This window comes from Crinia signifera, chromosome 9, assembly GCF_055691185.1.
Source record: "Crinia signifera chromosome 9, ASM5569118v1, whole genome shotgun sequence".
Lineage (NCBI taxonomy): Eukaryota > Metazoa > Chordata > Amphibia > Anura > Myobatrachidae > Crinia > Crinia signifera.
The window spans coordinates 28,598,867-28,670,955 of NC_139225.1; the positions used below are offsets into that span (position 1 = coordinate 28,598,867).

The 72,089-nt window shown below is 46.7% G+C and overlaps 1 protein-coding gene across 1 annotated transcript; it reads right to left on the bottom strand.

Moving 5' to 3' along the window:
• Positions 1–3,203: 3,203 nt before the first annotated feature.
• Positions 3,204–39,876, bottom strand: LOC146035292 (ectonucleoside triphosphate diphosphohydrolase 2-like). The gene is made up of 4 exons (XM_083158653.1): positions 39,696–39,876; positions 9,516–9,633; positions 6,588–6,738; positions 3,204–3,426 (listed from the first exon to the last, which is right to left on the bottom strand). The coding sequence occupies exons 1-4, from the start codon at positions 39,810–39,812 to the stop codon at positions 3,219–3,221; spliced, it is 594 nt and encodes a 197-aa protein (XP_083014779.1). The 5' UTR covers positions 39,813–39,876; the 3' UTR covers positions 3,204–3,218.
• Between the last annotated feature and the right edge of the window lie 32,213 nt (positions 39,877–72,089).

Sequence of the window (72,089 nt, forward strand, 5' to 3'; positions counted from 1 at the left end):
CCGCTGCCTCTACGGTACACTGATTGTCTAAATGATTGCTGTCCTTATCTCTGCTGTCTTTATCTCTCTCTGCTGTCCTTATCTCTCTCTCTCTCTCTGCTGTCCTTATCTCTCTCTCTCTCTCTCTGCTGTCCTTATCTCTCTCTCTCTCTCTCTCTCTCTCTCTCTCTCTCTCTCTCTCTCTCTCTCTCTCTCTCTCTCTCTCTCTCTCTCTCTCTCTCTCTCTCTCTCTCTCTCTCTCTCTCTCTCTCTCTCTCTCTCTCTCCTCTCTCTCTCCTCTCTCTCTCTCTCTCTCTCTCTCTCTCTCTCTCTCTCTCTCTCTCCGCTGTCCCGCTCTCCCATGTCTTTTCTCTTTCTGTTGTCCTTTTGTCTCTTTCCACTCTTAGTGAGTACATGCATCCTGGCAGCAAAATATATATATATATTTTTTTGTCTGTGGGAGGGGGGAGGGGGGGGGGGGGGGGGGGGGGGGGGGGGGGGGGGGGGGGGGCGCCACAAATTTTTTAGCAGGGGGGAGCAAAATTTATAGTTACGCCACTGCTGCTGTCCAAGTCTGATTACAGCTACTGGTATTCCCAACTGGTCTCCCAAAAAAGTACTAACCAGACCATTCACTGCTTAGCTTCTGAGTGCGGGATGGAATTCAGGCGGACCAGTGATGTATGGCCGTACTGAACCACGGATGAGAGTACCACACAGTCTTTAGTGGGGAGCCAAAAAGTGCTTCTGCTTTTTGTACAGCACAGTCAGAATAACTCTGTTACAGATGTGCATTGCAGGGAAATCGGAAAGCACTTGGACAAATGAGAGAGTCACGGAAAATTAATGATTAGAGATAGATGGGTGGGTATCGCAGACCCTCCTTCTGCTATCTGCCATCAAACCAAGTTGTCAAGGTGAGAGTGATAAGGGTCATGGATAATTCCAGCCAGAAGAAGAAAAGGAAAGTTGGATCCACAACACGTTTGGAATGTACCCTAGTCTCCACTGGGGAGCAGTAAGGTTGGTGTCAGGGCTTGTGTGTCTGAACACCGGTACTTACTGAAGGGATAATTTACTGAGGGAAAATGTTTTGTCCGCATATGGATTGTTATCAGAATGTTACATGAACATCTGCTGGGAGAGATAATTGACGGACGTTTATCTCAACAAAGATAGCAAAAAAAACAGTAAAAACAGCAAGCAGACATATCATTGCAAATAGGGGGGAAGGGTTAGTAATGATAAGGTATACCGGAAGAAATTATTATCACAGCAGTGATCACACAAATTTCTCATTAATTGTACCAGTCAAAATTGTATGGTGTGTAGGTATCCTCGAAATAGGCAAACAATATAGTAAATATCACATGCAGTAGAAATAGTACATATCACATGCAGAGAACCCCTTACAAACAGGGGAAAAAGATTTTGTTATTATGTATGTTAATACAGGGATAATCACACAAATATTTGTACCAATCTAGTTTAACTAGTGTGTGGGAAAGGCCGACCAATGTCTGACCTACAAAAGGTAAGGATGGGGTGTCCTATACACAATCAAGGGATCACCTTGAAAGACTGATCCAACTGACAGGTTTTTACACCCTGCCAAAGCAGTGTTAATGGAACCTAAAATGGGTGTTGGATGGAGCGATGAGGGTGGATTTAAATCAGCCCCCACTTTGTTCACAAACACACAGCAAATGTTAGAAGTTCACTTTAGATACTCAGTGTGTTTACGGAAAAACCTGGTCTGCATAAGGAAGAACTGCTAGGTGCCGTATCTGCAGCAAGGACTGAGACCACGCTGCCTGTGCCTGTATTCGTGTGGTGAATTAAAGGGGCAGTCTGCAGTCTCCAAGTCCTGCTGCCAAACACTGTTACCTGGGGGTGGGCGGTTGGGACGGGGAGTCTGGCGCCGTCAGTTTCTCTATTGCGGCTGAATGCCGCTGAGACGCGGCGGTTGTGCTGTGCTGGTGTGGTTCTCCGATGTGGACAGCCAGGAACAGCAGGGGGAGGCGTGTCAGGGGTGTACACTTAACACGTGTTTCGCCAGAGACTTGCTCACAAGTGACGCGTGAAGTACAAATTTGTTCTCAAAATGGGCAAAACCATGCTGCACTGCAGGTGGGGCAGATGTAACATGTGCAGAGAGAGTTACATTTAAATGGGGGTGAGTAAAAAACTGAAATCTAAATTGCAGTGTAAAAACAATGCCTTATACAGAGATTAATCCCTCCATGAATCCTCTATCCCCACAAAACTCTGATCTACAGAAAGCAAGCGGCCATCCCTTATCCAGAACAAGCTGCCATTAGCGAGGCCAGAGGCTATGGACTCTGGTGCTTCTCCCTTGACACACATAGTGCTTTCTAAATGTGGCCTTGATGTGCTAAAACTATTAAAACTGTTCAAATCCATTACGCACTATGTAAATATAAATATCTTCTATGTTTCTATTACAGTAGAGCAATTTAAACATACTTGGGATAGGCATATTGATATCCTTACAAAGCAATATGGATCAAATATAGTTTGAGGTAACATGTTTAAATAAGGGGCAGACTAGATGGGCCAAGTGGTTCTTATCTGCCGTCAAATTCTATGTTTCTGAATATCTCTCTATGAAAAATGCTCTATGTAAGAGGTAGGCAACTAAAGCACTTCCCGCTGTAGAACTACAAATCCCATAATAACAAGAAGACAGTAGTTTGTATTTAAGTATTATGTAAAGACTTGGAGGTCATACACAATCTATTACAACCACCTCTTGAACCTGTATTTGTTATCAGAAACCACTAAATTTTAATGACATTCCCCTGATGAAACAAATTCATGGTGAAACGCGTTAGTTATAGTTTTTGGCTTGCCGGGTCTCTTATACTTTAGTCAGATTGTTCTGGACGCCGTGGTTTGTAGCATTCCAAAAGTAGCGCCAAAGTACCCACTGAGAGGTCAGAATTATTTGAAGGTCACAACTGGAGTTTGACATCAGTCCCCATTGTACCTCATTCGGCTGGGAGCAAGGAGGACACATTCTCCTAATACATCACAGTCGTGTATGGAACAAACCATGTTGCTATCCTGGGGGGAGCAAACACATTTATATTGTTTCTGTGCAGGGTAAATACTGTCCACTTTTGCATGTAGCCCACAGATATAACAAGTACTAGTGCTATAGTGATTCTGTACACACATTAAGGTTATTAATATGTATATATTTTTTACATGCCCTGTCACAGGTCAATGGGCAACACAGTTTGTTTTCTGGTTGTATTAATTACCTTGACAAACTTTTCCAGGAGGTAGTTGGCAGTGACCCAGCCGAAAAGCCCCTCATCCTGACCAGAAAGGATCTTGGCCCCTCGAAAACTGAAAGGATAGGACTTCAACTTGGAGGCGACGGCTTCCAGAACCTGATCAGATGCACTCTGATTAGTCCAGCTGCAAACAGAAGAGACCACTACATTATCCTCGATTCACATTACCAACGGTATATGCTGGCGCTATAAAAGTAAATGTTAATGAACGTTAGTATATACATGATCTTGCTTCTTATTAAGGTCTCTATATGAAGGAAAATTGATGAAAGTGGAGTGTGCTATTACGCAGACTCCATGTTGCTACACCTCAAAGGAAGCATCATGCCCTGTACCAAGATGGCCGCTGAGGCTTCTACTGAGCATGTGCGGAGCCATCTCTACTGTGAGAGACTCTGAGATTTGCCACAGTGGGTGATATGTGTAGTGTTTCATTATTTTGTTTTGGTTTCTTTTATCTGAGGAAGGAGATAAAAATGCTCCAGTGAAAAACGTAATGTCACCACAGCTTGTATGTTCCACCATTACCACTGCGGACATGAGAGACTGACTAAATTCTTCAGCTACCGTAAGAACCTATACAGGGGCATTTAAGAGAAGGCCTCTGTGCTCTGGCCAGGGTAGCAGTGCCTGAGCATTAGAGTGCTCAGACCCTACTAAGCATGTGCAGATCTCCATAAAAATGGCGTGGCAGCCATTTTTCTGACAGCAGTGTGGAGTCTGAGCACTAGAGCACTCAGACTCCATTGTGCATGAGCAGAGTGCCAGAAAAAAAATGTTACCACTGCCATTTTTCCAGTGATTTAGGCAGCCTGCTGCATCCAATGCTGGACTCCAGAGGAGTAAGTATTTAAAAGATAGGTGCTGTGTGCGCACCTGGGGAATCAGGGGCCTGTGTGCACTGCACACATTGCATCCATTATAGATACCCCATTGAGCCTATATTTTTTCAAATGGACAACAGCGATACCTTGGGATATATATTTGAAGCAGCGCTTGTCCCTGGGCTTGACTAGTGGTGTAAAGAGCCACGTTGGGCCCTTTTAATAAATGGGGGGTGGGGATTGTGGCCTAAAAAGGAGTGAATTGCGGGGTTTAGCGCGCCAAAGCAGAGGGGAGATGCAGGAGAGGGCACCTGCTTCCTACCTATATTGTGGAAAGTGTGTCCCTCCTCCTCGACCAGCGCCTCCTTCCCAGTAATATTTGGGAGGATGAAGCGTGTGCACTAGAGATCGAACACCCTGCCACTGACAGAGCCTTTGTTTTCAATGTACGGGCGCCATCTTCCTGAAGATATCACTGGAAAGATGGCCCTCCTTAGGAGCATATAGATATGCTGGGAAGGAGGGGCAATGGAGCTAGGCCACAACAGGCCCCTCCAGCAGCCCGGTAATTAGTACCAGCTTCTTTGCCCTTAGCGCCACTGGGTTTGACCTCAAAGTGTAGAGTCCCCAATATAAAGTTTAGACGGACTTTCTCTTCTGTTTGGCTGCATGCCAGGGGATGTATTAGGAAACATCCCCTTGCATGCTAGTGATGAGATTCAGGCACCAGGGGAGGGATGCAGGCATTCAGCCGGGCAGCATGCAGTGTTTCATTGTACGTTAGGGTGTAAACATACCAGCCTAGCGAACAGGCATGAATCAGGCCCTTAATTTCAGACTTGAATCCAGCATTCTCCATACTAACTATAACCCTAGAACTCTGCCAGGGTAGCAGCAGCTGGGCCAATGCTGGTCTTAGGCCAGTTTCACACACTCCGGCTCCTGCCGGACGGTGAAATCCCGCACGGCCAGGGAGCCATGCCGCACACAGTACTTTGTCATGGAGGGGATGGCCACAGCCCGGCAGCCGTCCCTTCCAGTGGCGGGATCCGGCTGCAGCCGTGCGGCCAGGCCGTGGCCGTCCCGTGTGAATGGACACAATAGTGTCCATTCACAACTAATGTGTGCGGCACGGCTCCCTGGCCGTGCGGGATTTCGCCGTCCGGCAGGAGCCGGAGTGTGTGAAACCGGCCTCAGACTGGGAGTAGCAACAGGACTCGAACATCACTATAAATTTAAACACACGGCCCCTGAAATAATAATTGTTATGGTCACAGAACGTGTAGAGTTCTCAGCTGCCATTAAAGGAAATCTGTACATGAAACCTTCCTCCGCTAGATCATCTCGTGCTATAAATAACACGTCGCACATTACGGGGATGTCAGGTTCTGCAGGCGGGGAGGGATCGAGGGAGAAAAAACTGGGATGAACTTTTAAACCCGGCCTGACTGTAAATCAGAATGTTATACGAGGGAGTCGCGCAAAACCAAACACATGTCCCCGTTCTGGAGAGAGCCGGCTAGTACCCCCATAGGTGGTCTCCAGAGCAGATGTTCTCCAGTAGTAAACATAAAAGCGCACTAAATAGCCCCCCCCCCCCAAGCCACCTTTTAACTGCGTCAGTGTCCTGTCCCCTGACGGAAGGGTCTTTATTTACCATGTACTTGTCCTAAATTGCCTTGCACTGTAATTCGTTATTTTCTTGTTTTTGGCTCATCTATCCACACTTCCAGTGGATAAGTGGAATAGCCTCCCATCAGAGGTGGTAGAGGCTAAGACAGTAGAACAATTTAAACATGCTTGGGATAGGCATATGAATATCCTTACAAAGAAATAAGGATTAAAAAGGGTTGAGTTTACCTGAAGGGTAAAAAAGGGGCAGACTAGATGGGCCAAATGGTTCTTATCTGCCGTCAAATTCTATGTTTCTATGTATTGCCAGGCGCTGCGGAACCCTTGATGCCCCATATACATAAATGATATTATTAATAATAATAATAATAATAATAATAATGCTCCATAAGCCATACCTCCCAACTTTGACGGACCCCCATGTTGACGCTATGGGGGCATGACCCAGAGGCTCTGTGAGCCTCTAGCCATGCCCCCAGCCCCCTGGCTGCGGGGATAGACGCGCACAGCGATTATTCCCCGCTGCTTAGCAGCCGACAGGGGGGGGGGGGGGGGACGACTCCCAACAGCCCCCCCCCCTCACCGCGGGACACTGCCGGCCGCGGGTGGGACAGCAGGACAGGCCCTGATAATCGGGACTGTCCCGCTAAAATCAGGACTGTTGGGAGGTATGCATAAGCTTTAGTGCGCTACACATTTCGGCTTGCCACTAACTTGTAAGCATTGTGGGAAATGATCTCAGGGTTTTATTAGGTCTATGTATTGTCAGAAATATGATGTTAAAGACTAGCGAAAGACCTCTTAATGCCTGGACCTGGCCCACACTTACTTAAGAAGCCTCATGCCAGCAGTGGCCCCCAGGTACAGGGGGGTGATGGAATGTCGGCTGGGGGGCACATCCTCCACAGCTTGGTTCAGGCACTTTTCCAGGCTCTTCCCGGCATCTGGGGGGCTCTGCCAATAGCTGGATATCCCGGGGCCTGCAGAAGAAGACACACACCAGATGCATGAAGACAAGGTCATCGCACACTTAATGGGGGGAACATTCTTATGGACTGGAAGCTCTGAAAACCATCAGGAGGGAGCGGTTAATGGAGAAACAAGAAGGTGGCCGTTAAAAAGGTAAAAGAAACCTTATATCCAGGGTTATAGGGGCTAATTGAAAGGCGACTGCTATAGAACATCTGTTACACGTCCGGTGCCGGCTCCTGTCACCAGCTGCTGTGTCCAGGGACGCAGCATCGGATGTACTGCATGAAAATCAGACATCGGAGTTTACTCGGATGTCCGGCCAAGTCACACTACCGGGGCCGGCTGCATCCAAGACTGTTCTTTTGGGTGTAGAAAAAGAATCACTGTTGAGCTGTAAGGGGTTTAGTTACTAAGATGGGATGTTGCTATGGGCAACCAATCTACTGTATGATCATCTAGAAGGTGCAAAATAAATAATAAGTAGATACTGATTGGTTGATATAAGCAACATCCCATCTTCAATATTCTCCCATCGTAGTAAATAAACCCCTAAAGGTGCGTACACACGTACAGATTTTCTATCTGGTGGGAACAGAAACCTGGAAATGTATGGGAGCAACTGACTATCAAAAAATTGTCAGTTGCACCTCAACCCTAACCTTCCCCCCACAGCCGAACCCTACCTAACAAGCTAAACCACCCCCCACAACCTAACCCTAACTCACTCTGTTCGTGCCTAACCCTAACCTTCCTACCCTGCACGCTAATCCTCCCCCAGCACCGAACCCTAACCATCCATTCTGAGTGTCTAACCACCCTCCCCACTAGTCCTCCCCCAGTACCCAAATCCTTACCACCCTAACCCTAAGTCTCCCGCTGGTGTCGAAACCTAACTCTCATCGCCCCAAACCACCACAACCTCCTACACCCCACAGACTAACCCTAACCTTCCTACCCTGCACGCTAATCTTTCCCCAGCACCGAACCCTAACCATCCGTTCTGAGTGTCTAACCACCCTCCCCTGAGCCTAACCACCCTCCCTGCAGCCTAACCCGAACCACCCTCCTCTGAGCCTAATGGGCCCCATACATCAGCAATCACAATTTATAGATTTCAGATAAAGGGATATTTTGGCCAGATAAATGGATTTTACAATCTATCTGACTTTGCCCACACATTACAGATTTAGTTCAGTGATCGGCAGATTTTTACATCTAAAGATTGCATCTTCATATCTGGAAATTGCCCCAATCGATTGTCATTTCAGCTGTTCATAATGTAAATAGATGAAGAAGACGAATTGGGAATGCCCACACATAAAAAATAATCCGCAGATAATACCAGATTATTAAGCATGTTTAAAAACCTGATTAAGCAATCGATTGGCGATTTTGATTGGGATTGCCAAAAGGGGGAGCCCACACATCTAAAATTAATTGTGGCAATCATCTCCATATCTGAAAATTGTCACAATTAATTGCTGATGTATGGGGCCCTTAACCCTAACCACCCTCCCCGCAGCCTAACCCCAACCACCTTTCCCGCAGCAGAACGCTAACCACCCTCCCCGCTAGTCCTCCCCCAGTACCCAAATCCTAACCATCCATTCTGAGTGCCTAACCACCCTTCCCACAGCCTAACCCTAGCCACCCTCCCCGCAGCCTAGCCCTAAGTCTCCCGCTAGTGCCGAAACCTAACCATAGTTGCCCCAAACCACCACCTACACCCCGCAGACTAGCCTGCCCCCACATACTTACAATTGGGATTCTGGCAGTTAGGATTCCAGTGTCGGTATTCTGCCTGCATCCTGATGGCCAGGATGTTACCTTATTCCACTATTACAGACCCGTCACTAGGTCTTGTGTCCACCCCTACCACCTCTATTTCCCCATCTCTTTTTCTCCCCCTCTTCCCATTATCTATCTCTAAAATTCCTGCCCCCATCTTGGAAACTTATATAACCAAGGGGGTTATTCAGACCTGACGCGCTGTGCTACTAATTTGCAGAACCCTGCGATCAGGTAATCGCCGCCCAGCCAGAGTGAAATCCGGCCCTGTGCAAGCCTGCAAATCGATGTGCACGGCTTGCCAAAATTACACCGATCAGCATCAAATCCATACACAAGCTGCTCACCATGGAATGATTTCCCTGTGTGTGCAATCTGTGCATAGCCCAGGACTTAATCAGCGGCTGCGATAGAAACAGGCGGATCGGGTCCGGAGCTGATGTCACATGACTCACCCTAAATCACCTGGGCACGCCGGCGTTTTCCCTGACACTCCCACAAAACATCCAGTTACCTCCCACAAATGCCGGCTACCTGTCAATCACCTTGCAAGCTGCTTGTGATAAAAAAAAAAAAAAAAAAAAAAAAAGAGCAGGATTTTAATTGCAGGGCGTCCTCACGCATACATGCTACTATTCGTATGCTTGCGCAGTTTATCGATAATCGTCCAGCCTGTGAATTTGCAGCCCTGTGATCAGGTCTGAATAACCTCACAAATATTTAAATAGGAGCCCTATCCTGTAAATTATACAATTATAGGAGCAGAACGCTGGCAGCAAACACTTAGGTCGGCGCACCCAGAAAAACCCTGGGTGTCCTCATGCTAACGCGGGCGTTGTCGAAGACTTCATGGGGCGGATGGCGAGGGAGGTGGGCGTTAGCTGCTATCCACGCCAACCTGAATCAACCAATTTGAGCTAAACATTTAAAATGTGATCATTTGATCCAAAAAAAGGGCGAGGCATTCTCATTAGCCAATAGCGGAGCTTCCACTTACCGGTCACATCGCACATACTGTGCTGGCTGACAATGCCGGTGTCATTCTCCTTATCCGCCGGCCACTTGTAGATGAAGAGAGCCGTGTGGGAGGAGCCTGCATCCAATACGATACCATACTGCGCAAAAGAGAAACATCAGACATCACAAACATTTAGAAGAAAAATAAGGAGAAAAAGTCTAAAAGAGGTCTGATCAATTTTATCATGCTCAGGTGTTGACATTGACCCCAAAATAATGTGAAAAACCCACGTCGCACCCTTTTTGTGTGCAGACCTTTTCCAGGTTTACCGTTTGCTTGTGTCGACCATCTGCTGTCGACTTAATTACTGCCGACAGTTTCTCAGCTATATCTTATTTAAGGCAATCTGTGCTGCCGCCGTACAGCTAGGGTACCCCACTTAAGTGCACCAGCGCTCCTATATGAGACAATGGTGTATACCGCCCGCACGGATACAGCTGGCATGAAGGCTACCAAGTCATGAGTTTTCTAATCGCACAACATTCATCTACCATACTCTATTTCCCTTGGGGGGGGATTTCTTGAACTGCAAAAAGTCCTTGCTACATTCTACTGTAGAGAAGGGGGTAGGTAGGAGATTAATAATTAACAATCATATATTATTCACCAAGTCCAAAAATGGCACATACAAATGCCCCCAAGCAGCAGTGAGCTGAAGCAGCGTTGGAAGGGGGGGGAAGCAGGACATAATTCTTATTATACAATGTAAGATTGACACAGAAAACATGTGAGGACATATAGCCTGGAGATTCCTGCTGTCCTACAGACTACTGGATCATGGGCTCTGCCTGCGGAGAGGGTGAAGGCCCGTTAGCAGCAGGATAGGTTTACTAGGTCGACATGACTAAAGGTTGACATGCAAGAAGGTCGACCAGTCAGGTCGACATGTGGTTTTTCACCTTTTGATTTTCAGCCGACAGGCGGTATTTCATGCCGTACCATCTACTAGGGCGTGGTGGGAGAATAAAATAATGTACCGAGCGCAGCGAGACACCGTGCGCAAAGCATGGTGAGCGCAACGAGCGAGCGCACTTTTTTATTGTCCAGGTCGACATCCGGGTAAAAAAAAAAATAAAGTGAAAAACCGCATGTGGACCTTCTCAATGTCGACCCAATGCTTGTGTCGATCTAATGACCCTGTCGACCTAACCCATATCGACCTAATGCCTGTTTATCCTATGATCCATACACGTCTGCGTGCCTGACAGCCAATGACACAGTTCCCATCGACATAATGGCCAACACCCATTTCACAATACTGGTAATCCTTCCCACATTGTATAGGGGAGACCAGGCTCATAAGGCAATCAGGCTGGCCATATATATTTTAAATACTGTATATTTATGTAGCGGATTAGTGAAGTGCGGCCTGTGACTCAGCCAGTCACTTTGGGCCAAGGTAACACCCCAAACCTCCTCCCTCTCTATAGTTGATTAGTGTAGGAGTAAACAGGTCACAATTTACAACCTCCATTTACTATGCAAATTTTCATAAAATAAATGACTGTTCTTCATTTATATATGCAAATTTTAATTAGTATTAATTAATATTCATAAGATACCACTGCACATTTGCTGTGCTACTGACAGACCAATCTGATGAAAAAAAGGCCAAATTTGAGCGCCCTCAAATCAGATGTGCGGCTGAGTCTCAAGCCCTGTACACCTGCATCGATTTTTCCCGATTTTCGATTCGATTTTGCTTATAGAAGCAAAATCAAATCCTAAACGAAATCGAATGGTTTTTGTGTCACTTCCGATCTGCATTCGATTCGATGCGCGCTCCCGTTTTCACAAAATCGAACAGAAAAATCTTCTGTGCAGCCAAAGAAATATCGAATTCGATCTAGTAAATCGAATGAGTACAATGTACCATGAATGAATATCGAATTCGATATCCAATGCAAAAGTACAGATCTAATGCCAAATCGAATGGAAAGATCTAACACCAGATCTAATAGAAAATCGAATCTAACATTGAATCAAAAGCAAATCGATGTGTGTGTACAGGGCTTCAGATACATCTGATGAAAAAATCCTCGGGCTTCTCCCAGAGAGGAGACTTTAAAAGTAGGCAAATCTGGGTTTAACATAGAATTGATCAGATGTATTGGAAGTGAATAGAGTGAAAAATTACCCCAGGGTCAGATCAGATTCCAGAGTTTAGGAAGTCTGAAGAGATTTGTAGTTTCAGATACGTCTGCGTAGTGGATGGGGGGGCTTAATAATTGATCTTTTTGTCACAGAAAAGCAGGAAAAGATCCAGTCCAATCACTGATGTAGCCAAGGTTTGGCTGATTAGCAACACCTGTGGCTTCCTGTTAGGTGTGTGCCCAGGGTAGGAGGTCATTGCTCCCAATACTGAAAAGCAGCTGGGCGATAGGCCAGTAATAGTACGTTGGGTGCTGTGGAGTGTACCCTGTCAGTAAATCCTGTGGAAAAGCCTGCAATGCCAAGATTTTAGTGAGAATATATATATATATATATATATATATATATATATATTTTTTTTTTTAAATAAAAGCTGACCTCTTACCCCGCCTATATTTATGAATAAGAAATGAGACTAGTAATGTTACTACATATGTTAAGTGATTATAGCTGTGGGGGTAGATAACAGCTGTTACAAGGACCGCAACGCAGGCATAGTAATAATGTATAACCAGTAATGAACACAAGAGAAAAGGCAACTAAAAATCAGAAAAAAATAATAACTCATTCTTGAAAGAACTTTACGTTTGGTTCCTGCCCCCATATAAACCCGTCCTCGCTGCACACTCAATGGATAAGTCACCTTTTGGCATATCGGCTAAATATGGAATGTGCGTCCTGTATATACAATGGAACAAAACACCGTACTCCAAGAAATTCCCTCACGGTTAATAATCTGAAAACAGCAGAAACATAAATGAGAAACATCTGGCCCTTAATGCATTCTACGTCCTGGGCCTTCCACCATAAATATCTGTTTCCCGCCTCAACTCAGGGACAAGGCGCTGTTCATGCAAACAGCTGCCGGGTCATCATATTTCCAGCGAAGATTGATGGTGTCCCGACCCCTGACTTGTGGAGATTCCCATGGTGACAGGACAGAGTCACAGACATCTAGCAGATAGTGACGTAGGCCAACAACTGGAATGCAGATATTCCGACTTCGCCAAAAGGATCATTTGTTTGGAATGTGGTGATAACATACGAAAGAATGAAAACATGGCAAGAATACACCATTGTGAGCGGGCATCAAACACGCAATGCTGCTTATTGCACACCAAAAATAGACTGGACACAAAGAGCTAATCTGATCCCATCTGAGAGAAAATTGGGAGGCCATGGCAATTGGCACAGTATTAATGGTGTCGCACACATCATGTACATGGATTTATAATCCCAATCAGTACACCCTTTCTGCCCAATCGTAGGGCAGAGGTCACAACAATCCCCGTTCGGGACTGTGCGATATGTTGTGAAGAATCAACACCAAGTTTTTTCGGGATCCCTGCAAAATCTAAGCCTCCCTAGTACATAACAAGCAGATAATCTCCATTTCCGACCAAAAAAGCAGCTGCGAAAGTGTCAGATACGTTCCAAGCAGAGCAATCAAACCCATCTTCCTTTGGGCCTTATTCTGATTCACCCTCAGAGGCAAATTCCTTCTCAAATGGGCAAAACCATGTGCACTGCAGGTGGAGCAGATGTAACGTGTGCAGATAGTTAGATTTGGGTGACTTATTTTGTTTCTGTGCAGGGAAAATACTGACTGCTTTATTTTTGCACTGCGATATAGATCTCACTTTGAAGTAAAACCCCACCCAAATCTAATTCTCTCTGCACATGTTACATCTGCCCCACCTGCAGTGCACATAGTTTTGTCCATTTGAGAAGAAATTGGCCTCTGCCGAGAGCTCAGACCTTCATCGCAAGTGCGCTACTGCTCATGCGCAAGATCTCAGGTGTGTGTTACTCCATGTACCAGCCTGAATAATGAGACTCCTGGCTTAATTGATCTCTTATTACTGTGTTAAGGCGAGATGTATCAAATGGAAAATGCGGTAAAACCCCGGTTTTACTGCATTTTCCAATGTATCAAAAATGATACCGCACTGAAGGGTATCGCCACCTTTGGGTGGCGATACCCTATAGAAGCCTATGGGCTTCTTTTCGCCGCCAGCCGACGCAAACCCACCGCCTCGTCGACACCCCCTCTGGCTTACCTTCCTGAAGGGTCCTCCTGGACCCCGGAAGGTAAGCCCTGCCTCCCCCTAGTGAAGCAACCGGACATCCTTCCGGCTGCAGGGGGGAGGAGGAAGCGCCGGGGACAGCATGTATAGCTGTCCCCAGCGTGAGAGGAGAGCGTGGCGGCAGGGAGGTGACGGAGACCCCCCGCACACCGGTGTACAGGTATTGCGGGGGGCCTCCATATGTGGCAGCATCGCGGCGGGGGGGGGGGGGGGGCGGCGATGTATTGTAATACATCCCGCCCTTACTCTGCAACACAGGTTCTGCCATGTCCCGAGAAGTGCATATTTTACTGGAGAGGGATCTTTCAGATACTTTCCTGTCCCAATGCTTTTTGTTTCAAGCGATTCCATGTATAGAGCGTTTTCAGAGGCGCCATCCCAGCAGAATGTTTATGAAAATACTTCGATTTGAGGGTGAATTTTCATGTCTCAACCACATTTTATACACGGTTAGTGATAAGTAGGCCCCTTAGTTCCGGTATTCCGAGGAATTTCTCAGTTACTCCCTAACCAATCCCAGAATGCAGGTACAAACTTTATTAACCAGACACCGCTGGGCCAGGATCTGGCCCAGCGGTTCTCCAGCAGTTGTAAAACTACACATCCCAGCATGCTCCAGTGTTAGCATTCCCACCTATGGAACCCAAACTATGGAAGGGCCTTGTGGTTTCACAACAGCTGGAGAGCCACAGGCCTGCCTGGCTACCTTCACGTGGTAGCAATGATAAAACTAAGCCTGTCATGTGCAATGTTTAAGAACATAAAGACAGAACATTATTAGGCAGAATTCAATATGACAAATAAAGTTACAATGCTTAGGGGTAGATTACTAGGATAGGAGCTCTAATGAATCATAGTTTTCTTCTTTTTCTTATTTAGCACCTTTTAGAAGATAATAGATAGAATATTATTGGTTGCTATGGGCAACATCCCATCTTCAATACAAATCCCATCTTTGTAAATTTACCCCTTAGTGTATAAAAAAGGATTATAAAATAACACCTGGCTACAAACAATATGTATATAATGATTTCATTAACAAATTATTGGGCATATAGTTTAGTATGTACCCACTATATGGCTAACAACGCGCGCTCCTGCGGGGGTGTTAAAGACCTCACTATCGTTTGAAAATATTTATTTATTCACAGTTTCATATATAGCGCACACATATTCCGCAGCGCTTTACACAGAATATTTCAACATTCACATCAGTCCCTGCCCCAGTGGAGCTTACAATCTATGTTCCCTACCACATGTACATGCACACACAGACATTCTAGGGTTAATTTTGTTTGGAGGCAATTAGCCTACCAGTATATTTTTGGATTGTGGGAGGAAACCGGAGCACCCGGAGGAAACCCACGCAGCACGGGGAGAATATACAAACTCCGCACAGTTATGGCCATGGTGGGAATCGATCCCGTGACCTCAGTGCTGTGAGGCAGTAATGCTAACCATTACACCATCCGTACTGCCCCCAGTCAAATTTAGCCTATGTTGTTGACTATTATCGCTCAGTGTGTAAACAGTGTGAACGCTAGTGATGAACAAGAATGGTATTTTCATAAAACAAGATGGTCCCTGGTAAATCAAACAGTATATCGTTATCTTTATGGTTCGTTAAATCGGTCAGTGTGTATGCACTAGATCAGGCATGTCCAACGTTGGCCCTCCAGATGTTGTGAAACTACACATCCCAGCATGCTTTGCAATAGTTTTGGTATTCTCTAATAGCAAAACTGTGGCAAAGCATGCTGGGATGTGTAGTTTCACAACATCTGGAGGGCCAACTTTGGACAAGCCTGCACTAGATTGTTGTTTCCGGAGCTCCAGAGAGTTCACATGAAATCGTTAACGTGGACTGGAGCATATCACATTAGTGTGTACTCAGCTTTACACTCAGGGACAAGCGAGTATTATTCGTTGGTAGATTTTTTTGTGAATTGTCAATTATGTTGTAATAAAAACAGCCACAAAACCTATTAAAGCAGAGGTCATCCGTTCTCTTCATGTAGATTGCAAAACTTTAAGGCCAGCGTCCTCTCTACCCCAAGCACATGCCTTTATGCCGATCGTCAGCTCACACAAATGGAATTTGGAGCGCATGATCGCCAAGTGTAATTGCTAGCTCAGGGCTATTTATGTGTTATTATGCTTAATTGCATTTATACATCCATTATTATGTTTATTAAATTTCCGTGTGTCATACCTGCAATCTGCAGCAACCCACAAAGAACAATGATCAGGCTTTATTTGACCACTCTGCCTCATTTGGAAGGGAATAGGTGGACGGACAGTTGCAGCTGACTCTTGTTCAGCAACACTTTCACAACTTTGGCCTTTATTCAGATCTGATCGCAGTACAAATTTGTTCTCAAAATGGGCAAAACCATGTGCACTGCAGGTGGGGCAGATGTAACATGTGCAGAGAGAGTTAAATTTGGGTGGGGTGTGCTGAAACTGAAATCTAAATTGCAGTGGAAAAATAATGCAGCCAGTATTTACCCTGCACAGAAACAAAATAACTCACCCAAATCTAACTCTCTATACATGTCACATCTGCCCCACCTGCAGTGTACATGGTTTTGCCCATTTTGAGAACAAATTTGACTAGATCACAAGGCACCAGTATGGATATTAGCAACAAGTCGGATGTCACAGTCCACAACTAGTTTCACGCGGTGGTCAAAGTACACTCAAGCCCCTAAATCATGGGTCCTCAAACTGTGGCCCTCCAGATGTTGTGAAACTACAAATCCCAGCATGCCTTGCCACAGTTTAACACTCCCTTACAGCAAAACTGTGGCAAGGCATGCTGGGATTTGTAGTTTCACAACATCTGGAGGGCCACAGTTTGAGGACCCATGCCCTAAATGAATTTAAAAAATGATCTAAGGGTCTAATTTGGCATGGATCACTAATCAGAGAAAATCACAATGGACTGCGCGGAGAAAGCCACCAAGACAGAAAAAAAAACCGCCACGTGCAAAATTGCGAATGGATCATTAACCGTGATCCACTCGCAGATCCACACGCAAAACCCGAAACATCAAAGAGACAGTAGGTCTGGGGCTGCCACTAATCAATGACTAAGGCAGGGTGGAAGTGGTCATTGCTGATGTCACAGACGCTCCGCATAAATGCCTGGGCGCACCTATGTTTATTCAGCCACATACAGAAAAAAAATCAGGTTTCTACCCCCCAAATGACAACTTCCTGTCAGTCAACCTCAGGCCACATTGCGTTTATGACCCATACGCCAATTCCTCAGTGCGCATGCTTAGTTGTTAGATTAGCGCGGTGCACTTAAACATGTGTCCATGTCGACTGTCGACATTCGACCCCATGTCGACCTTTTGACTGTCGCCCTAACCCATGTCAACCTAATAACCCTGTCGACCTAATCACTGTCTAACAACTTGCTGGTGACCAACTGATCCACACCCGTATATATCCAATATGCACCCTGTGCTAGAGGGCACCTAGGAATTCCGGGCATGGGTCATTGGGTAGACCAGTGGTAGCCAACTCTGGTCCTCGAGAGTTCACATTTCACCGACAACCTACATTTTAAAGGATCCACAGTTGGAGCTAATTACTTCACTTGTGATTCCGTGAGGAGATCTGGAAACGGTGCCTCGTTGCACTGGGCACACTATTTTATTCTCCCACCACGCCGTAGTGTATGGTAGGGCATGAAATACCGCGTGTCAGCACATGTCGGCAAAAGAAAAAGTTAAAAGCACATGTCGACCGAATGCTTGTGTCAACAACAAGCTTAGGATCACCCAGTGGCCGTATCCTGGAATTTTATTAATACGCTTGTTTTCACTGTGGATATGAGAACCCACTATCACTAGCAACAGACGTGTTTTTGTCAACCAAAAATATTCGCTAGCAACAAAAACAAAAAAAACTAAACAAAAACTTAATGTTCTTTGTATTCTAGACCCAGCGCAGCGGATCAGCCGCATAAAGGGAGTTTGGAAAGGAACCGGGGCTTTGGCCAATCTTCTGAATACACAACCTCCTGTTTCATGGATGTCTTGGAATGGACCCAGACACTATTAAAACAGCTTAAAAGTACATAATTGTATCATCGCCCTCCCCAAGAGGTACATAAAGCACTTAAGGGGGAGGATTGATCTGCAAAATGGAAAGAGATCCGTTTAGCGAGAACCTCTCCACCTTCACAGACACAAATCAATCCTCCTGCGTAGCGGTTCAGAGATTCCAGGGCACCGATCATCGTTTTTTTATCCAGACTATTCAGTGATGGTATTAAAAGAATTAAAAATTTGCAGAAATAGGTTTTATAGGGTGTTCCGTCCTCATGTGACTTACTTCCCGACTTGAAAAGTTGACGCAAGTTTTTTTTTTTTTTTTTAAACAAACTTGTTCTTACTTGACCATCCAAGTGGGCATTGAGGGGGGATATATATGGTAATAGCGTGCTTGGCACCGTGCCCAAAGCACGAGGGGACGCGGCATGCTTATACGGTGGCTATGTCGACAGATCCAAAACGTGAATACCGCGAGTTGACCTTTTCACGTGTCATCCATTTCCACGTCGACCTTTTGACAATATCGACCTAGGCACGTCAACCTTTTAAATGTGTCGACCTACTATCAGATGACATATAGTGGCCGATAGATGCTTTCAACCTAATAATCCATACAATCCAATAATCCGCCGTGAAACTACCGTACTGTTGCCGGGAACGGCATCTCTGTGTCCTCCCAACCTTTTCATACCCCCACTATCCACGTCGGCATGGAGTTGATTTTATATAGTGTGGCGAGCGCAGCGAGACCCGCAAGGGGACACGGATTACATGTAAGGTAGTATGCGGCCGCTCGCCACACTATATATAAATCAACTCCACACTGACGTGGATAGTGGGGGTATGAAAAGGTCGGGAGGACGCATATCGCTTCCCCTCACCGGGCTTGATGCGTTATCCACGCTTTGGGCTGCTATGGATAGTGGGGGTTTGAAAAGGCGCTACAGAACCCCTAACCCTGTAGACAGGGGTGCTGTACCTTGCTGTAATAGCTACTCAGACGCAGGAGCGGGTCATTGCTGGAGCGTCTGAGATGCTCCTGTGTGTCAAACAGATGGAGCGCCTCTGCGCTGGCGCCAGCATGATCTCCTCTCTGCCAAAGAGAGGGGATCATGCTGGTGCCGGCGGTGTGAGAGGCGCTGAGTAGGCTTGTCAGGGATGCCGGGGACAGAGATGCAGTTCCCGGCAACAGTACGGTAGTTACACAGAGCCAGCCTACGCTGATAACATAGCCAGGGACGCTTAAGCGGCCGCGGGAACACTACGCTGATTCTGACAGGAATTCTGACAGGAATCCTACGCTGACGGCGTAAAGCTGCCGCCGTGACACTACACAAGTACCACAAAAACTGAATCCACCTGTGGGATGTCTCGGAAGAACCAAACCGAGCTCATGCGAATAGCACACAGGTGTGCTCAGGATTTGTAGGGACACCTGAGTTGCCATCATCAGGTGACAGTGTCACTGGACAACAGTGGAATCTGCACTCCGTCCACATACTTGAATGAAATAAAAGTTCAGGGTGAATTCTAAGGTCAAAAGCTCTGTCTGCGGAATGCAGGGTATACCCTTAGCGCTCATTATGGGATACTGATGGTTCTTACATACTCACTTCAAAGATCAGCGTATAGACGTTACTGAACTCTGCCACTATTGTGTATCTTGATGGAGTGAATGTTGGGGGCGGGGAGAGGGGGGGGGTGTTTGGGGCCTGGTGGGCAGGGATCCAGGTAATGTGGAACATATTTTCCAAGCCAGGAAAATCCCTCCAGGGCCCACATAACAAGATTCTGACAAGCTAACGACATGCGGTCAAAGGTTTTACTGCTGGAAGCCAACCTCAGGATACACATTGTCAGCTGCAAGATTAATAAAGCCAAGATCAACGGCTGTCACCATGAGCAACATAAGGAACAGTCAGTGCCGGGGTAACAAACACTGTGCCAGTAGCAAGTTACTAAACTAGGTCCTGTGTGTATACAATACTAGGGGGTATATTTATTAAAGTACAGGTGGCGATGTTGCCCATAGAAAAGCGATTAATCTTCGATGAACCTGCACTTTACTAAACATATTCCCTAGCATCCAGGCATTGTGCAATGCATAAGGGTCAGTGGGGGAAACAGATATATATATTAAAAAAAAAAAAAAAAAAAAAAAAAACACCTGTTGCTCATAGCAACCAGATTCTTCCATTATAAAAAAAAATGGTTGCTATTGGCAACAATATCCTGTTTCCTGTGAGCTACACTGGATTTTATCACTCCAAAAGTTGATATGCATTTTTTTGCCGGTCTAATATCAGAGGGGTCCCTGTGGACACTGTATATGCGCACAGTGTCCCCTTGCTACCCTATTATAATCTATTTCTATGTCCACAAAACAAGTGGACCGGCACAAAAAAAACAACTTGTGTCAACCTTGCTACGGTCAACCACATTTCCATCACTCTTTCACTTGCGCCAATCTGACTTAACTATCTATCTAGGGTCGACAGTGACAAATAGTCGACACAAGCCAAAGCTTAACATGGAAAAGGTCAACATGAGTGTTTTTTTTGGTAGCTTTTATCATGTGGACTAAATTACAGTAGCAAGCGAGCATCCGTACCCTCTGATGGCTCACTTGCTTGCCATGCTTTGTTGCCGCTGCACTCGTCACACTGTACAGTTCCCAATCAGAGTCCATGGGGGGGCTGGATGAAAGCCCCAAAATCGGGATCCCGATGGTCAGTATACAAACATCAAAATCCCAACTGTTCAACTGCCTGCCAGTTGGGATCCAGAATGACGGGGGCTATTCTTCATCGTGGGGGGTCCCCCATAAAGGCAGAATAAAAGCTGTGGCTAGTGTAGCGGGCCTGCAGAGTGGCGAGCGCAGGGAGCCCGCAAAATACTTCTTTGTGACAGCCCGCCCCCTTGTCAGAGTCCGGCGGTCGGGTATGCAGTATACTGACCGACAGAATCCAGGACTGGCTGGCCGTCATACCACACCCGTAAATGGATGCTAAAGTATGAACGTTGAAAAAAGAAAAAACACATTTTCATGTCAATAGTTGCCATTGTCGACCGTTTGCTTGTCTTTGCTGACCCAATGACTGCCGACCTAGATACTCCTGACGTATCGACCCAATACCATGTTGCATAGGTGTACATAGCATTGTTGCAGCTGCTGCGGGGCACAAATCACCTCTATAGGGCCTGACCGTCCCAAAATGGGATTTATTGGTTCATGTAGGCATTTGTTCAGCCAGACAGCCACTCCCTAATAACCAAAGACTAGCACAGTGGTTAGAAAGGAGAAAGGGGGGGGGTCTTTAGAACTTTGGGGACTCCATGGCAAATTTTTTAAAGACCTCATTGGAATGCAGAACACAGTGCTGGTCCCTTTATAGAGTGTGTGCACCAACATCAACGGTTTCAGTTTCCTACACACATCTGCCCATGGGATCCCTGGGAGAGAACAGGTGTTGGTAATCACCGGAAAGCAGTTTAATGATGCAGCTGTCACAGGAGGAGTGAAATCCTTATCACCACGAGTAATGGCTATCAGGGATGTTGGAAATTGGGCTAAATTTGAGCAAATCAGTAAAACTGAATGGAAGTATTTGTGTCATCACAAGTTAGCCTTTACACAGAAATACTCGGTGAACTTATTTACCAGGGGTTAGAAGGTCCCGAAATCAACTCTGCAGTGCAGGTGGGGCAGATGGAACATGTGCAGAGAGCGTTAGATTTGGGGGGATTTTGTTTCTGTGCAAAGAAAATACTGGCTGCTTTATTCTTACACTGCAATTTAGATTTCAGTATGAACACACCTCACCCAAATCTAACTCTTTCTGCACATGTTACATCAGCCCCACCTACAGCACAGCATGGTTTTATCCATTTACTAAAAGAGCAGCTTTGCAATCAGGTTTGAATAACCCTCTGTGTACCAAGCTCTGCAGAGAGCTATACTAAGCCTTAGAGAGTGATAAAGTCAAGAGAGCGCTGGATGGTACTTTGTTGCTCCCAAAGGCTTAGTGGTATCCTTGAGTTTCCATGTTTCCTGGAATCCCCAGACCCCAAACACAGAGAACAAGTTGGTGCTTCCTCCTAAGGCTAATGATGAACTGGGATGGTGGCACCTCTAGGGGAGCAGAGGCCACCAAAACTATTCCGAGCCGCAAATCTTCAGCTAGTCATCTCTGTGCTAAACGGACCATGACCCAAACAATCCCCGCTAATTCCATCATCACCTTTCACCTACGCATGGCCGCCTTAGCTCAACAAACTGAAAGACGTTTCAGAAGCCTCTGTAAATCTGATAACAGTGTGATAACAGAGAGCAATAGCATGCAGCCAGGAGACTGATAAGGCTACATGCTCTAAAATTCTATACAATCTGTCGCACACTTATTTCAGGTTTATTAGATATTTGTTTTTAGGGTTTGTTGCATACATGCTGACTTTTTACCAAGGCCGTCCAAGAGATGCCGGATGATGAAACGCAAGAGACCCTTTATCAAGCCAGAGACCCTTTATCAAGCCCCGGGTCCGCCTACTTCTCTGGACAACCCCCGAGACAGTGGCGTAACTATGTTTTGGGCGCCCCCCCCCCCGCACCCCCAATCCCTTGCCCCCCCTGCAGCCTTACCTATCGCGCTGGTCCCGGCGGCTTCGTTCTTCTTCTGCTGAGGACCACCACAAAATGGCCGCCCCCATACAGCAGACAGTTTCAGAGAACTGTGTGCTATATGGGGGCAGCCATTTTGTGGTGGTCCTCAGCAGAAGAACAGAGCCGCCGGGACCAGCGAGATAGGTAAGTCTGTGGGGGATTGGGGGGGTGTAACTATAGCACCGCAGTCCCCGGCGCCCCCACATGCACAGCGGGGGCGGGGGCTGCGGTGCTATAGTTACGCAGCTGCCCCGAGAGTATCCATGTATGATGTGCTGTGATGTACACTACATAAGACCACAGCTTACCAACCGCTGTATACAGGTTAACATGAAGCGATAATGGGCCTGATTCAGTACAGTTCGCTGCTTAGCGAGCGGCTTAATGCCATTCGCAAAGTGCAATCCTGAATCGACCCCAATGGTTTTACAGATATTTAGGGGACATGGAGTTGCCCGTGGCAACCAGTCACATCATAGCCGCCATTTCTTCTACCACAATTTTTTATAAGAAATTCTTAGGGGTAAATTTAAAAATAATATTTAATAAATGATTGCTGCTTTAAAAAGAATAAGAAAAAAACCTGGATATTTCTTACCAAATTTCTCACTTTCTGAATCTCTCATCCTATTAAATTTCACCCAGAATCTGATTGGTTGCTATAGGCAGAATCATTTATTTTTATTTTTAGACGCACTCACCAATTTACCCCTTATTGGTTTCAGGTGTCATAACTGCCCTCAATATGCTTTTTCCTTATGTGTGCAGCATGTGCACAAATCAATGGCAGAATATCCCCCAGTAATAGCATTTCCCCATTGATCTGGTCTGAATGTGTGAGCAGATTTCTCAATGACCGAGGGACACACCAGCTCTCACTAAACTCATTTTACTATTGATTTCCTCTAAACTTAATCTAATCCTAGGCTGAGAAGCTGCTATTTCTAGCATCCATCCTGGACATTCCCGAAACACTCTGCAGGTTCAAATATCAGATCCGTTTCCTATATGTTCTGCTGCGGCGCTGTATGATGATAGGTTATTGGGACCATGAGCATGATTCAGATGCCCCACCCCCGCAGCCCATGCTCCCTTGCTAGCGTGCAGATGAAGGGGAGAGAAATTCTTCACCGGTCTTTTATTAAGCGTTAAGGTGGCCATACACACGCAGATTTATCTTCAGATCTGTCTGGTTGGAACAAAAACCTGTTATGGATGAGAGTAAATGACAGTTGACCATTTGCTTGGAAATGCTGTAAAACTGACAAACTGTCACTCATCCCTAACCATGTTTTTGTTCCAACCAGCCAGATCTGAAGATAAATCTTACTAGTGTATGGACACCTTTACACGGTCAGATGCATGCACGCGTCATTCATACCCACTTATCTAAAAATAAAGACTCGGACAACTGCATTTGGCATGAAAGGGGTCGGCTTTTTATTTATTTGAAGAGGATGGCCTATTTATAACTAACTCTTAATAAAAGGTCCCTTCCTCTAAACTAAGGTGGCGGCAGGAAGAATGGTTAAATAATGGACAAAAATGTATGCAAAAAAATTATAGAATTCAAATAAGAAAAAGGGGGGCCAACTGCCATGATGGCCAAGGATTGACCATCTGCCACTATCCTTGGCCACCTTAAAATTAATGATCTGCCTTCTGCCCCTATCCTTTTCAAATAACACCAACATTAAATTCAAATCTACTAATGGGCCAACTGCCCCACAATGGTCAGGGATCGACCATCTGCCACTATCCCTGACCCAATCGGTAATGGCAGAGCTGATTACTCCACCCCAATAATTGGGCCAACTACCCGTCAATGGTCAGGGATCGACCATTTGCCACTATTCCTGACCACAGCACAAAAGGCAAAGCCGATTACTCTGCCGCCTACGGGAATAATAATTGGGCCAACTGCCCCATTCATATAATTACGACAGTCAATCATAAAGTGGTGCGTGGACCCACCTGGACCGGTGATGCCCACCTTCGTGAGCTGATATACATGCCTAGCCACTTATATGATTAAACTGTCCTATGCTCCGTGTCTCGGCACTTTGAAGAAGAAGAAAAAAAAAGCAAAACATTGTTTCGCTGTTCCATCGATGGAGGGAAACCATCTGGTTCTCCCCCATCGATGGCAAAAGTATTCGACATCGGCCATGAACCATCGATGATTTGGAATCATCGATGGTCAATGGCCATCCCTACTGTCACTGCTTGTAGGCTGTACTTCACACTGTTCACATAGAGTTTTGCCCTGTACAAAATCAAACTTGTTGTCACAATCCATGCAGCATGTCTGTTTATGCTTCTTTTCAACGGACTTCTTTCTAGCTCCAGTTTGTACATCACCCTCCGGCACACTATGGAATAAAGAAAGCCTGTCACTATACTTAATAAATAATAATCCTATCCTTCCTATCAAACAAATAAACAAACAGGGCTCACCTCACAGGGGCACTCTCCTCTCTAGTGGGGGAAGGCAGATCCATTTTGCAAAAGAACCTGCATGAACATAAAACCTCATAAAAGGTATGTTCATACAAGAACAGCTTATGTGTAAAGGTGCCCATACACGTTACAATTATTGTATACAATATTGTATACAATATCGCATCTCATCGCATCTCGGTTTTGCGATGACATCAGATTAGATGAGATCTAGTACAAAAAGTATGTGCTGCACATACTTTTTGTACTAGATCTCATCTCATCTAATCTTATCGCAAAACCGAGATCGGATGAGATGCGATATTGTATACAATATTGTATACAATAATTGTAACGTGTATGGGCACCTTAAGGAATCAAGTCCTACCTTTACCAAATCGCGAGAGACCACCTGCCACAGACTGTAATGGAAACTGCACCTTCTCCGATTTGCCCATAATCTCATGTGGCTCAGATAACCAGCGCGCTGGACGGAAGTAGCCTCTGGCGCGATGTATCCTGGTCAGTGTAGTCCATACACACGCTACAGCTAACAGAATGCCGCGCCCTGCAGCCACCAGCCCAGACACGGTACATTTTAATTTATGGAGGCTTACAGATACCATGCTCCTGTACAGCGGCGTAGCTATGTTTTGGGCGCCCCCCCGCCGCCCATTCAAACCCCCCCAATCCCCCGCAGCCTTACCTTTCGCGCTGGTCCCGGCGGCTCCGTTCCTCTGCTGAGGACCACCACAAAATGGCCGCCCCCATACAGCAGACAGTTGTTAAGCACAATTCTTGCCTCTCTAACCACTTTCACTGATATATAAGAAGAAGGTATTGCATTCTTAACTGAAACTAATAAAAGATAAGTGTACAAAGGGCCTAATTCAGCAAGCATTATAGTTCGCTGTACAGCGAAGAGCACAAGTCTTTAGTGTAGCCGTGCAGGCAGGCAACAGGACGCCATATTTTGGGGTCTGTACGACCCACAAGTATAACGGTCCAGTTACTACTCAGTTGACCGGGTCAACTGCACCCTTCTAACACTGTCGCCACCCTCTCAATGCCACGTAGTCGCTCCCGCTGCCACTAATATTGTGGCGGCACATGCCAAACGTGCACGGTGATACTTGAAATCTGGCCCAATTTAAAGCAGGCGTCAGCTTAGATCTTGTGACACATTCTCAGCAAATTCGGGACTGTTGCCAACTAGGTTCTGATTTCTCAAGTGTAACGATGCCTTAAATAAAAAGGACTCATTGTCTTATTGTGCAGCAGAGTCCGGGAATGCAATATAAGAGCGTTGCTTCATATTATTTTGCCCCTGATGGTGACATTACTGGTCCTGTCTGTCACGACCCTAGTCGGCGATTCCCCAGATACGACAATCTGAGTATCCCGGCCACGTGACACTTTCACTGAGTACCCCAAGCGTGTGCGTATTTCACCACGATTCCGCTTGCCACCAATCAAAGTAAGCTTTTTGGACTTAGTCCGCGACAGCTTTGATTCTGCCGACACACCAAATTATGAGTTACAGGGTAGCGCCCTGGCAAATTCGTCAGAGGCTTGGGCTGGAAAACAGCAGATACCAGAACTAATTATGACTTTTTAATTAAGTGAAAACACTACAAGGCTTACAGTATATTACAGAAAACATAAGTTACAAGATATATGATTAATAGGTAAGTCAAACGTAAAAACAGTTTCAAAATAAAACAAAATGGGAATAAAGAAACAAACCACTTCAAGGACACACAGCATGAAGCGGGATTTGGAGTGGAAACCTCTCCGGATACTGGATCATTTCAGAGACAGGTATCGAACCCGTATCATTCCAAGGAAAATGAACATCATGTCTTGTGAGACACACACTTTTAAGATTGGCAAAAACACACACAATCACAGCCCCCACCTCAGGAATCTTCCTTGTCCAGGGGTTTCCTGAGGATATCCCCAGGGGCTGGCTAATTGACTTCTCTTTTGAGGCTTAGCAATTTAGCCATTCAATCACCCCCTGCTAATTCTTATCTCAAATAAGGTGTCATTCTAGAGGTCTAAGGGAATTGCTTTCCTGACATCTCTCTGGTCTGGGAAGACATTTGCCAGAGATCCTGGACTTCAGTACAAGATTTATAGATGCAGGGGGGAAGGAGATAACCTCTGAGGTTTCCAACAGATGAGCAAGGGTTGTTGCAATAACCTTTTTACCCACATAAAAATACAGGATGAGTAGATTGCACACCATATCAGAAACAGTATTGTAAACCGAGCATGGACTTCAAAGGAAGGAGATCCCATCTGCCTTCCTGCTTCACCCCCCAGTCCTCCCAACAATCCAGGGCAAAGGAAGGTCACTTTCTCCATTACATTTACAATTAGGGCAGAATGGCGTTGTACAATTACGCTCCTTCTGGCGTAAAAATGGCGATCGCTCATGACAAGATGGCATCCAATCATGACACCTCCCCCTTTAAAGATCAGCATGGGAGCAGTGGCCAAACCAGCCACAGTATCCCATGCTGAGCCCTGACACTTGTCAGCGCCCTGCCCGACAGACTGCTGCAGTTTCCAGGTTAGGACCAGCGCTATGGGCGGGGTCTCCGAACTACCGGATTCTTGCTCCTCTTCCAGGAGACAGCAAGCTGCGGGCAAACAGGTGTCCCTGCCCAAGCCATCTGTGGGCACACTGATACAGTGGAAGCTGTGTCCCCTTGTGCCATCCTTGCTGGCAAGGACACAGCCCACCCCAGCTGTGCGTTGGACTCCTGGGCATAGATTCTCACCTGCAGCCGGCAGTTCCGTTTGCCATCCTGGGGTCAGAACCAACCTCTTCTGCCACACCCCACACGGGCATTCCCCTGAGGTATAGGCATTCCAGAGCCTCTGCTTGGCTGGGGCAGCCTTAAGAGGACTGTGGGACAATGCTATCAGGTGTTGTAAAGTACCTTTACACGACATGAGGTTAACAACAATAAATATGATACAAATCATATGGGCTAGGGCCTTTCCTGTGTTTACCTCAGCACTACATACAGTGGGACAGGTCATCCTGTCACCTTCCAAGAATCTCTTGTCCTGCTCTCTTGCCTGAGCTGATTGACCCCCCCTCGCTTTCACTGGGGGGAAGGTACACTTCCTCAAAGCCTTTGTGTGTGTGAAATGTGAAGGGGGGCAGGTTTCTGCAGGGGGGAAAACCAACAGGTCATTGTCCCCGGTGTTGGAAACATCCAATTCCAGCCTTTCAGAGGTTAATGGAGCTGAGTTTATCTGTGCTCCGTGGGCCCTCAGACCCTTCTGGTTACACACAGCACTTGCCACTGGCTCTATTACTGAAGCAACCCTCTCACTATACCCATGTGTATCTTTCACACTTCCCAGGTACGGGGCAGCCGCAGTGGGAGGCGGCTCACCTGGCATTTGCAGGCTTGCAGCCTCCATGGCTGTGGTTTGGTCACAGAATCTCTCCGTGATTGGAGGGGACCCCTTCTGGGTTCCTGTGTTCGTCAATATCTCCCTGGGGAACCATACCCGGGAGAATATGGGGACAAGGACATCGACCACTTTGTCGGCCCTAATGGATAAAAGGGCTACAGCTTCTGGGTAATGGGTGGCGTAATCTACCCCTATTGAAATGTACTCTGTTCTGGAGCTACTGGGCACTGCAAGGGGCCCTACCATATCTACAGCCACCCGCTCAAAGTGTTCTGATACCACGGGGAAAGAAATGAGGGGGGCCTTGCCCACATCCCCAGGCTTCCCCACTATCTGACAGGTATGGCAGGTCCGACAGTACCAGTCCACCTCTTTCATCATACCTGGCCAGTGGAACTTAGGCAGGCGAGCCCCAGTCTTTTTAACCGTAAGGTGTCCAGAGAGGGGAATTTCATGAGCTACCTTAAGCAGACCCTCCCTATACCTTTGGGGTATGACCAGGTGACGTTCCGTAACTTGCCCTGGTGGAGTGTTGTGGACTCCATACTCTCTATGCAAACAACCATTCTCCCAGTACAGCCTGGGAGTACCCTGGGAGCCATCTGACTCCTCAGCTGCTGCTGCAGCCCTGAGACTCGTTATCAATTCAGTTTTGAAGGATCCACTTTCTATTGAGCCCTCAGGGTGTGCAGGGACCTCCTGCTGTGTGACTGTGTCCTGACAAGAAGAAGGGGGGTCTATGGGGGAAGCTGCAGTAAGGGACACTCTCTCCCTATCTGACAGTTCTGCAGTGCACCCAGGACCCACCAGGTCACTGATTATACCTGGTACCACATTTCCCACAGTAGCACAAGACATCACATTATCAACAGTAACATCAATCTCATAACCTGAGGAGACATCCTGCAATACCTGCAAATTATCCTGTGCATCTTCCACAACACATGGGGCCCATCCTGCTGGCTTACAATTGCACCATGGCAAAACCACTATATCTGGATCCCATTGTCTCGGAGCAGGAATGGGGTTATCTGAGCATGTTGTCACCATTAACTGATTGGCAGGTACATGCGCTGCCTGCAACCAACTCAGATCGGTCCCATTTGTGCAGTTAGCGTCCCCTGGCCCCATATCACAACCAGACATCACTGGAAGAACAGGGTTAACTTCTAGCACAGCAATCTGAATGACATCACCAGCAGCACTCCTACCATTGGTGAGTGAGGGTGTCTCATGCCCAACTAGATTAGGGCATTCGTTTAACCCCACAAACTGGCAAGGATTACCCACTATACCTGTCTCTAACTCGCCCTCCCCTACCTCTACAGAAGGTACGGCACTATCACAGATCATCCCAGGAGTTTCACAAGAAATCACAACATTGCAATGTTCAGCATGGTTACATACTACCTGAGCTGCATCATATGGTTCAGAAGGGTCAGCGACAGTGGGTAAAACATTGACACATATGTGTGGAGTGAATAAAAGTCCCACATCAGTAGTCCCACACACATTTGTGTGCATGCAGTCAGAAAGTCCCATTCCTCTTTCCGACATTGTCCCTTCCCTGCATACTTTCACTATGCAGGCAGCCTCTTTTTCCGGCAACAAATCTGGAGCAACGGGTGGGAACATGCTGCTCACATCTTCCAGCAGTTTAAACTGGGCCTTGTGATGTGAGGTCTCCGGAGCAGGTTCCATGACGACTGTAGTAGGCAGAGTTACCTTGTCCTGGTAGGGCATTCCTGGTGAGAGCAAGCTGCTGACATCCTCAGCTTCTGCTTCTCCCAGCAGTTTAAACTGGGACTTTGCTTCCAGAGCTGGTAACAGCAGCTGTTCTAGGCGATGCCACTCCGCATCTACCCGGCGGCACTGATCTCTCCAAAATGGGGTATCCAACTTTCTCCAAGCAGCGACCTCCTGCTGCGCGAATTGGTAACATTCTCCCAGCTCTCTCAGCAGCACCTCAGGAGACGCAGATGGACCCCAGACACGAAATGCTGCACGATACTGGCTAAAGGCATTGCACTCATCGTCCCTTGCCTGGGTGAGCTGCGTGATCATCTCCCCACGAGTATGGTGGTGGCAGGAGATACCTTGCAGCTGGCATTCTTCCATTAGTTCCTCTGTGCTCATTAGGGTAAACACATCATCATCCTCCTCTGGGTCAATATACCCACTGGACTCCTCCGGTACCATAGGGGATTGGTACTCCGCAGCCTCTGTGACTGCCATGCACCCTCCAGTCTCCCTGGTACTAGCAGAAATGCCAGACCCCTGAGTAAAGTCCAGGTCCAGCTGGTTATCCACAACCAAGCCGGCATTTACTTTGCTCTCCCTGTGTGTTTCAAAGACAGGGAAATCCTTGTAACGCAGTCCATTGAAATTTGCATCCACTGTCACAGGCTGCCAGCTGAGCTTAGCTAGTTCCAGCTGAAGCTTGCGATCTGCTGCTTCCTTTGCAGCAGTGGACTCCCTTTTATTAAACTGCATTATCAGTTTCAGCACCACGGCATTATCTGGCTCTTTCACATACTTCAGAGCCTCTTGCATATACAGATCCAAGGCAGAGCAGTAATTGGAGGCATCCAATCCACGGTCTGTGGGGCCTGCAATCTTCATTGTCCGCTTCTCCTCTTCCTCTGTTCTGGAACCAGAATGATTCCCAACCTCAGACCTGGAATCCGCTTGATTCCCCCCAGCTACCTGCTGGTCCGCATCTCTGAGGACTTGGATCATCTGTTCCCTGGTCTGCCCCTTGGCAGGCTCCACTCGGTTGATACCAGAGACCACATCACGATCCAACTTCACACTATTAATTTCCGCAGAAAGTAAAAGTTCAGTACGAAGTCCACCTCCTGCTACCTCAGTAGCCCTGGCTGGTGAACTCTCACGCACAAGTCCGCCATCGTGATGCTCTGTATCTTCCTCCATAGAGTCACAGGTCAATCTCCACTTAATCTGTGCCTCCTTATAAGTAGCTGCCATTCTGCTGCAGTTACTTCTCCAAAATAATAAAACAGGGATGGGGAACAGAAAATGCTTTTACAGTGACTTACACTACTACATAAGCCTTGAGTTTTGGTATCTGGTGAAATGTATTCACTTAAGTTATCCAAATAAAAAACAAAAATTGCTTTTTGAAATATCCCACCGCTGGCCACCAGTTTGTCACGACCCTAGTCGGCGATTCCCCAGATACGACAATCTGAGTATCCCGGCCACGTGACACTTTCACTGAGTACCCCAAGCGTGTGCGTATTTCACCACGATTCCGCTTGCCACCAATCAAAGTAAGCTTTTTGGACTTAGTCCGCGACAGCTTTGATTCTGCCGACACACCAAATTATGAGTTACAGGGTAGCGCCCTGGCAAATTCGTCAGAGGCTTGGGCTGGAAAACAGCAGATACCAGAACTAATTATGACTTTTTAATTAAGTGAAAACACTACAAGGCTTACAGTATATTACAGAAAACATAAGTTACAAGATATATGATTAATAGGTAAGTCAAACGTAAAAACAGTTTCAAAATAAAACAAAATGGGAATAAAGAAACAAACCACTTCAAGGACACACAGCATGAAGCGGGATTTGGAGTGGAAACCTCTCCGGATACTGGATCATTTCAGAGACAGGTATCGAACCCGTATCATTCCAAGGAAAATGAACATCATGTCTTGTGAGACACACACTTTTAAGATTGGCAAAAACACACACAATCACAGCCCCCACCTCAGGAATCTTCCTTGTCCAGGGGTTTCCTGAGGATATCCCCAGGGGCTGGCTAATTGACTTCTCTTTTGAGGCTTAGCAATTTAGCCATTCAATCACCCCCTGCTAATTCTTATCTCAAATAAGGTGTCATTCTAGAGGTCTAAGGGAATTGCTTTCCTGACATCTCTCTGGTCTGGGAAGACATTTGCCAGAGATCCTGGACTTCAGTACAAGATTTATAGATGCAGGGGGGAAGGAGATAACCTCTGAGGTTTCCAACAGATGAGCAAGGGTTGTTGCAATAACCTTTTTACCCACATAAAAATACAGGATGAGTAGATTGCACACCATATCAGAAACAGTATTGTAAACCGAGCATGGACTTCAAAGGAAGGAGATCCCATCTGCCTTCCTGCTTCACCCCCCAGTCCTCCCAACAATCCAGGGCAAAGGAAGGTCACTTTCTCCATTACATTTACAATTAGGGCAGAATGGCGTTGTACAATTACGCTCCTTCTGGCGTAAAAATGGCGATCGCTCATGACAAGATGGCATCCAATCATGACACTGTCCTTGTCACGAAACATGTCACCATGCCCTACCAATGTGTCACTTGTCTCTTCTAGAGGGTGTGGGTCAACCATTGAAGGGTGACATTGCTAAGGTCGACAGGATTGGGACGTTGACACAAAAAGGTCCAAATTAGTTTTTCACGTTTTCTTTGTCCCGAAAATGATAAACGCTTACCTGATCATAGGAGAGGCACTACCATCTTACCTCTCCTATGATCAGATAAGCTTTTATATTGTACAAGTCCACGTTTACCATTATTATTCTCATGTATTTTATGTTATACCTATGGGCCAGATGTATCAAGCTTCAAAGTGATAAAATGGAGAGTGATAAACAGCCAACCAATCAGCTCCTACCTGTCATTTTTCAAACTCCTCCTGTAGCATGACAGGTAGGAGCGGATTGGCTGGCTGTTTATCACTCTCCATTTTATAACTTTGTGAAGCTTGATACATCTGGCCCTAATTATATCACACTATTAGCAGTCTTCTCCCCACTGGGCGTGGGGTACCGGCAGCGGGGGAGGCGGCGGACATTGGCGGGGAGCTCCATTGCCACGGGGCAATGGAGCTCCCCCGACACCATCTGTAGATCTATCATCTATATACTGTATATGTCTAGTGTCTATTGTGTCTCTGAAACATTGCCAGCTGTTGGAAGCGAGTGAAACTTCATCTTTTTTTCTCTCACACATACACAAGCACAGAGGCAATCATAAGGTAGAAGACTAGCTTTCGAAGCGTTTGCTTTGGAGCGGTCTTACTAGTATATATATTATATACATAAATACACACACAAACACACACATGCACACTAGAAGGGAACCTGAATCATTTCTCTATAAGGGCCCCAAACCCACTCTCAGGAATCTAAACAATCTCGCCCTGTTTATTTCACCTCCGTCCCAGCAAGAATGTGCCACACTGTTTATGTAGTACATACGTTATAATGCAGACCTCACCGCATGTGCTGGTGCCGTGCCACCAGGAATAAAGCACATTCATGTCCCCAGCACAGCACTGGCCATGTGTTTGGACTATTTATGAGTGGCTGGCTCATTATTTGGACTCCTGAAGAGGAACGCTGTATGGCTTACAGGAGTAATAATGACTAAACAAAGCCTCTTTCTTCCCCGCCAGCGCACATAATCTACGGGGCCAGCACGGAAACAATATATTGCTCTTAAATGAAGTTTCCATTATGGTGCTCTCTTAAAGGGGAACAGCCACCACTAATACTATATTGTTTGTACCACAACATGGTAGATAGGATCTGATTAGCTGCTACTTTATCACTCTCCACGTTATCACTTAATCCTTCTCCCATGGTGAGAGTAGCTTTGTAAGCATTAATATACGTAAAGGCCCCCATTAGGGTTACCACCTAGTCCCTTTAATTCCGGACACATGTTAATTACACAGGTTCTGTGGCAGTTTAAAATCAGGTGAAGTGGAGTCTTGAAGTCAGCCAGCCACAGAACCTGTGTAATTAATATGTGTCCGGAATTAAAGGGACTAGGTGGTAACCCTAGCCCCCATACCAAACACTATGCGATTTGGGCACAATTTTACCAGATTCGGATAAATCGAGCCAAAATGCACATGTAGACATTCGGACACGATGCGCCGTCCCGTGCACATCGGATCGGAGCCAGGAGGTCACGTGGGCTGCACATAAGATCTGCTAAATCTTATGTGCAGCCCGGAGCTGGGCCGGCAAGGGAAGCAGGGAGCCGGGCAGTAGGCGCACACACAAAGAGAGGTTTCAGCCAATCAGTGGCTGCCCATTCATTTGTATGGTGGTTCCATCTGCCCACCCCCCCCCCCTCCCTCCCTCCTCCCGGATTTCTGCTCACCGGCATCCCCTGCCTGCTGCTCCCCGGGAGTTGCATAATGGGGTTTTTACTGCATTTCTGGTTTAGAGCATCCGCTATATGACATATAGTGTCTCCAGTTCATATTATGCCATTACAGGGCCCCCTTACAATTACAACATCCACTATACACTCCTGCCACTGAAACGGTAAGGTCACACAATTCAGGTTGGGCAATGGATTACACCTAGCTAGCTGCTCAGCAGGCAAATCTGGGAAATTGCAATGCAACTTTATAACCTGGATCCAGACTCCCTAAGTCCTTGGGCCCCGTAGCAGTTGCACCCCTTCCACCCACTATAGTTACGTCCACATTAGATCTGTACAACCGCGCCCCTTCCATAGTATTAATAAATACTAACAGTGCATGTATGGGATATTTGTGCAGCGTTGTATGGTTTAATTGGAAGTCAAGATGTAACGGGACAGATTTGAGGGCAAAGCGGGCACAATTAAACACCAATATCTGCCAGTGTACATAGTCAGCCGCACCTATGTGACCATGAAGCCTCCATCCACACTTACCTATGCACCCATCTCAATGGCCCCCAGTTACGTCTACACCCCCCACCCCCCCCCCCCCACCCCCAGACCACTTATCCTACGAGCAGACTTACGTGATACTGGATCAGGCCCGATGACTGTAGGTAGGTCAGCATTAGCCGACACAGGGCACTACTCTTGGTGGCCCGACCCTGGAATCTCAAACCCTCCCTACAACAGAATGATTGATTGACCTTAAAATGTCAGACGATGGATATCAACATCTTTCCGGGCTGATAAGACTGCGGTAGGTGATGTTAATTCCATATTCCACCCTAGATTAGCTTGATCCCCTGGCACAACCCAACACGTCAAGGGATTTACTGAATATTTTATACATGGAGATAGAACATTCCCTGGAACGAGGTTACAGATTTCTCACACCTGTTCTTTTGTCCTCGGTGCTATAGAACAGATGATATTATTGTAGCACAATACCTTATATTCTGGGACACATATTAGTCCCATTACCTGCCTAGACCATAACCCTGTGTGGATTGCCAACACAATGTAGAAAGCCACTTAGGTCGACTATGAACGGTCAACAGTGAAAAAGGTCAACGTGTAAATAAGGTCGACAATCACTAGGTCAACATTGGCCAAGAAGTTGGGAAAAGGTTGACATGCATATTTCACAGTTTTTGTATCTATGTCGACATCTGTCAAAATGGACCCCCCCAATTAGTGTAACGTGTACCTAGATATTGTTAACCTAAGCAGGGGTGCCGACAGGTCATCTGGGCCCTGGTAAAATGGAAGGGGCATGGTCACCAGCTGGGGGCAGGGTCTCCCGAGGGTGTGTGGCCACATCCCCCGTGAAAAAAATAAACGAGAGGGAGAGAGAGAGGGCAGGCTGCCGCTGCAACTGTCTCTCTCCCCAACTCAGCACTGAGTAGTACCCGCTCCTCCCGACGCCACTGTACCAAACAACTGAAACCAACCATGAACACAGAATCTATACTATGCTTGAAAGTAATGGGTTCCTATGTGGCTTGTCTTGCTAAACAAATTATAGAGAATCTATATAAACACCCAGTTTGTTGTATTACTGTCTCCTATTGTAAAGTGCAACGGAATATGCTGCGCTATATAAGAAACTGTTAATAAATATAGATCTACATCTCTCTCTCGCTCTCATTTATATATGCACCTTGCATCTCTGAGACGAAGTACCGCCAGTGACCACTAGAGGCCACTCAATGGAAAGTGGCCCGGGACCGCCCAAAACAGTAAAGTTGGCGGGCCCGGTCCGACCCCCTTACGCTGCCCCCGAGCAGCAGCGCCCTGCCCGTCCTAGAAGGAACACCATAGATAGATATTACACATGTATGTTATACAATATATGTATGTGGAGGAGCCTGGAGGCTTTTCTAGACACCCGAATTCCGAGACACTGGAAAAGCCAATGGGAGGGTTGCCACCCAAAACGGGAGAATCCCGGAAATCCGGGAGAGGTGGCAACCCTAGTTATCAGTTTTAAACTTTCTGGTTATGGAGAGAGGGAGCTGTGAAGTCAGACAATGGAGACTTAGTTATAAATATTAGTTCTGTATCTATTATTAGATATTAGCTCTATTATTAGATTACAATATTTCTATTACGACATTACATTTGCCAACATGGGGTTCTCCTAGATCTCCTAAGAAAGGGAAAGAATCCGGCAGACTGGAAGTACACTGGCATAGGGATGTTAACATTACTGCCTTACAGTGCTGAGATTGTGAGTTCAATTCCTGACTGAGGCATTATCTGTGTGGAGTTTGTATGCTATCCTGGGGCGGGTGTGGTCTTCCAACTGTCCCAAAAGCATGCTGAGATGTTAATTGACTCATGACACATAGGGGGAAATATACAGGGGAAATAATCAGCATTCATCAGCCACACCCACTACTTCATATCAACACAAATCATATCATCTCCCAGCAGGGGTGGAGCCTACTTATGCAAATCACAGAACTATGAGCCAGGAACAGTTTAAAGGAAAGCAGATGGATCCAGGTGACTGGGTTACTGTCCAGGGTGTACTTGTTGGATTTTTGGGTTGAAACGATCGATGGGTTTTTAGATAATGACAGCGATCTTCATTAAGACGGCGGCTATAATTACGGTGATAGACAGATATGCGGAGAGGCCACTGTGCTAGTTTAGCCTACAGGGCCATGTTAACAGTACAGATAGCAATGATTGGTAATAATAATACTAATCACTGGATTAAGCAGATTCCTATCTCAATGCATTCAATTCCATTAGGTTGGTTGTGTGATGCACAGGCAGGTGGAAATGAGCAGATCTTATGGGGAAATTCAATTTAGAATGCAGAGCTGGGGGAGGGTGGTAACCTCTGGCTTTAATGACTGGGGCTATTCAATTAATTCTTAAGGGAGCTGGCAGCGATGCGAGCGAGAACATTATTCAGAACAAAGAATTAAAGTAAGAAGTAGTGAAAAGAGTGTGGAAGTGGGGAAGTTGCCAGTAGTAAACAAGTCAACCTGTGCGCTCATCTTGTCCTCCAACAAGCCAAGGCTAGTAAGAAATAGCACCCCCCCCCCCCCCCCCCTCTTCATTTTAACCGCATCCCTCCAGCACATATATTACAACGGTCAGGTTATCCTGCTACTGACGTTATTTGTATTGTTGGTGTAGGCGTATACTACTGCAAACGTTGCTCCATATGTAAACATATGGCAAACGGGGCCAACAGTGTCTCAGTTGACAGTCAATACCATATGGTCTACATCAGGCATGTCCAAACTGTGGCCCTCCAGCTGTTGTGTAACTACACATGCAATAGGATTAGCATACCCTAATAGCAAAACTGCGGCAAGGCATGATGGGACCTGTAGTTTCACAACAGCTGGAGGGCCATACATTGGACATGCCCGGTCTACATGGACAAGGTTGACATGTGGTAAACTGTTGACAGGGCAAATGTTGACATGGCAATGGTCGACACAAGAAATAGTCGACATTGCTTTTTTTGTTTCGATTTTTTTGAACTTTATATCATCGACATGGACTATGGCTTGGAACAGTAAAACACCTTGCAGGAATCATGGCAAGCGAAGGGATCCATACGGGGTTACACGGGACACTAATTGGGGTTCCATGTTATCAAATCTACAAATTGACCAGAAAAAAAAAAACCACACGATCACACACACACACACACACACACACACACACACACACACACACACACTGAAAAACCCATGTCAACTTTTTAACAATGTTGACCATTTCCATAATAACCTTCGTTCCCGTTGCCCTTTTTGGGGTTCTCCTAGACACGGTTGGCAATTTTGTTGTTGACCTGCTATACCAGACCCATGGCAAACATGAAGCTTTAACTGGGTACACACCCGTACAATCGCTTTTCGGATTACACGATAATGTCAGCATTTGGAACATGTCGGGAAATCATGCTGAACCCCTACATACTGTGTACTAGGCTTCCTGATTATAGCGGTACTCCGCACATTGGGAGTAACCATGCTACACCAAGCAGGATCTCTAACATATGTTCCATAAGTATTACCGAGACAGCAGTACCGTAACATTACACAGCAGACAGTACCGTTACACTGCTTGCTCTGTATATTAGAGAGAAGAAGGTTATTTATCACCACACTCCCTCTGTACAGCTGTCCCAGCAGGAGGGGACAGCTCAGCCAAACTGCAAGGAACTACACCTCTCCATCTATAACCAGCTGCACCCAGCCCTGCACTACACAGCGGGTAGTCAGTAAGTAACTCACGTGGAACTACAAGACCCAGCAGGTCCAGAAGACTCTGTAAGTGACTCCCTGGAAAGCATCCAGTGCAACTATGCAGGTATTGCTGGGACCTACTGTTCCCTAGCAGCTGGAACAGTGCACACACACGCAGATGTGACCCCATGCATTCAGTCTGGGGTGCAGCAATGTGCTGTCTGTACGTACACGGAGTATATGTGGGGGCCAGGATACAGACTCCTGCATATAGCACATATACTGTAGTAATAGTGCATTCTTCAAGGCTGGCTGTAGTACTAACACATGTAATGCTGCTGTCTCATCCCCTCCCTTGCAATAGCCCAGGACAGCTGTTCAGTGTGCACTGGGCTGCTCAGTGTACCCTTATCTTCTGCAGCTCAGTGCACACTCATTTTGGGTCTGCTCGGTGCACACTCACCTTGACCAGCTCAGTGCACGCTCACCTTGACCAGCTCAGTGCACACTCACCTTGACCAGCTCAGTGCACACTCACCTTGACCAGCTCAGTGCACACTCACCTTGACCAGCTCAGTGCACACTCACCTTGGGAAACCTAGTGCACACTCACCCTGGGCTGCTCAGTTCACATCTTGGGAAGCCTAGTGCACACTTATATTAGGTAGCTTGGTGCACACTCACTCTGGGCTGCTCAGTGCACACTCATCTTGGGCTGCTCAGTGCACACTCACCCTGGGCTGCTCAGTTCGCATCTTGGGAAGCCTACTGCACACTCATATTAGGTAGCTTAGTGCACACTCACCCGGGGCTGCTCAGTGCACACTCATCTTGGGCTGCTCAGTGGACACTCATCTTAGGCTGCTCAGTGGACACTCATCTTGGGTAGCTTAGTGCACACTCACCTTAAACCTCGGGGGCTCCTGCACCTCCTTGGCGGACAGGGACAGCAGCAAGATCCCGATCACCCCGATCAGGCACAGGAGGATGGGCAACACCACTGCCAGCAGCTTCTTGGCCATGTCTGATACCAGCTGTGCGAGTGCCGGTCCCAGCAGCAGCTCTTACCCGGGGACGGGAGGGGGGAGGAGGCGGCCAGGCCGGGCCTCTGCTGCCATTGGCCGGGAAACCAATTAGCATGCATTATTAGCTGGTGGGGCTGGAAAGAGGTGGAGTGTCAGCTGCATGCAGGCAGGGGGTCAGTATAGCCCTGCTGTAGCCACAGGGGGCATAGGATGCTCTGACACAGAGGACCTGCAGCACTAACATGCTACTAACATACTAACACAGCATGCTTGTCACATAACTGATCCGTGGCTGCAACACACATGTAGTGTGTGTGTGTGTGTGTGTGTGTGTGTGTGTGTGTGTGTGTGTGTGTGTGTGTGTGTGACATACTAGGGGTAAATTTACTAATTGAAGAAGGGATGTTGCCCATAGCAACCAATCAGATTCTACATATTTATCTAGCACCTTTTGGAATGTAATAGAATCTGATTGGTTGCTATGGGCAACATCCCATCTTTAATAGAACTCCCAACTTAGCAGTTAGGGGCGCCATCGGAGAGAGGGGAGAGGGAAAATGAGTGCAGGAACTCCAATCCACCGAGTCTTATCGTAAGCGGTACATCTGTCAGAATGAACTTAGGTCTACAGTCATTAGGTCGACCCCACTAGGTCGACTGGCAGGAAGGTCGACCTGACTTAAGGTCGACATGGGCCAAGGTCGACATGACTTAAGGTCGAATTTGCATAAAGGTCGACATGAGGAAGGTCGACTGGTCATAAGGTCGACATGGGTTTTTCACTGTTTTTTTATCCGAATGTCGACACAGTCGACATGGACACAGTTGTGCAATGAGGATCGGACCATCGCATCGCTCGCTTCGCTCGCAATGCTTCGGGCACGGTGCCTTGCTGCGTTTGGCACACTATTTTATTCTCCCACCACGCCCTAGTGGATGGTAGGGCATGAAATACCGCCTGTCGGCACATGTCGGCCTAAGTTCATTCTAATAGATGACCGCTTCCCGTCTTATCATCTATATGTATGTCTAGTCCCTGTGAGTCTCCAAAACACTGCCATCTGCTAGAAGAGAGTGAAACTACATCTCTTTCTCACACATGCACAAACACAGAAGGTAGCAGACTTTGGGGGAGATTCTCTAAGGTAAAAATGTGGTAAAAACTCCGTTATCGGGGTTTTTACCACATTTCGGGATGCTATAAGCATCCCCCGCCGGGTTACCGCGGCGGGGGGCATCGCCAGAAAAATCTGGCGATGTCCCATAGAAGCCAATGGGCTTCTTACGCGAACCCACCACCGCCCCGCACGGACCACCGCCGCCCCGCATCGCCCCCTCTCCTGTGTCTGGGCAGCACAGAGCTGTGCTGCCCGGACCTGTGACCTCCTCCCTGCACTGATCCTCTTCCGGGTGCAGGGAGGAGGAGAGCCCGGCGCAGCAGCAGCGCCGGGTGTGGGAGGGAGGGGGGAGCCGCCGGGACCTGCTGGGACCCGGCGACTCTCACCGCAAAGGACAGCTCTTAACTCAAGAGCTGTCCTTTGCTATAATTATAGCATATTTATTTATTTATTTACAGTTTCTTATATAGCGCAGCAGATTCCGTTGTTTGGGGAGCACTGGGCACACCCCCAAAGTGACGGAAACAGGGGTTGTGGCACTAGGCCACACCCCATCTGTCTGGAACCACGCCCACCTAGCGTGTAGCTTCTCACCCTTCTCGGACCGGCTGCATTGTGTAACAGCGTCTTAAGTACCACGCAAGATTTTTATACTCCGCCAACTGTTAGGAGAATGTTTTGGGACCTGGGGGCCGAGTTTGAGAACCTGTGCGCTACAAGGACTGTTCACATTAATTAACATTACACGCCCAAAGGATTGTAACCAAATGCTTACTACCCCGATATCGATGGGATTGTCCCTCATTATGGAGGCTGGGCTTATTTAAAACTGGGCGGAGTTTCATGACAGAGTAGGCGTATCGATGTGGATCAGGGGCGGGGTTTATTTTGCATGTTTTGTGAAGGTGAGCAAACATGATTCAGATGTACAAAGGTGACATTGGGGAAAAAAAAACTATGTTGCCGTGACTCATGGTAAATACGTATGTATGTGCCAGGTGATATAATATGTTCCAACATAGAACCTGAGTTTCAGTTATAGAGAATATAATTCATAGTGTTTCATAGTATTTAGTAAAACTAATAATGGTGGTGTTACCTGTAGCGGGGGAGATGTGAATGCACATCTCCCCCGCTACAGAATGCAGAATGTACGTACGTTCTGCAATGTACTTTCAGAATGCAATGTACGTTCTGCAATGTACTTTCACTTTGAGCTGTGACATTTTTTACTTTCACTTTGAGCTGTGACAGTTTTTAGCCTCTCTTATACTCTCCACCCCACCCCCAGTCCCTATCTGCTCCTACCTCCAATCCATGGGTCCTCAAACTGCGGCCCTCCAGATGTGGTGAAACTACAAATCCCAGCATGCCTTGCCACAGTTTTGCTATAAGGGAGTGTTAAAACTGTGGCAAGGCATGCTGGGATTTGTAGTTTCACAACATCTGGAGGGCCGCAGTTTGAGGACCCATGCTCCAATCTCTGACTTCACAGCTCCCTCTCTCCATATCCATAAAGTATGAAACAGAACAGTGTCTCTGCAAAAATTGCTTTCACTTTCTGTCATCTTTTAGCACACAAAGGAGTAAGTTGCCAGTGGTGGTACCTCATCTCATAGAGAGGCGGCGTGGTCTATGCTCACGACCCTCCCGTGAGGCCACGCACCTGTTTTCAGCGCTGCCGGGGAAGGGCTAGTGGCTCTGTGAGCTGCTGACTATGCCCCCAGCCCCTCAGGCTGCAGGAATAGTTACTGTGCGGGACACTGGGGCATGCAATATCTTAGAATGTCTTGCGGATGGCAAAACATATCTGCCTTAAGATAAGGGAGATGGCAGCACATCATATCTAGCTGGATTCCACAAGACGTTTCTTCCATTATTGCCAAGCATTTATCATTTCAGCACATTTACAGCACCATTATCACATTCTGCTGAGACTGGTAATCTGTCCGGAAGAGAATACAAAGACGTCAGTAGATAACATGGACTCTCTCTCTGCACTAAATTTAATGCACAGATCATCACCCAGCAATGGTTTGGGGTCAGTGACAAAAGGGGTAAGAGAGCACATTATATAAATCGGCAATAAGATTACTTTTTTTTTAGATAATTGGTCTCTACCATGGCACGATGACATGTAGGCTCCTTACAAGTGCCTTACTAGCGCCTTTCCTGTCCCATCTACTCATGGGTAATATTCAGTATCCAGTGATGCGAAACGCGTGTAGACACACTGTATAAGTAGACCCTGCAGGGTGGTGTTGTGAATATTACCCCCTGTGACATTTCCCATAGAAGCAGATGTACCAGTATGTACCAGGCATAAGAGCCACTGCAACATCGAGGTCAATTTACTAAGATGGGAGTTCTATTGAAGATGGCATTACATTCAACTTATTTATTTAGCACCTTCTAGAACAGTGGTTCCCAACCCTGGTCCTCAAGTACCCCCAACAGTGCATGTTTTCCAGGTCACCCGACAGGTGCACTCATTATTCAGGCACATTTGAAAAGATCCACAGGTGGAGCTAATTATAGCACTTGTGATTCTGTGTGGAGACCTGCAAAACATGCACTGTTGGGGGTACTTGAGGACCAGGGTTGGGAACCACTGTTCTAGAAGATAATAGATAGAATCCGATGCGATCCGATGCAATTTTTTACCTGTTCATAACCCCACAATCCACTACGCATGGAGTTGATCTTATATAGTGTGGTGAGCGCAGTAATCCACGTCCCCTCATGGGGCTCGCTGCGCTCGCCACGTTTCGGGCTCGGTGGCTCGCTGCGCTCGCCACACTATGTAAAATCAACTCCATGCGTAGTGGATAGTAGGGTTATGAACAGGTAAAATATCGCATTGGATCTGCCGATATATCGGTGACTATTGCATCCGATATATCGGCCGCCATGAAACTAAACAAGTACTGGCTAAGGTAATTTATGCGCACATCTTAAGTTCGCAGATCTTTCTAGTGTGTGGGCACCTTACGAGTATTTCATGGGCTCAGACTCTCAGAAGTGCCACATACCAGACAGAACTACAGCTGTGACATAAGAACCCTGCAGCTGGGGCGTAAGGTACCGGGAGGCGCTAAGTCTGCACTTTCAGCTTTTGAACTAAACAGAGGATAAAGATAAACCACAAAAGCTAAAGTGTGATCTGTTTCCTATGTGGCGTCTACTTTGTAAAATGCCCTCATCACACTCCCAGGTACCCCTTCTTCTCTGATCATTCTTTATCTAATTGTGGGGCTGATTCAGTCCTGGTCGTACGGCTACGAATTTGCATGGTGGCTGATTAACGTCGGTACGCTGTGCATACCGTATGCCCCTAGTACACAATGCGCATTAGGGCGGAGTGAAAAAACTGAAATTGAGAAATTCAAAATCGGCTAGTGTGGGAAAGTTGTGACTTGACCTGAATAAGAAACTTGCAAAAGCATTTTGATCTGAGTCAACATCTTCTGTTCTGGCAAGAGGCCTAAAGTTTCACTTTTTAGGTGAAAATAACGAAAACTATGAAGATGCTCCGATCTAGTTAAAATTATGTCATGATGTCTTAGAGTGGTTCATTAATATGCTTTAGCATAGTAAAAGAGAGTACGAGATTTTCCTAGTGCAAAGTGAATGACTTTGGTGGGAGAAAAAATCCCTAATAATTGACCCATTTTCAGGGTCACAATTGTGAATATTGTGTGTTTTCTCCTGAACGTGTTTATAATAGAAGAAGCACGAATACTCTAAATGGAATTTCAGTGACACTGTGTGAAATATAACACTGCATAATAGCCCTTAATCAGACCTGATCGCAGTAAAAATTTGTTCTCAAAATGGGCAAAACAAATGCTTCACTGCAGGTGGGGCAGATGTAACGTGCTGAGAGAGTTAAATTTGGGTGGGGTGTGTTGAAACTGAAATCTAAATTACAGTGTAAAAATAATGCAGCCGGTATTTACCTTGCACAGAAACAAAATAACTCACACAAATCTAAAGGTGGCCATACATCTACAGATCGATTGTGAGATTGGGCCGGTTGGAACAAACAGCTGGTAATATCTGAATGACAGTTTTTCAGCATTTCAAAGCAAATGGTCAACTGTCATTTGCTCTCATCTTTTACCAGGATTTTGTTCCAACCAGACAGATCGGACAATAAGTCTGTAGATGTATGGCCACCTTAAATCTCTCTGCACATGTTACATCTGCCCCACCTGCAGTCCAGCATTTTTTTGCCCATTTTGAGAACAAATTTGTACTGTGATCAGGTCTGATTAAGGGCCACTATGCAGTGTTATGTTTCACACAGTGTCACTGAAATACATGAAATTGGATTTATGCTGCTCTCTTTGCAGTGCATATACAAAGATAGACAATCCTGTGTATATAAATAAGAAATAACTGTTGCAGTCTGTTATTGAAAAACAGTAACTGTTACAATAAGTATTACAAGTAAGTGTAAACTGTCTAATGTATCATTTTACATATCACTTCTGTTTATTGACAGAAAAACAGTGTTGCATCCCCTATACTGGGAACATGATTGGGCTGCATTAGAGCATATAATTATGCCAAAGATAAGCCAATATATTAACTGTTAAATACGTTGAAGTGTATTATGATGTAATAAATTGTAAGCTTGCAGCAGGGCCCTCTAACCCCCAAGTCTGTCTGTCATTACCCAGTTTGTTTTATCACTGTCTACTATTGTAAAGCGTAAAGGAATCTGCTGAGCTATATAAGACACTGTAAATAAATAAGTAAATAAATAAATAAATAAACAAATACATCTTATGTTTAGGGGGAAAAAAACAAGAACATTGATTCAAAAAATAACAGGTTAATCATTCATTACATATATGCCAATCACTGTGTTCATTTCTAGGCAGCAGGGCCGTCTTAACAGCAGTGTGGGCACCTGGGCAAAGCAATGCACTGGGGCCCTTACCCATTCTCCCCTCCTAGGGGTGGGGGGCGGTATCAGCAGCAGCTTTGATGTCCCACGGGTGGCAGGGGGTGCTCTATCTTCCATTCAACATGTAGGACCTGGAGCAGTAACTTCTGCTAATTACTCCTTTACTGCACAGGTGGTGGGAGGGAGAACACTAATGTGTGGAAGAGGGCACTGAGCTGTATGAAGGGTCCCTTGTAAATGACTTCCAGGGAGGTAGGGGGTGTTTTATACACAGGGACGGTTGGATAATGGAGTGGGCTTAATATTCGTCATTTTCCGGTGGAAGGGCAGCTTGTTTGACTGCAGATAACGCCATTATCTGTAAATAGATTTCTTAGCCTAGTATAAAAACCTAGAGTCCCAACTTTCAGGAGGTGCTGGGAACTTGGGTATCAGCGATCAGGAGCCAGAGCAATCCATTGACAAAAATATAAAACTACACCAGACGTTTGGAGCTGGAGCAGGGACCGGCTGCTTGAAGGCTGATATCTCTGGTTCTGGGCATGATAGAGACAAGCCGCTAGTGTCAGAGAGAACTTGAGAAATATGACTAGAAATTGTAATTAACAGGTCGGATGTGGACTGCTGCTTTGAAGTTGGATATCTGCAGTTCCCCAGGGCCGATTTTCAAAATTCTGGTATCCCTGGGGATCCTCAGCTATCAACATAGAGCCCTTATACGCCTGGGGCCCCTGGGCAAGTGCCCATTAAGCCCATACAAAAAGACGGCCCTGCTAGGCAGGATTGATTAGCAATACTTATTTCACTATAATGCATTTTAATGTATTTAACTGTTAATATATTGGCTTATCTTTGGCATAATTATATTCTGTAATGCAGGTGCAGGTGGGGCAGATGTAACATGTGCAGAGGGAGTTAATGTGGCCATACATCTACAGATTTATTGTCCGATCTGTCTGTTTGGAACAAAATACTGGTAATGGATGAGAGCACTTTGCTTTGAAATGCTGGAAAACTGCCAAAAACTGTCATTCAGATATTGCCAGGTATTTGTTCCAACAAGCCAGATCTGACAATCGATCTGTAGATGTATGGCCACCTTTAGATTTGTGTTGAGTTATTTTGTTTCTGTGCAGGGTAAATACCTGCTGCATTATTTTTACACTGCAATTTAGATTTCAGTTTCAACACACCCCACCCAAATTTAACTCTCTCAGCACGTTACATCTGCCCCACCTGCAATGCAACATTTGTTTTGCCCATTTTGAGAACAAATTTGTACTGGGATCAGGTCTGATTAAGGGCCATTATGCAGTGTTATATTTCACACAGTGTCAATGAAATTCCATTTAGAGTATTTGTGCTTCTTCTATTATAAACACGTTCAGGAGAAAACACACAATATTCACAATTGTGACCATGAAAATGGGTCAATTATCAGGGATTTTTTCTCCCGCCAGTCATTCACTTTGCACTAGGACAATCTCGTACTCTCTTTTACTATGCTAAAGTATATTAATGAACCACTCTAAGACATCCTGACATAATTATAACTAGATCGGAGCATCTTCATAGTTTTCGTTATTTTCACCTAAAAAGTGAAACTTCAGGCCTCTTGCCAGAACAGAAGATGTTGACTCAGATCAAAATGCTTTTGCAAGTTTCTTATTCAGGTCAAGTCACAACTTTCCCACACTAGCCGATTTTGAATTTCTCAATTTCAGTTTTTTCACTCCGCCCTAATGCGCATGCACGTGGCTGTGCTGAAATGAAAGCCTGCTACATTTTCTGTTCACAAGCCGTGCGCAAGGTGAGTGACAGGAAGTAGGCATCTGGGGGTGGTCACCGGACGTTTATTGGGAGTGCTAAGAAATACGCAGGCGTGCCTAGGAAACCGCTGGGAGTGTCCGGGGAAATGCAGGCGTGAATAGGAAAAAGCCTGGAGTGTCCGGGGAAATGCAGGCGTGAATAGGAAGGCGCTGCCAGCTGACCGCCCATTTCCTTCCCAGAGTGTACGCATATGTAAGTGACTTTATAGTCACTGTTATATGCGTGCACCTTCCACTTCTTTCGATGGTCAGGCGATCCTCGAAAGATGTGGGAGGATCCCCCTGCCCTACGAATGGATGTTACTGTGTAACATCCATTCGCAAGTCACTGCGAGCGAGTCGCCTTTGCGAATGGGTGGTGTCAGCCAACCATTTGCAAGGCGGGGTTTGGTGGACTGCGAATTCACAGCCTTGCGAGTCAACCAGAATAACCCCCACAGTCCGCTTCAATTCAAACGATTTACCGTAAACATTTTCTACCAATGATGATTAGATTCTTGTTTTGTTTTTTGCCTAATACATTTTGTCGTATTGGGCTGATTGAACACAGAGCCGAGAGATTTATGATTATGACGCCAAAGCTGTGAATGTGTGAAAATGTGGAAATGTTGCATCCGGCTGCGGCTTTGCGAGCTCCATATCTGTAAAGTGGAAGCTATGGGGACTGCTTTTGCGTTTTGCAGAGGTGCCGCTTACACATTGTCGCCGACTTTCTTGCATCCCCCTGCGGAATAGGGTAGCCAGGTCTACATAGAAAACGATAGTGTGAGTGGGTGTGGCACATCATAAGGGGCAAGGCAAGGATGCACCAAGTCATAGGGGCCAGTACAGGGGTGTGGTTTCATTATGGCCACACCCCACAATACAATGATCGCCACTGCACAGCAGGGGGCGTAATTCGTTGCCAATCGCTCCATCGCCTGGTTAGTTGTCAGGTCAACACAGAAAAAGATCGACATGCATTATGTCGACATGGTTAAAAGGTCAACATGAGAAAATGACAACATGAGTTTTCACGTTTTTTGTTGTCTATGTCGACAAAGGTCTGGCCAGTGCTTAAGGGGTCTGACCACTTATAACATGGTATAACCAGTCCCCACAGAAGGTTAGACAGCCATTAGAAACCATATAACGGACCCTCTAATAGAGTAACAATGTATAATTTCAGTGCACTATATGCAATCTGACATTACTCAGTAGAAAAGGCAGGGCCCTCAGGCACTTGGGCCCTCTAGGGATTTTTCGCTGTGGGGCAGTCCGGAGTGCCCAAGATTACCTTTTTCTGTGAACGAAACCTATGTTTGTGAGATATTTACCATACCTCCCAACTTTCCCGCTTATATTTTGGGACATTCCCGCGTCCCTCCCGCCGCCGGCAGTGTCCTGCGGGGGGGGGGGGGGGGGCAGTTGGGAGTCCCCCCCTGTAGTCCGTGAATAGATGTTGTGCGCATACGCACAGCGTCTATTCTTGCAGGTAGAGGGGCTGGGGGCTGGCCAGCAGCTCACAGAGCTGCTGGGCATGCCCCCACCGCGGCAGAAAATGGGGCGTGGCCTTGCGGCAGCGAGTATATACCACGCCCCCTTTCAGACAGGCCACACCCACCAAATTTGTCACGCGTCTTCGGCGTGCACCCTGTCCCGCCGCTGGGGTCCCAGATGTTGGGAGGTATGCATTTACCATAATCATGTACATGCCCTGAAAATTCAGAAAAAGGTATTTACTGTCTGTCTCTACAATGTAGGGAAGATCTACCAACAGTTCATGTGTCTCAGGCAGCCTGTGGATCTATAGTAGGAATAAATGCAGCAGGTTTAAAAATGGGACAGTTAGTAATGACTACACCTGTGCACCAGCTAGGTAATCTGTGGAATGTGACGGTGGTAATGACTACAGCTCTGCACCAGCTAGGGAATCTGGGAAATGTGACAGTTAGTAATGACTACAGCTGTGCACCAGCTTGGGAATCTGGGACACGTGGCAGTTAGTAATGACTACAGCTCTGCATCAGCTATTTAATGTGGAAAACGTGGACCGTTGGTAGATCTCAAAGACCGGTTTGGCCAGCCCTGCTATATATACCATTGCTTTGGGGATGAGAATTTTTTTTATAGCTGGGATTGATCGGTGCATGTTTTAAGGTAGATGGAAATCTGCCAGTGGAACAAGCCGATATACTGAGCGAACAAGTTCCTCAAACCAGGGTTAGGAGGACAGGTGATTAGTGAGAGACAGAGAGGAGGGGGATGCGGGGGAGGAGGATTACATTATTGTGAGGGAAGTTATTTGTAGTCTTGGCCTTTGAAGCGGTTTACATTGTGCTGTTCTTTGTGGAGAGCAGACTATAGAAAAGGCATTGAGGATAAATCGTTTCAAAAGAGAAATACACAAGGTTGCTTTGTACAGATGACGGGACCTAAGCAGCACCGGATATTGCAGCCCGTTATTCGCAATGGGGACTGTGGGTCTGATTCAGACCTGATCGCATGGTCGTGAACTTGCACGGCCGGCGTTTAGTTAGAATGCCGCCCCGGATGAAATTCCACATTGCGAATGAATGTGCTCGCAAGATGCCCTAAAACAGAAATGCGGTAAAAACCCAATTATCAGGTTTTTACTGCATTCCCATATCCCATAACCCCCTCCCGCTGGGTCAGCGCTGCGGAGGGAATCACCATTGCCTATAGAAGCCTATGGGTTTCTTTCCGCAGCGCTGCATGAGATCCGTCGCAGATCTTATTGGAAGAGCTGTCTCTTGCGCTACTATGCGATTATTAAGAATGCGGTACCCGGCGGTGGGGGAGGGGGGAGGGGCGATGTAGGGAGGCGGATGTTAGAACGTCCCACCCTGTGTCGTGTGATGCTTTTACCCAATGCAATCGCATTCTGAATGTTGATATTGGGGTCAAATATGGTGGCCAGATTGCATTGCAACGATACATGGGCCCCTTATGCTGGGTACCCACCAGAACGATTTGGCCTCAATTCTCCCAATTTTGAAACAATCTCGACCGATTGTATGTAAATTGGGCATGTTTTTGGCATGTTTTAGATCTGATTCCGATCCAATGCGCACCCTCGCTGGTCGTTTTGCAGATCCTACCTGCTGCAGTCAGGATTTGAAAAGGACCCCAACTGGGGACAGATCGGGATCGGATCGTATGCAGATCATGTGCTCCAGCAGATCGTGCCACCATCGTATGGTCGTCTCACAATCTGCTCACAATCATGATCATTCTGGTGTGTACCCTACATAAGATATGAGAGGGGCCAATCTCGAATCTAAATTGCAGTGTAAAATAAAACTGTCTAGCATTTACATGCTACATGCACAAGCAGTCAGTATCTACCCTGCATGCAAAAATAACAAACGTATTTGTACCTGTTACATTGCGGCATGTGTGTGTTTTTTTTTTTTTACATGCAAAGTTAAGGCTTCAAAGGCGCCCGGCCTGGATTCTTAGGAGCGAGTATGCCTGACATGTGCCATGTCTCACATCCGGATTACTGTAATTCATGCAGATATGTTACCTATTGGAGAATGTGTTCTCACCTTCTAATTAGAGCTAATTTGTGCTGTCCAATTCATCTGATCACTCCTCCGTTTGGCCTGCCCACTGGGTTATAGGGGGTAATTCTTCAGACTTGATCGCAAAGCCGCGAATGTGCAGTGGCTAGCGATCAGGTACACCCTGCCTCTATAGTGGAATGCCGCCTTGCCAATGTATGTGTACACTGTGGAAATAGATGTGGACGGCTAGCAAAGAATTCACAGCCATGCAAAAATGTCCAAATCCATTCGTGAGACGCTGGCCAGCAATGATTGTTACACTGGGCTGGGCCGGCGCCACCGCTAGGCAGCTTTAGGCATTTGCCTAGGGAGGGCGGCACTTGGGAGCCCCCCTCATGGAGCCAGTTGAGAGGTATTACCGCAGCAGCGCCCGCACCATCCCCAACCCCCTTGGAGCCAGGTGAGTGCAGCGGCACCCGCACCGTCCCCAACCCCCTTGGAGCCAGGTGAGAGCAGCGGCGCCCGCACCATCCACAACCCCAGTGGAGTCTGATGAGCGCAGCGGCGCCCACACCATCCCCACACCATCCCCACACCCTGCCCCTCGTAGAGCACTTCGGCAGCGGCGGCCGCATCCCTTCCCCTTCCTCTGCCGCAACTCTCCTCCTCTCTGAGTCATGGAGCGACTCAGGGGCCGCATCACCTCCCCCCTCTCAGCCAATCAGCAGCCGCCCTTTTTTTTTAAATGGATTTGTTTTAATTCTCCTCTCCCCAACCCCCCTGCTTGCAGTTCCCCAGGAGTACTGTTACATGCAAAAATAGAAAAATGTAATGGAAAAATGGCACATCGAGTGCCAAATCGTAAGTGAGCCCTTCCGGGGAGCTGCTGGGGGAGCTCAAGGGGAATTGGGTGTGACAGTGTACTAGAATTGTATAGGGGCTTAACATCACTGATCCCTACCATATAAGTGGATTCATTACCTGACCACAGATCATAACTTACATGAGAAAAAACCTTGACCAGAAACGTACAGGTCAAATACTTCATAGGTAGATTCTCGTCAGCCCCGCTGCCACTCAGTTATTGAAACCAATGTACCCTGAAGCAAGAGGCGTTCTGCGTGCACAGACCTGCACCAGGAGGGCGACTTACCTGCTGGCAAATTCAAGATCAATTTGTACAGGTGAAACGAGAAAGAGGAAAGAAGTCAGGCTTCATAGGACGCACTCCTCACCCACACTGTCTCTTTAAGACTTTTTTTGTGTAAAATCGTACCTATCATTAGGTGTATATTTTATTTGTGTACATTCACACATTAGACCAACAGGCCATCTTTACAATAAAAAATGTTCAATTTTCAATAAAGAGACCGTGTGGGTGAGGAGTGCGTCCTATGAAAAATTCCTGTCAGGCGGGCATTTAACCACCCACTCGATAAAAAGATCATCCTCATCAAACTTATGGTGCGGGTCTCCCAACCCCTTGTACAGGTCCCTGTGCTAGTTCCCGCGGAGCCACAGCAGCGACCACAACATGATCTGCCGGAAATCTGCAAATGTGCCAGATTATCACTGCATTGCGAGAGATAGGTGAAAGGCAAAGAGGGATTTCTTGAACTTTTGCTGAATTTATTCTTATTTTCACATCAGATTCGATATAACAGGAGTAGCAAAAAAAGTGTATAAAAGGAAAGGTCTCTAAAGTGGGTGTGCATCATTAGGTCGACAGTGATTCCGTTGACGGTCAAGGTCGACCACTATTGGTCGGCAGGCGCCTAGGTTGACATTGGCCATACTTGCCTACCTTTAGTATTTCCTCTCCGGAGGGGCCTGTAAAGCAGACTCTCTGCAGCTTTTGCGGGGGTGGGGGTTTGTCCTTATTAAGCTCCACCCCCATTCCGGTAAAATGCTGCGATTCGTGGCTCTTCGGAGAGGGGGTGGTACTAAACGATGTGATTTGCACCATTTTAGCTCTGCTCCCTCCCCAAAGAGCCGCAAACGCTGGTATTTGAGCAACAGAGGGAGGGGGTGCAGGGGTTGAGGAGGGGGCTTGCGAGACGCTTGCCTACCCTTACGTGGGGCCGGGAGGGCGGCCTGATTTTCGGGATCCTCCCGGCCATACTGGGAGGGTAGGTAAGTGTGACATTGACAGAAAATAAACACAAGCAAAATGTCGACATGGACGGTCGGCCTGAGTTTTTGTGGTGTCTATGTCGAAACCAGCCGACGTGGGCACCGTATAAGGGCGCCCTCGGCACACTATTATAATCTACCTCTATGACCACTTTGATTGTGAAGAAACAACAAGTCGGTTAAAAAACAAACAAATCAGGAACAACGCATATCGACATTTTCACGTGTTGACTTTTCATATCAACAATGTCGACCTCTTTGCATGTGTTGGCCATTTGTCAACGTTGACCCAGACCATGTCGAACTTTTTCATATGTTGACCTACTGCATTTGAACCGATATTTATTGGCTGTCGACTTAATTACTGTCAACTGGATATCTCTACACTGGCTCGCGGGGGGGTGGGGGGGGGGGGGGCGGTCTCCCACTGCGGCACTCTTAACACAGTCTCAAGATTGCTCTGCATATGCTCAGTAGTAAACCTCCCAACGGTCCCTCTCATTGCAGACTGTCCTGTTGTCTCTCTTGCAAGTCACAGAGGGGGGATTTATGTTGGGGGAGCTGGCGATCACCGTTGCTGTCTGGTGATCGCTCAATAGATGTTGGGTACATGCGCACAGCATCTATTCAGTATGGGGAGGGAGCCAGTGGATGCCTTGCGGAAGACACGGTACTGGTACGATCATGGTACTAGGCCACACCCACTTTGCAAGAGGTCACGCCCACATCACATGAAGCTCCAACCCCTTCTCTGGCCAGCCTCGGCTTCAACTAAAAGCAGCACTAGCCTCAGTGGCCACCTTGATATAGGGAATGAAGCCTCCCTGAAGGAGAAGCAACAAGGACTCTGGGGGTGATTCTGGTTGACACACAGCACCAGGGGCAGATTGGCCCACCGGGAAACCGGGCCATTTCCTGGTGGGCTGCCCCAAAACTCCTGAAAAACGGGCCGGCCGCGCTCCCCCCCCTGGACTGGCAGGGCCGCTGCATTTTGCCCACATCCAAAATGGCCACGGGAGGGCTGCTGCGCATGCATGACAGTGCACAGCACCTCCCATGGACCGTCATGTGCGGTGGCAGCGGGCGACCAGCTCCCGTTCCCCCCATCTGGAGACTGCAGAACGGAGCAGGTGACCCCCCCGCTCCACATAGCGTTTATTCCCCGCTGCTTAGCAGCCGACAGGGGGGACTCCAAACAGCCCTCCCACACCGCGGGACACTGCCGCCCGCGGGAGGGACAGCGGGACAGGCCCTGATAATCGGGACTGTCCCACTGAAATCGGGACTGTTGGGAGGTATGCACACCCGGTGCATGCATATGCGCAGATATGCGCATGCGCGGTAAGGAAACATTGATTAACCCATGTGAATTCGCATGGGTGCGCATCAATCAGAATAACCTCCTCTGTGCATTAGTCCCCAACATGTGGCACACAAAACAGAACTACTCTGCTAAATTTGGGACAGTTGGGTCATATGAGCAAATCTATTGTCATCTTCTATATTTGTTAAATGGATCTTTAAAGGGCTACAGTATGTATTACTCCCCTGACATCTGCTGTTTATAGTAAAGAAATCTCAATACTAAATTATTCCTATGTATAACGGCTTGGGATCATTTGGTCTACGGCAAGTTTTATTCTCGAACCACGCCATAGTGGATGGTAGGGCATGAAATACCACCTGTCGACACATGTCGGCTCAAAAACAATGAAAAACCCCATGTCGACCTAGACACTGTCAACATAATGCTTGTGTCAACCTAATGACCTGTTGACCTAAACTCACGTCGACCTAGACCCAGGTCAACGGTGACCCATGTCGACCTATAACCATGTCGACCTATCCTCATGTCGACCTAATGCTGTCGACCCAATGCTTGTCGACCAACATGCTGTAGACCAGTGGTGTCAAACTCATGGCCCCCCAGCTGTTGTGAAACTACACTTCCCAGCATGCCCTACCACAGTTTTAGCAATCCATTATATAAACTCTCTGGCAGGGCATGCTGGGAAGTGTAGTTTCACAACAGCTATAGGGCCATGAGTTTGACACCACTGCTGTAGACCAAATGACCGTATCCCTGTATAACATAGTAACATAAACATAAACTACAAAAAAAAAAAGAATGAACGTCATTTCGCTGATTTTCAAATTTTATTTTGTGTAACCCACAACATCCTGTAGATCATGACGAAAGGCGCTAAACGTGGTTTTCAACAATTGCTGAAGCGAGCTCTGTGTAACAGTCCCGGCATTGTGATCCCTCTCTCAGAACATCACAATTATCCGAGATGCCTCTATTAATAGAAGGGTTCCCATAAACCTTTACTATGATGTGGTTTTGTTATATGCCGGAGGAATTCCAATAAATATTTTACAATAAAAGAAAGCTGACCTTTATTGTTAGAGGGGGAGCAAAATTTTTTTTCTTCTGTTAAATCTACCATTTGTAGATCTACCAGCTGTCTCGTTTGCACTTCTTGCAAGTGTGAAGAGGAGCCTGATTTAATTTGCTTATTTCCTATTACAGTGGTTCCCAAACTCTGGGGGTTATTCTAGTTCACTCTTTCTGACAAATGCCTTCTTAGATGGACAAAACCATGTGCACTGCAGGTGGGGCAGATGTTACTTGTGCAGAGAGAATTAGATTTGGGTGGGGTTTTACTTCAAAGTGAGATCTATATTGCACATACTTGCCTACCTGACCCTCTCCATGTGGGAGAAAATGCTCTGTTCCTGGACTTCCCTGGTAATGTATGATTACCATCACCTGTGGTGAAACGCCTTTACCTAGCTCCCCACAGGTGATGGCAATCAGACATTACCAGGGAACTCCAGAAACAGACCATTTTCTCCCGCATTGGAGAGGGTCAGGTAGGCAAGTATGATAGTGCAGTGTAAATATAAAGCAGTCAGTATTTACCCTGCACAGAAACAAAATAAATCACCCAAATCGAATTCTCTCTGCACATTTTACATCCGTCCCCCCCTGCAGTGCACATGGGCCCTTATTCTGGTTGGTGCGGTAATATCCGCGTGCGGTCGTGCCGCCGATGTTTTGTGTCTGCGCATGTGAGAGCAGAATGCACGGCCAAATTCCGCATGAAATGTGTACACTCCGAACAGGGGGTGGTGTGGGGCTTGAAGGGCTATTTGGGATCATTACCATATGCATTCGCCAGATGTCAGCTGCCCGCCCAGATCCCTGCTTTTGCACTGAGAAATGCCCGTGTGGTCTGAGGTTGCGGGAGCTGGTGGACCACTCGGTCCTGCATTCGATGGTCTGCGACTAACGAATGATGGGGGAGGTTCCCTGAGATGGAGGAGGCGTATTCCATTAGAAATACACGTGCGGTCCGTTCGGCCAGCTTCTTACCGCGTACGGACGGAGTTGCCGATCCATATGGAAGGCGGGGTTTCGGACGCACGGCCCTGGCCGCATATTCGGATCCGGCCGCACCGATCAGAATAAGGGCCATGGTTTTGTCCATCTAAGAAGGATTTTGTCAGAAAGAGTGAACTAGCATAAGGCCCTCTGTCCCCAGAACCCCAAGCAGGTCACATGTTCCAGATCACCCGGCGCTGACGTCAATTGCAGCATGTTTTTTTTTTTGTTCCCACAGGTACAATGTTACAGACTTGTGTGGTTCTCAGCCTGGATGCTGTCTGACTCTCACATCCGGAGGACTGTAATTCATGCAGAGATATGTTACCTATTTGAGAATAACAAAACCCACGTGTTCACGCCTTCTAATTGGAGCTAATGTGTTACTGTCACATTCTCTAGGAACAATTCATCTGATCACTCCGTCATTCGGCCAGCCTGTTGGATTATAGGGGGTAATTCGCACCTTGCAAATAGAAAAAGTAGCAGGAATTCATTGCTGGACAATGCCCACAAGCATTGAGGCCCATATGCATGCACAGTACATCGATAATCGGCCGCTGTTTGATACCACAGCAGTGCGATCAGGTCCGGCCCATAATCCCAAGCGCTGAAGCAGCACAAAATACCTTATTCTGGTCCACAAGCAACTCTGTGAATTTCGCAGCATTGCGTGTGGACCAAATGCCGCCCGTAGTGCCGGGAACCTCCCCCCCCCCCCACTCACCCCCGATCCCCCTGCAAATGGATGATTTGCACAATCATACATTCGCAGCCTTGGGTGCGGGGGAGAGATCATTGGCCGACCATCAAATGATGTCTCCAGCGCACGCAGATCAGAGACACCTCTATGGTGACATCAGCTGCCTTCCCCCAGCACCCACGTCATCGCCGGATCTCCCTGGGAACGGCCAGCGTTTTCATGGAACAACCCATGAAACGTTGGGAGTTCCCATTGTTTGTGCCACACCCCTCCCCGCCCACACTGCCCGCTCGCACCCTGCATCTGCACATGCGCAGAAATGTGAACACGTGGGGGACCGATCTAATCAGAATAACCCCCAAATTGTGAAATGTGGGTCAAATTCAGATTAAGGGGGGTATTCAATGCTGTCCTTAACGACAGCAATGCTACCATTACTAACAGCATCGAAGGACGCCAGAGCTGACTTTTTTTAAAGGGATTTAAAGGGATGGTCACATGACTGATGATGTTACAAACCCCGCTTCTTCAAATCTGTTAAGAGTATTTAAAGTCCCTCTGTGCACAACCTGTGCTCCAGAATCTCTGGACTCCAGTGTCCTGGTAATCCGTATCCAGAATCAAAACAACCGGTTCTGAGCAAAACAACTGGTTCTGAGCCAAACAACCGGTTCTGAGCCAATGCAATTCATTATTGCTCCGGTGCGAGGATAGCTGCTCAGAAAAGCAGCTTGTCCCTGCTATCAATAACACTAGGTTTGCTATGTACCCCTTCGGAGCCAGCAGAGTCACAGTGAGGAACTCGCAGAGGGATCCACTCAGATCCCTCTTCGCAACCCCAGACCTTCTTCCCATAGGGACCGGAGAAAGCGCCATCTGAAAATGTCTATGGTTCTATCAGGCCCCTAATAATGACATCTGCGCTCAACTCTGTCTTTGGTGGAATAAAATAATGAATGAGATCCATTGCGGCCAGGGCCGGTGCTAGGGTGTCCGGCGCCCTCCTGCAAACCATACATTTTGCGCCCTTTCACATTGTCATTGCAACAAGCTGCAGCCCGATTGTGGGAGTGTATGCAACATGCGATCCTATGGATGATCTCAGGTGCATGTGCATGTATGCATACACCATCTCAGTGCTGTGTCTCCAAAATGTTGCAGGAACTGAAGGTGCCCATACACGCTGTGAGAATCACATACGATATGGGCTAGATCGCATCGCACGGCATGCATGCAATGTGTGTGCGATGCAATCCGAAAGCAGTACAAAAAGTATTTGCAGCAATCGTGACTGAGGGGGAAAGGAGGGGAGAGAAGGAGGAGATGGAAGAAGAGGGGAGGAGATAGAGGGGACGGAGTGTTGAGGACTGGCAGCGGCACTGCCACAGCACACTGAGAAGAGGGAAGGAAGTGGAGGCGGCGCTGCTGCCTGTTCGTCATTTGATTGACAGCTAACAGGCGCAGGGAGCAATGGGTAGGGGGCGGATCCGGACATGACATGTCATCCAGGCATTCACAGACAGCACTACATGCCTCAGCGCAAGTGTCTGTGAGGAAGAGGGGGCAGGTCGCAGGAGGAGGACAGTGTGTGCGCGGGCGTGGTGCAGCTCTTTATACTGCCGCCCGCCCGCTGGAAGACAGGCGCTGTGGGCGGCGTGCAGGAGGCAGTGACAGTGAGTGCTGAGGCAGCTTTAGCAGAGCAGGGAGGGAGACAGCGCCTTTTCAGCATGGCGCCTCCCTGCTTTGCAGGAGCTGCTGAGTGGGTAGCGCCGGCCCTGATTGCGGCTGGGAAACCAGCAGACCATAGCCACTAGCCTAGGCTTCTATTAGGATCGTAATTCTCTGACATGAGTACTGTACAATTATAACGATCCTGTTACTGACAAAGCTAGTCCCTTCACTGGCAGGTCTGCCACTCTCCTCTGCACACAGTGAACCAGCGGAGGCCCCAGTGTGATTCTCCGACTGGGCCCAGTGCCTGGAGCCTGGTAATTTACAGCAGGTTGCCATGACACAGAAAGCCTTGTTAAGCATCAGAAGGGAGAGAGCTGGAATTTTAATGAGAAGATGAAGTCCAGGACTTGCAGCTTCAGCCAGAAGACATAAAATATAACGTGTTACACTGCCGATTTACTAACATGTACTTATATAGCGCTCACATATTCAGCAGTGCTGTACAGAGAATAGTCATTCACATCCGTCCCTGCCCCAGTGCGACTTACAATCTGTATTTCATTTAACTCACAACAAGTAACCTTTTTGGATTGAGGGACACACTTGTCTACTTTTGCAAACCATAATCAGGGAGATTACCGAATGAGCCGTCGAGGGGGAGTGTCACACTCTGCCTAATGGGCGTGTCTAGCTACACATATGGGAGTGTCTATGCTGAAATGTTAGTTTTGGTGAGAAATTTCTATATAACATTAGTGACAATATATTATGGGAAGTTTGCTGTCTGCAATATGGGGTTCTCTGCTTGCAACTTTATATTTACTGTGATATTTCTTCATCTCACTCAGTATGTAAAAATGCCATAAATTGCAAATGCAATTTGACTTTGTGAGAATTCATCCCTAAGCATATAAGTATGTTTTCAGTGTATTAATCAAACAGACCTCCCACCATGCTAGCTTTTGGTTTCGGGACTCCTGTGCGGCAAAGCTGTCGCCTGAAAGGGGGCGTGACCGCAGCAAAAGGGGGCATTACATTATAGGGATCTGCCCCCACAAGATACGCCTTGTCATCACTATGGGGGCATGGCCAGCGCTCTGTGAGTTGCTGCCCATGCCCCTAGCCCCACTGTCTCAAATGACATGCACAGAGCAGCGAGTGACGGGGACTCCTAACAGCCCCGCCCCCACACACACACACAGTGCGGCACACTGCTGAGAGTCATCAGCGGGGGCTCCTGAGCAGCTACAGCAAATCAAAATGATTACAGAAAAGAAACTCCTTAGTGGCATCCCTGGCAGAATCTGAAGAATCCGGGAGATTAGGAGTGCATTTCAGCAGGGCCGAAACTAGGGTTTCTGATACCCGGGGCAAGACATTCATTTAGTGGTCCTCCCCAATTTTTTTATATATATATATATATATATATATATATATATATATATATATATATATTAAAAATTTAGGGCATTTTTTTTTTTTGGGGGGGGGGGGGAGAAGTGGTGTGGTCACATAGTAGTATCAATTCACATTATAGCACACACCGTAATGCCCAGTACACATTACAGCACACACCGTTATGCCCAGTACACATTCCAGCACACACCGTAATGTCCAGAGCACATTACACCACAAACCGTAATGCCCCCCCAGTACACATTATAAGCAATGGTTAATTGCTGCTGCCACTGGATAGAACACTGTCCCTGAATGATACACAATATGCCACACACTGCAATGTCCAATATGTCACAAACATACCTCCCAACACGAGGCAGAGGAGAGGAGACATCTGCGCGTGCCGAAGGCACACGCCCAAAATTAGAGGGTTCACCTACTACCGTGGTACTCCTGCAAGGCTACATCTCCCATTTTTTCCGCTATGAGGGCATGGTCAGCTCTCTAAGAGCTGTAGCCACATGGGGTGCGGCCATGGAAAATGGAGGTGTGATACACATATGCCCCCAATAGTGCAGTGCCAGATACACATGATGCCCATTATACCTATGCCGCACACTGTGATGCCCATTATAAATATGTTCCGCACCGTGATGCTCCATTATACATATGCTCCACACCTGGATGCTCATTATACATATGCCACACACATGATGTCCATTATACATATGCTCCACAACGTGATGCCCATTATACATATGCCCCACACCTGGATGCTCATTATACATATGCCACACACATGATGTCCATTATACATATGCCCCACAACGTGATGCCCATTATACATATGACGCATACTGTGATGCCCATTATACATATGCCACACACATGATGTCCATTATACATATGCCCCACAACGTGATGCCCATTATACATATGACGCATACTGTGATGCCCATTATACATATGACACACACCGTGATGCTCCATTAAACTTATGCCACACACATGATGCCCATTATACATATGCCCCACAGCGTGATGCTCCATTAAACATATGTCACACACATGGTGCCCATTATACATATTCCCCACACCTTGATGCTCCTTATTAATGAGCATCAAGGTGTGGGGCATATGTATAATGGGCATCATGTGTGTGGCATATGTTTAATGACTCATTAAACTTTAATGAGTCATTAAACATATGCAACACACATGATGCCCATTATACATCAGTAGGTACTATGCAGGCTGGATTCAGACACAGTTTTAAAATTAAACATTGATTACCAGATGCAGGGAGATGATTTGGAGGAGCAGCGGCGTTGACGGCATGTCATGAGGCATGAGGGAAGGAGGGAGGAATAAAGCGCGATTTCTCGCGCTGGCGATAGGAAGGCAAGTGCTGCTGTGTGCTGTTCCTCACTTGGCGGCAGGAGGTCACAGATAGTGACCTCCTGTTGCTCCGCCGTCGGGAAGCGCTTCATCGCTTGGCGGCAGGAGGTCACTATTTGACCTCCTGCTACAATACGTCAGCCCAGCAGCGGGACACGGGCTACATCAGTCCCCGGAACCCCTCTACCCCGCAGGCTGTCTCCTGGACCTGACAGTGCCCCCCCCCCTCCAGCGCCCGGTGCGCGTGACCCCCTAGCCCCCCCCTAGTTACGGCCCTGATTTCAGGGCAGCAGGAGATTTATTACTGAAAAGGGAGACTCCAGCAGGATGTGGGAGAGTAAGTAACTATAGTGTGGGAAGAAACCCAGGAAAACCTGGGGACAATATACAAACTTTATACCACAATAACCTTAGTTGGAAATTTATCTTATGAGCACTGTGAGAAGGTGATGCTATTCAGAATGTAGGAGACACACAATTTTTGTTCTCCCGAACTTATTGTAGTGCAAACCAGCCACCTTGATAGTACCAACTTCCCCAGTAAAGTCGGCACCCCCGGCACTTTATAATGCTATTTGAAGTGTACCATATACTCATGTCCCTGCTTCCTGCTAAACGGTGCCACAAATCATGGCACGTGCCTTCTCAACACCCCCCTCCCCCCACACTATTAACCCATATGTATTTTTTATAGAAGGTGATTTTTGGTGACGCTCCCTTTTTCTCCCTTCATACTTAACCAAAATTGATATGTGAGCTACCATTTGAAAGATGACATTTGCCTCTTCTGACTAAATGTTCATTTACAATTGCACATTGTATTGTTTGTTTACAAATCCAAGTTAATTATTGTGTGTGTGGCAGCTTCAATGAGGTGCCACTTTCTTCACTTCCGGAATTATGTGTGTCCCCACGCATTCCATAACACAAGGAAACAATAGAACCATATATTTAAACACAGTTTTAGATTTCACAATCTTTAGCATAACTTACTCATAACAATGGAATAAATTATACTATAACTTTTATGTAGCTTTCACATCACACTTTTAAAACGGTATATTGCCGTTTTTTTGCCTTTTAAAACGTTTAAGGCTGCAGTGTGAAAGTGTCATAGTTGAAATACCATTTAAAGTTAACTGGTATTTCAACACGTTTAAAAAGCAGAATCCTACCCGTTTTAAAGCCAATTCAGAGCCGTTTTTTGTGCTGTCTGAATGGCACTGAAATGGTATTTAGTAAAAAATAAAGGTTAGAGCACTGTGATAGGCTGTCCCTTGTCTTGTGTCCCTTCCCTGAACCAGGAAATAAGCTGTGGGTAGAAACGTGTTCAGAGGTTAAACGGCTTGACTGGTGATGTGAATGGTACTTAAACAGTATTTTTAAATGGTAATCTGCTGCAATATGAACACTAGACCCGTTTAAAATACCATTTAAAATTACAGTTTTTCAAAACGTTTCAAAATGTTTTATGTGATGTGAAAGCTAAAGGATTCACTTTAAATTATAAACATTTACCATAAACCATGTCAGTTTACTATATAACAACAGTAACATTAAACATTTCTAGCAATTACACTTTCTTGAGAATTTATTGTATAAACTGATACATTTGTTACATAATCATGTATATTATGTCTAGAAGGAGATTTTTGGTGACGATACCTTTTTCTCCCTTCAAACGTAACCAAAATCCATAAATGAGGTACCATTTGAAAGATTGAATTCTCCACTTCTGACAATATGGTTATTTTACAATTGCACATTGTATTGTTTGTTTAAAAATCCAGGTTAAAAACTTTTGGCCCCAGAGTTCTGTCCCTGGATGCGCCAATATGAATCAGTTTTGCTCGGCTACACGAAATGGCTACAAATGAATCGGTTCTTCTTTCATCCTGCTACAAACCACCAACCTCGCTATAAAATGAATCGTATTTTATTTGCATGCAAAATTTTCGCACGGGCCACCTAGTAGCAATTAACCAGATTCTAGTTATCATTTATAGAAGGTACCAGATTGCAAACATGGTTGCTATGGGCAAAATCTCCACTTGCCAAGATTAGCAGGTCTGCTTAATCTCCATCGTAAGGGGTCAATATACTAGAACTTCTAAAAATGAAAATAGGTGACATTGCCGATAGCAACCAATCGGATTCTATCATTTCTCTATTGCATCCTAGTAAATGATAGAATCAGTTGCTATGGACAACATCCCCTCTTTTCCTTTTTAAGAAGCTTTAGCAAATTTACTCCTGAGGCTTCTATGTAATGTAACAGTTAGAACACAGATGTTTCCATGGTAACTGAACATTGGATGGAATAGTTCTGAGCTGGGTTATAACTGAGACAGACTCTTGGGTAGTATCCAGTTTTAGGGTGTATGCACTTTGTACATTATGATTTCACTCTGGGCCTGCGTTTTCTGGGACCTTCCCAGCATTTCTTTGGGCGTGCCCAGCGTTTTTGTGGGCAAGCCCAATGATCCATGTCGATCAGACAGGGGTCGACGAAGGCACATGCTGCGGGGACGGGGATGAATCAGCCCCTGTGTGCGTTACATTTTACACTATGCACAAATGTTATTCTTGTCTTGGATCTGCCTGTCTGGGTGCTGCCAATCCATGTATGGCACAGCAGAGGAATGCCGCAGATAAGGGCACGGAGAATATAGTTGGCTCTCCTTGGCTGCCAGAGGAAGGGGCACACGTAGGAGACAGATCCAGCTGTCACAGTTTACGGCGTCAAGCAGCCGGGAAAGGGGCTATGGTGATACAATTAGGCTATTGGGATATATAGATGTATATATATATATATATATATACTGTATGCATGTAATGCACAACAGATTTTCCTAAGTTCTCACAACCTCAAGACATCTGTTTCTTCTAGCACAAATGATGCTGCCATATGGGGGGATTCTTGCAATTAGGCGGTCCACACAGAGGTTTCACCTTTCACGTTTGTATGCACAGACAGCGCACCGCTGCAGGGGATTGTGGGAACGCGCCGCCATGTAATGAGGAAGATGTGATTAAGAATAACATGACTGCAAATTGTTGGCAGAACATTTTTTGCAGACATGGCCTAATGCCATAGAAGATCCTCAGCTATAGAAACAACAACAGTCTATCCATTATACCACAAGGCAGTGCGCTGGCAGCTTGGGGACTGGTTGGAAAGGGTGAAGCCAGAATTCGAGACACTTGGCCCGATTGAGACCCGATCACGGTTCTTAGTTTGTATGTGCAAGGCCGTCCTGCAATGAACTTCTGCCACTCGTTCTGTTTGCTGGCTGTTCACAATTGATTGATAGGGAGTGGGCAGGTGGGGGTGGAAACCGGGCATTTTCTGGGGGAGTGGCAAGAAAACCGCTGGGAGTGGTGGGGAACATGCAGGTGCGCCAAGACGGCTTAGGGGAGGGTTTATGATGTCAGCTTCAGCCTGCATGTGTCTGTTTTCATCGCAGCACCAGGTAAGTCCCAGGCTACGCAGCAGAGGTGGAACTTTGGGAGGCAATGGAGTCATCTACCGCCGGGCTCATGCTCCAAGGGGGCACCTCTCGTTCTTCTGCAAGTTGGAATCAGTTAAATTAAAGCCGTCAATATCACTTCTGTGACTGACTCCCCCTCCTAGCAGTAACTTTGACGTCGCTCTCTCTTTATTTGAAACATAATATATACAGTATATATAAAACATGCATTCATAGATTTATATAAGGCGCACTTTCACTGGAATGGGGCAGCGGGTTATGTCCCGCCCACATGTAATGTCACAATGTAATGTATGTAATGTCACCCCCCCCCTTCATCCCTGCTTGATGCTGCACTGAAATCCACAAAAAAATCCTGGTGTACACATGCCAATAAAGTTGATTCTATTCCATTCTATGTTAACTCATCGCTGGCTGCTGCAAAATGGCAACCGTGTGATCAGGTATGAATTACCCCCACTATCCCAGGATCCTGCAACCTGGTAATCCCTATGCATGGACCGATAATCCTGTACAGAGGCTTCACCAGCGTTGGTGTCACCCGGTGTGGTAACTCACCCTCATATCTGAGGTAAAAATGTCAGTATTGGCTTCAGAACCTCATGTCAGTCACCTAATGACTACTCAGGAATTTAGAAGTTTTCAGTTAGCTTTCTTATTTTGGAGTTTAAAAAAAGAAATGGCCTGAAATTATACCAAATTCAACTTTTTTTATTAGGTTATAGTGTTGCAGTTAGTATGCAGGGAGGGCTGGGCGCAGGGGGAACTGCAATGTGTGGAAGTGAGGGGGCGGGATTCCTCGACATCATACTTGCCTACTTTGAATTTCACCTTTCTGGGAGAAGCACGGAGAGGCAACACGTCAAGGGGGCGGGGCAAGGCTGACATCACGTGGCTTAAATTGTGCAAAATGCCGCTGTTGCATCATTTTAGCCCCGCCCCCTCTCCACGTACCCGCGATTTGCGGTAATTAAACCAGCAGGCAATGGGGGAGCAGCGGCTATGACCAGAAATCGGGAGACTTGCCCACCTTCCCCAGCTGACAGCGTCACTGATGGAGGCTTGCCCAGCACCTACGGAGGACCTAGTGAATGTTGACTTATCATCTGGATTCCGTCTGAGGACACCTCTGTATGGGAAGCATATATTCGCTGTAGGTAAACATCGCCCTGCCGAACACACTCCTCCCCCGCAAATAATATTCAATAAGAATATGGTCGGGCGCCTAGACAAGAGCTGGTTTTCAATTAGCAGCTGCTAAAAGAGGAGGGATAGTCAGTCCCCACCGGTTTGGTAGAAAAAGGACACAGTACACAAAAGTGTATAGCAGCGCTAAATAAATAAATAAATAAAATATGCAAGTGATTGCATAAAATCAACTTTTACTAAATCCACAGTTAATAGAAGTAAAAATACAGATAACAATGTAACATAGCATATAATTAAAAAATTGATAGAGCTCTCACACTCCTGACTGGTTTAATAGGATAATCCCAGTAGGCCAAGGTAGACGTGTTTCACAGGTAAAATCCTCAATAGGCCCAGGTGGACAAATGTCAAAAGGTAAGTTCACTTTACCCGATGTAGAAATATCGCTCCTTTGGTGTTATATTCCAATCCCTGATTGGGCTCGGTCCTCACTAGTAGCGCGGAAATCCTTTAGCAGCCGCTGGAGGAGAAGCAGAAGTGGAATGTCCCGATAATTCGGAGTAGAAATCATTCGATTATCGCTTATCGCTCACCATCGAATGATTTTTCCAGCCTTCGGGCTAAAAGGTAAGTCTATACATTTGTTTTTTCTCTGCGATCTTGTTCCCCGCAGATTCTCCAGCTTTCTTTGTCAGGCTCTGGCTGTTTTCCATTATGGCCTAGAGTCATGTTATAGTGGAAATCCGCCTGCACAGCATACCTCCCAACTGTCACGATTTTAGAGGGACAGTCCCGATTTTCGGGTCCTGTCCCGCTGTCCCACCCGCGGCAGGCATTGTCCCGCTGCGGGGGGTGGCAGTTGGGAGACCCCCCCAATCTAGTAGAATAGACGCTGTGCTCATGCTCGTCTATTCTCGTATGAAAATGAGGTCGCGGCTAATTAGCATAAGCCGCACCCTCATTTGCATACGCCCCACCCCCTTTTTGGGCGCTCGCGCGCGAGTGTCCCTATTTTTTCAGATCAAAAGTTGGGAGGTATGGCACAGTGCTTGGGCCAGTTAACAATTTTAGGGAGGGGAGGAGATTGGGGAGGGGGGGGGGGGCACTGGGGGCTAGGCACTCTGTCTATATCTGTAATGTTTATGTATTATGATTAGGTATAGCTCTTCCCCAAGTGAGCAGGTAAACACCGGCACGCCGAAAGCCCGCCCCTTCCTGACGGAATCCACTCATTAGCATGTCACATGACGCCAGTGCCCAGCCCGGATTCTGCCATCTCCGGCCAGAATAAAAGTAAATCTAGACTGACTTTTATTAGCGAAGGGGGAAAAAATGCATTCGATGGTGAGTGATCATCGAATGATTTCTCTTCCATGCAACAGCATGTGAGCGGATGTGTGTGCAAACGCTCGCATGCTAATGAGCGGGTTCAGGTGGCGCGGGCAGGGGGGGGGCATACCTGCTCACTAGGCTGCGTATATATATATATATATATATATATATATATATATAGCGCACAGGTCTGAATCAGGCATTGGATTACTATACACATCTGCAGAACTCGCAGTGATGCTGTGAGCCCCTGGGACCCGGGCAGATGCTTGTGAGATAATTGGGGAGTTTCTCCTCTGCATTCAGTACACTGTTATGATCCAAAATAAGGTTAAGTTGGAAGGAAAGACGGATAAGGGGATTCAGGGTCAAAACAGACCAAGGGCCTTATTCTAGTTCACTCTTTCTGACAAAATCCTTCTTAGATGGACAAAACCATGTGCACTGCAGGGGGGCAGATGTAACATGTGCAGAGATAATTAGATTTGGGTGAGTTCTTTTGTTTCTGTGCAGGTAAAATACTGACTGCTTTATTTTTACACTGCAATATAGATCTCACTTTGAAGTAAAACCCCACCCAAATCTAATTCTCTCTGCACAAGTAACATCTGCCCCCCTGCAGTGCACATGGTTTTGTCCATCTAAGAAGGATTTTGTCAGAAAGAGTGAACTAGAATAAGGCAGGGTTGCCGACTTTGAAATGCTCCTCTCCGGGAGAAGCCCGGAGAGGAGACTTTCATTACCCGTTCGGGGGGCGGGACTTGACTGTGACGTCATTAAGCCACGCCCCCATTAAAATAGCCTAAATCGCTGATCTCCATGGAGGGGGCGGGGCTAAAATGACACGAGTGTGTCGTTGTGTGTGCTAAGAGTAATATGGGGGGCTGTGTGTATTGTAATGGGGGGTGCTGTGTATAAAGTAATATAGTGGTGTGTGTACTGGGTGTAATATGAGGGGGCTGTGTAATGTCTGCCACCGCTAGGTTCTGGATAGCTGTTGCCACAGCGTATGGGAGTGGAGTGGTTTGTGTGTGCAGAGCGCTTGGCGGGCCGCGGGCGATTTTACCAGCGGCAGGATGCCAGGTGCTGTGTTAAGCTGAGCTGCTGCTTCATGCTGCTGATCTGTTTTCTCCTGCAGTGGACCCCTGCAGTGAATCAGAATCTGTCACAGCAATCTCCTCTCGCTGGCTGTGTTCCGGGGACCAGCCGGGGACCAGCCTCGGACGCAGCCACTGCAGTAGAACACAGATCAGCAGGACAGTAAGTGCTCGTCAATCAATTGTAAGGTAGGTAAAGGTAGTGGTAGAACCATAAAGCCCTGTGCACATGGATCTGCGGCTCCCTGTATGGGAAGCAGGTGGGCAGCTGACGTCCGCTTCCCGCCCCCGCGTCATGGGATTACCATGAGAATGCCCATGAAATGCTGGGCATTCCCATGGGCGCGACCGCGGCCCACCACCCCATGTCGCCCATCTGCTGTGGAATATTCTGCCAGCTCAAATCTCCCTGAAAATGATTTTCAAAAGTAGGCAAGTATGTGCAATACACATGCTGCATTAATTGGTTACATGGTTGCCTACCCTCCTGGAATGACCGGGAGGGTCCCAAAATTGGGTCCTCCTCCCGGCCCCCCGCAAAGGTAGGCAAGCCTCCCAGAAATTGTGCTCGTCCTCCCTTGGCAGGTGGTCCATGTAGCACCAACCCCCCCCCCCCCCCCCCCCCCGCTGTGTAATGCCTGCCTGAAATACCAGCATTGCATGGCGGGGAGCATGGCTACAAGGATGCAATCACACTGGCCATGCCCCCAAATTTGTCATACCTTTTTAGCCCCGCCCCTTTCCTACCCTGTCAGCTGTTTATCCCTCTGCCACAAGAGAACTGGCTGCATTCATTAATTTGCGCTGTACAATAGATCCTGGACGAATTTACTACAAGCAGTGCTATTTTTCAGCAGGAACCAGGAGGAAATCAGGGGTAGATTTATTAAGCTCGGTGAAGTGATAAAGTGCCTGGTTTTTATCACCGGCCAATCAGCTCCTACCTGTTATTTTTCAAACCAAGCCTGTAACTTCACAGTTAGCTGATTGGCCGGTGACAAAGTACCAGCCACATTATCACTCCACCGAGCTTAATAAATCTGCCCCATTGTTACTCTTGTCTGACCTTGGTTAGGGGGCTGGCCAATTAGAAGCATGGGAAGGCTGCATCTTATGCGATTGATATGGGAGCGTGGCTGCAAGTACAGATGCGTATACAGATGCTTAGTTGCTCACACAGGAGCCCATATATGGTGTAAGATCTGTACCTAGCGTAGGTGATGATACGACCAATAGTGCCATCTTAAGACGCACCTCCGGACATGTGACTGTACACCATGGAAAGGCAGATGGAGGTTTCCTGTTATACTCCGGTTGTCTTGAGAAGGTAGCAGCTAGATCTCCTTCGCCGTGAAGACCTTTCCCATCATGCACTGGGTCAATGTCTTCTTGGAGGGAGAATTAGTAACCTTTGGCAAGTGAAGCGAGCCTGCAAAGGTACAATACAACTGAAATAAAAGAAAATAACCTACACCAAACCTAGATTAGACACAAAATAAAAAACACTGTAAGGGCATCAAACAACTCCACGTGACATCACATCCTGGTCCTTTCGGCGAAGGGGAATTAGTCACAATGGTCACGAGACACCTGCTTGGATGCCATTGTTATGCTGGAACAAGGAATAAGAGTTCCACAGAGAGCCAACATCAGTGGCGGCTCCAAAACAGTTCAAATTTCAAATAGTGGAGCCACACCCACTGCCAGTGAGTCAGTTTGGAATGGCAGTTGATGGCAGGTGGTGTGGCTACCCTATTTGAATTTTGAACTGGTCTGCAGCACTCCCCTCTGGAACCACCACTGGTCAACAGTATTTCCCAACAGGTTGACAAGACTCCATCCAGGATGACTAACCAGAGTCACAGTTATACTTCCTCTTCCAGGGACATCTGATCTACAAGCTTTAGAGGTAGGCCGCCATACATGGTGAGATTACTAGTATGGACACATAAAATATATTTTTACTTGGCCTGAAGTTACCACCACCACGGGTTTTATCATTATGAGTTAGCAGATACCTCTGAAGAGTCTGCTGGACACCCACCTCCCATAGATCCTAGCATAAGATTAGCTTACTATATTATTATTATGCTTTATTTATATGGGGCCACAAGGGTTCCGGAGCACCCAATTACAGAGCACATAAACAAATAAGCAAATCAGGAAACAGTGACTGACAGGTGAATACAATAGAGGACAAGAACAGGGGCCAGCAGCAGAGGACACTGACATTAGTATGAGCGTGGAAGAAAATCACAGGATTTGGTGCTATCAAAGATGGTTTCATTAAGAGAAGGAAAAGCACATAAGGGCGGAGGGCCCTGCTCGTGAGAGCTCACATTCTAAAGGTGAACAACGTAAGCTGTTCCATATCCAGGCCATGTTTTTTCATGGGCTTCTCCCTCCCGTTCCCAAGTCCAGTGGTGGGATTAATGTGGAACAGTGTTAACAGCAAGGAGCGGACTTGCATGCATCACGGTGGGTAAATATAAAGGAACAGCTTCCCCCAGAAGTGAAAATAAAGCTCTTAAGGCTTCCAGGTTCTCGGGAGAGATATAGCCAGATAAGGGAGGAGGACACACTTTGCAGCACTCCGTAGAAGCTTTCCTGGCTAATGGCCCCACATGTCTGAGAACTACCGTACTCTCTCCCATGGAAAGGATATTGCTGATACCACAAGTCATTATTTGTTAATACTAATATGTATATACTGCACTGTATGTATATACCACTCACACATTGTAATTCTTTTTAAGCAGACAACTCCTTCTAAATGGAAGGATAATTAGCAGTCACTTTAATTTTGTCCCCCTCCTGTGGACAGATCCTATCCCCTGAATGGAACTCTGGGAGGGTTTGACAAACCTTATCAAGACAAGTAGCACCCAATTAGACTGCAGCTACCATTTAATTAGTATATTCTATAATGATATCTAAAAGCTGGTTGGTTTGCGATGGGAAACGCCTCCACATGACCTCATTAGGAGACTGACACACCTCCCCCCTACACTGATAGATGGATTTTAAATATTTACTACAATCTGGTCCCATAGGGTTCTTCTTCTTTCCGTTTTACACAACATATAAAGTATTAATGTTATGTTCTCCATTGTCCAGATGTAAAATACGCACAAGTAAAA

Excerpts from the sequence above, each read along its gene's own strand:
- LOC146035292 (XM_083158653.1), bottom strand. The coding sequence starts at position 39,812 with ATGGCCAAGAAGCTGCTGGCAGTGGTGTTGCCCATCCTCCTGTGCCTG. Across the intron at positions 9,634-39,695 it reads AGGAGCCCCCGAGGTTTAAG|TATGGTATCGTATTGGATGC; the intron begins GTGAGTGTGCAC and ends TCTTTTGCGCAG. Across the intron at positions 3,427-6,587 it reads GCTGGCATGAGGCTTCTTAA|CTGGACTAATCAGAGTGCAT; the intron begins GTAAGTGTGGGC and ends TTCTGTTTGCAG.